General features: G+C 45.2%; 2 protein-coding genes across 3 annotated transcripts; one reads left to right on the top strand and one right to left on the bottom strand.

Moving 5' to 3' along the window:
* Window positions 1-698: 698 nt before the first annotated feature.
* atrx (ATRX chromatin remodeler) lies at window positions 699-44236 on the bottom strand. 2 transcript variants are annotated; one of them, XM_036547736.1, is made up of 35 exons: window positions 44042-44236; window positions 41646-41746; window positions 39395-39450; window positions 37860-37909; window positions 37589-37716; window positions 37131-37250; window positions 36159-36268; window positions 34913-34980; window positions 30568-32780; window positions 29566-29632; window positions 28418-28575; window positions 28006-28173; window positions 27406-27520; window positions 26934-27027; window positions 26101-26304; window positions 25352-25493; window positions 24787-24896; window positions 24333-24479; window positions 23654-23831; window positions 23417-23554; window positions 22966-23141; window positions 21896-22013; window positions 20426-20556; window positions 19536-19630; window positions 18992-19131; window positions 18557-18710; window positions 17966-18066; window positions 16726-16834; window positions 15646-15823; window positions 13932-14126; window positions 7384-7533; window positions 4259-4375; window positions 3564-3659; window positions 2211-2339; window positions 699-2097 (listed from the first exon to the last, which is right to left on the bottom strand). In XM_036547736.1, the coding sequence occupies exons 1-35, from the start codon at window positions 44059-44061 to the stop codon at window positions 1846-1848; spliced, it is 6528 nt and encodes a 2175-aa protein (XP_036403629.1). In that variant the 5' UTR covers window positions 44062-44236; the 3' UTR covers window positions 699-1845. The 2 variants fall into 2 exon arrangements, with proteins under 2 accessions (XP_036403629.1, XP_036403630.1); XM_036547737.1 differs by lacking the exon at window positions 41646-41746.
* Window positions 44237-46806: 2570 nt separating this feature from the next.
* Window positions 46807-54907, top strand: LOC118791198 (magnesium transporter protein 1-like). The gene is made up of 10 exons (XM_036548482.1): window positions 46807-46916; window positions 48481-48650; window positions 49041-49158; window positions 49381-49521; window positions 51436-51576; window positions 51799-51888; window positions 52333-52396; window positions 52550-52624; window positions 53293-53383; window positions 53892-54907. The coding sequence occupies exons 1-10, from the start codon at window positions 46836-46838 to the stop codon at window positions 53905-53907; spliced, it is 987 nt and encodes a 328-aa protein (XP_036404375.1). The 5' UTR covers window positions 46807-46835; the 3' UTR covers window positions 53908-54907.
* The last annotated feature ends 6041 nt before the right edge of the window (window positions 54908-60948 follow it).

Below are 60948 nucleotides of genomic sequence, written 5' to 3'. Positions count from 1 at the left end.
CTCTGGGTTTCATGGATGAAAAAGTATATTTTCAGGTCCTATAGTGTAATGACACCGTGTCCTGTAGACATGGAAAGGCAGCTTTTCAAGTGGAGATGGCACCCACACGGCAGGCCCAGGATGGACACCTGAAGTGCAGCTGTGTCATTTACACGCATGTTGTAAGAAGGAATGCCACTCCTGAGAAGAAAAGCGGAGAATGCAAAAAACGGTCGTATTTTAACGAATTCCACTGCAATGAGGTCATGACTTCACCTACAGCTGAACTGATCCCAGGATTCTGCCCTCTGTTCCTGGGCAGAAGGAACGAGCAGAAGGGAGAAACTCAACATGCAGGCCCATTATGTATTTACTGACATTACCCCAGAGAGTGGACTCCCCTCACTGTTACGGGTTACTGCTCAACTCGGTACAATAAACTGTTCAGGATGGACCTTGCGGTTTAAAAGTGTGGTACTGCTTGCCCATTTCTTCGATGTCTGGCTGCCAGGAGGAGTCCGCAGGCTTTCTTTTAATTTAAAAAGAAAAAAAATGCAGCATCCAGATGCATCTGAAGCAAAGTCACCCAAGTCATTAATGTCAGCCGAGCATGGGGACAGTACACACACAGGAGAACAAATGCATCAATAAATGAGATGCACTATGGCTTGCACTCTTCCTGACTGAAATGCAATTAGAAATGCAAAAATCACCTCCAATGCAAGAAAACCGGCCTTTTGGTCACTTTATTAAATGTAATATTAAATACTTATCTAGTAAATAGCAGATCAGATTAATGGCAAAACAAGGAAGTGTATTTGCTAACATGAGAACATTCTTGGGAGGGAGAAAAGTTCCTCTACATTTCTGAAATACACCTTGTGCAATCGAGGGAGCATACAGTCTCCGATAAGGGAGGAATTTCTTCCTCATCATCACATCTACGCCTGTTTAGCATTGAAAGCGAAAATGTGGGGGGGGAGAAACGGACAAAAAAACAGAACAACACAAGTGAAACAAACAAAAATAAAAACAAACAAAACAAAAAACATGAACGGTACCCACAGTACAGTACTATGGCTAGGCAACACTTTACAACAAGAACTGGAGGTTACAAAAGTCCAGATAATCCAGCAAGCAGTTTGAACGACACAGGCATTCCATACCATGGTTAGCAACAACTAGCGTAATCGTCTCAAAGCGTAATACAAAAAAAAGGTATTCAACATTTTTTTTTTTTTTAAATCATTTTACAACATGTTTAGGAACTTCATATAAGGCCGTATTTTTTTTTTTGTTATTCAGTTCTAGTGCTGGTACCAGTACTTCCTAGACAACTAGGTTTTACAGCACCAGCTACCAGCCAATCACCAGTTAGAACATTGTGAATGACACTATTGGGGGTAGAGTGTTCCTGTTTCAAAGAAGCAGGATCTTTGAATAATAGAAATCTATCACAAGCATAACTATGGTCCCGCTTAAGTGTACTTAGGCTTTTATATTAGATTTTTTATATGAGGTATAAAAAAACCAACAAAAACAGAATTTAAATAATTCAGCCCTCCTTTCAGGGGAAAAGGTTACTGAAAAGAATGACGCAATGCTTAAAAGCATTTGTGGGGAAAACAGTTCCTTTTTTTCTTAAAATACCTGGAAAAAAGGGAATAAAACTTGAATAACATTAAGGCTATATATACAACATTTTTTTTTTTCAAATAAAATTGCAAGACCCCTACACGCTGTCCTCAGACGTTTTGCATACTTCTCTTCGGGAAGCCGCATGGAGGCGGATAGAATGGGTTTTATCGCTCTGTCAGTCCAGGACCTGGGGCCAGGTGCAGGGGGAGCGTGTGTGCGTCAGACGTATTAGTTGCCCTTGGAGGACCCTGGGCTTTTGCCCATCTGGGTGGTGGGCGAGGGCACCGTCGGCAGCGCCTGGGACAGCTGCCCGCCAAACTGCTGGTACAGCCCCAGGTAGTCCATCTGGCTCAGGGGTTGAGCTCCCATCATGCCGTTCTGCAAAGCCAGCTGGTTCAGGAGTTTGGCCCGGTTGGCCAATGCAATCTGCTGCTCCTGCACCTTCCTGTTGGTGATCACCTTTTGGACGTACATCATTAGCTGCAGGAGGAGAGAGAGAGAGACAGAGCCCAGGTGAAGGTTTAATGTGAAGCGTTCAGGACCCGGTGTTCAGCAGTGACACCTGCGTCAGGCGGGCGACCCGGGAGTCTTACCGTCTGCTGCTTGCTCAGCACGTCCCGGTACATGGCCTCCCGGCGCTTCAGCTCCAGCTCCACACTGGCCTGCCGGCCCAAGGCCATGGACTGCACCTGCGCCTCCGCCAGGTTCGGGTTCTCCTTCCACTGCAGAAGAGCAGAGCGCCGTCATACACCTCCCAGCTCACCGGCCCTGCTCCTGTCCCTGAAACCTGTATCTGAAATCGCTAACTAACTAGCCCTGCTCCTGTCCCTGAAATCGCTAACTAACCAGTCCTGCTCCTGTCCCCGAAATCGCTAACTAACTAATCCTGCTCCTGTCCCTGAAATCGCTAACTAACCAGTCCTGCTCCTGTCTCTGAAATCGCTAACTAACCAGTCCTGCTCCTGTCTCTGAAATCGCTAACTAACTAGTCCTGCTCCTGTCTCTGAAATCGCTAACTTACCAGTCCTACACCTGTATCTGAAATCGCTAACTGACTAGTCCTGCTCCTGTCCCTGAAATCGCTAAATTACCAGTCCTGCACCTGTCTCTGAAATCGCTAAATTACCAGTCCTACACCTGTATCTGAAATCGCTAACTAACTAGTCCTGCTCCTGTCCCTGAAATTGCGAACTAACTAGTCCTGCTCCTGTCCCTGAAATCGCTAAATTACCAGTCCTACACCTGTATCTGAAATCGCTAAATTACCAGTCCTGCTCCTGTCCCTGAAATCGTTAACTAACCAGTCCTGCTCCTGTCCCTGAAATCGCTACCTAACCAGTCCTGCTCCTGTCCCTGAAATCGCTAACTAACTAGTCCTGCTCCTGTCTCTGCAATCGCTAACTAACCAGTCCTGCTCCTGTCTCTGAAATCACTAACTTACCAGTCCTGCACCTGTCTCTGAAATCGCTAACTTACCAGTCCTGCTCCTGTCTCTGAAATGAACTAACCAGTCCTGCTCCTGTCTCACATCTGCTCCCCATCACTCACCTCCCCCAACACCTTATGCTCAACTGTGCAAAGCCTGTCACTCACTCACATCACATTATATTACATTCATTTAGCAGACAGTCTTATCCAGAGCAACTTCCAGCACAACAGAGCATAAGTACATCCATTCAAGCTGAATGAGCGACAGTGTCAGACCAGGCTAACAACACCGCCAGACCAGTGACTGTGAGCACTGCTCAAGCCCTGCCCTAACCTATTCCCTATCAGTCACCCCTCTTCTTCATACCTGCAGCACACCAGACCCACACCTACCATTCAAGTGTCACTGTCATTATCATTACTGCTATTTTTCCTCTTTCCTCCCCAGGACTGTAGAGCTCTCTGTGGCCCCTGCTCTCAACATGAGGGTCAGTGCCCGCCGCCCCCGCCCCACTCACCACACGTGCAATGGTGTCCTCCAGGGACTCCCTAGGCAGAGTCTGCAGTGCATTGGAGGCCTCCATCACCTTGTGCCGTCCTTGGTTTAGCAGGTCCTGTCATCAACAATTGGAAACATTTTGGATCAAAATGCAACACGAATCTGTTCCAGGCAGAAAATATGCGCTGTGAGGCAATCCTTGGTGGATGGGAAGATACCAGGATGTTGGACTGTGACATTCTGAAAAAACTGTATAAATATCCAACTCATGCAATCATTAGTGGAAGTTGCACAAAGGGGTACCTACATGTTCATCAGGAAAGAGGTAGACAATGAATCTATCATCTACTGGATAAGAAAGTTGCAAAAATGCACAATGGACAGATATGCATATTAGATGAAAAAGAATTGTAATGTACAAACATAAGACACTTCTACGTTACATTATTACATTACTTTTACATACAACTATTACACTACACACTACATTAACTTCTAACTGAACAAATTACAAGGGGCCTTGGTGACCCTGACATGTTATATTTAACCTTTGTTCATATCAGACTTCATCTTTGTGCAAGACAATTCTTGGTGTGCAGAAACAGTGACCGGTACTTGTGGGGTGTGTGGCACAGCCTAGCAGTGGAAGTCTGGAATGTGTGTAATGTAATGTAACGTGACGTGATGTAAGGTAACGTTGCGTTTGGAACTGACCTCCAGCTGCTGGTTGCTCATGGAGGCCAGCGCGGCCACGTTGAACGGGAAGTAGGAGTTGGAGGCGCCCATTGCCAGGTGGGCGTAAGAAGGCTGGGTCACCCTCAGAGACAGGCCCTGCAGGACAGGTAATGCCAAATCACAGACCCATTACAACTGGATTATCAACCACCTCTGCAGCCTGCTTCACCCCAGTGGGAATTCTGAACACCTCTAGTTCCCAGTTTGAAATGGAAGCATTTTATGGACCGATGTCTTGTGCCCTGACAAGGATTCTTTGCATTGACTGCACTATACACTATCCCTTCACTTTGAGTATGTGCTTTTTCCACTCAGTGCTTCGACATTACCTATTCACCTTATTATCGGGATTTTGCTTCTGAACACACAAGGTCTCACCCCTGCATTAGCCTTGTTCGTAACGTTCCTCCCAAGGTTTCATCTGTTTGCCTCCCGTAAACAAAGTTCTCTCTGTAAAGGTCAGCGAGACGGTTCTGTTTGCCTGCAGCCGGATTCTGCACCAGATGCATTCTGGCTGTCCCCTGTAATCAGGCCTTCCTGTGTGTGTGTGTGTGTGTGTCTGTGTGTGTGTGCGTTTGGCTCATAAACAAGAGCCTGCAGTGTCCTGTGTCCTGCAGAGCCCCCCCCCACCCCCCACCCCCCCCCCCCACACCAACCCCCGGTCCAGGCAGGTGTGGAGAAACGCAAGAGCCCAGCTGCTCCTCGGTGCGTGACATTGGGAAGCGATGCGCCTTCGGTGGGAGGACCAGGCTTCTCGGCCCCTGCTGAGGTCCGATATCAGCTCGCATACCTGCATTCGTTTGACCTAACGACCTGAACCTCCACATCACACGACAATAAGGTTTCTGAACCTGCACAGTATCCAGAACTCCTGGGGAATGTGAGCCTTTTTCAGCTGCAGGTGACTGGGTTTTTTCCACTTCCTGCATTCACAGTTAGAATGGGGCATTCTTGGGTCACCGAGTGGCAGTCTGGCTGGTCTGGCTTTTCTGGTTCACAGCGGTTCACGCGCTCGCAGCACAGAGGGACTCAGGGCGATACGGTTCAAACAACGCGTTCAACTGGTCTGAGCTTGCAACTCTTTCTGCCCTCTACTTTGGGCATTCAAATGAATTTAAAAATTACATGACAGAATGCACTTTATGTTTTCATAACATTAAGCTCTTATTCTGAAGCCATTCCTATTCTACGTGTAGAAATTGTACAGGCTCCAAGGGAAAAAGTGGGTGTGTGAATAACAGGGCAGTGACATTTAAAACTAATACTCCTTAAAGAAACACTGTTTTGTGTAATTATTATATAATGAAATAAGTAAAGATTCTCAAGCCCCTTTTCAGAAGCAGGGTTTATAGCTGGGTCGCGAATGGGGCCAGGACAGAATGTGGCAACGGTAGAAAGAAGCCATTGTAAAACCAAAATATTGTTGCCCCACAATAGAGCAATTCTGCTCTTTTTCAAGCAGAAGAAAGAAACGGGGGGAGAGGGAGCTTAGGATCATAAGGGGGCCGAGCAGAAGAAGAGGTTGGAAAAATAATAATCATTAAAGTGAATTACAACGGCGAGCAAACTCTAGGATTACTCTCCTGCTGTGGAGCCAGGCTCCCACGCTGCAACCAGTAATTCCTCTCCAAATAAACTCCATTAATTAGCCGATGACATGTTCTGTTGCCCCCGCTCCCCCCCGCACCCCCGTCCCCCGTAATCTGGGCACAATGGCAGGAATCCTGAGTGGGGGGTTCACAGGGTTTCGCACCCCCGCGCGGGGCTGACCGCCGCGCCCCGCCAGCCGCCGCCCCGGCCACTCTCGCCCCAACCGCAAACTGACAGAAATAAAATCACACGTTTAATCGTCGGCGCTCCTGCGGGAGATGATTTCATAAGCTGAAAAGCAGCCGGTCTCGTTCCCGGCTGCACAGCCGTGAAAGGGCTCCAATGAGCAGCTCCTGACAGGAGTTGGCAGGGCCAGCTTTTTTTTGGTTCTGATTTAACAAGTCTGAAAAACTGATGGGGCCCTTTCATTCACAGATCCAAGATGAGTTTATTTCCAGTTTACCGATGAAACCGACATCAGTTTTACCAAACGCTAATCCAGACAGACGATCTGTATTAGGGCTGGATAGTTAGCCGTTCCATCTGTAAGCATCATTTCCTCTCTTAAGGCCAGTGCAGACAGGGCTGGCTATAAGCAAACAAATGGCAGGCCAAAAAAACTGGTCTGTCGTGGTCAGGTTGCGAAAAGCTGGTTAGCTAACCAGATGTACGCTGGCTGTGAATGGCCGTAGGCCGTAGCCATCTCCCCTGATTCTACACATGCAACCTATGCCTCTAAGCCTACGTAAAACTGGAGACCAGGAAGGTGCGGCTGGTGGACCGTTCGAGTTTTCGTGTGAAGCAAACATGATAACAAAGCCCGACCGGGGAAAGCACAGGACTTTCTTAATAGCTGGGCAATTCCAGGCTGCGAGGGCCATAGTCCCCTGGCCTTTAGAGTTCCCCCATTAATACACAATCTTTCCGACCACTCTTTACCCCCGGTTTATCTGCAGAGTGGTGACAGACAGTGGGAGGTGAAGGTGTACCCCCCGAGAGAGAGGGCCACGCGCAGATACACCAGGCCTAATTATACTCTTTTTCCACTGTAGTGCTGGAACCAGGCTAGCAAGAGGTGGAGCCAAAGCTGACTAACCCAGTACAACACACTTCCATTTCAATCAAAAACTCTGCAACCAGCACTGCAGCGTGTGTCTTTCACACTGAACACTGGCATCTGCCTGGACTGAAACAACTGCCTGATGACTAACTCCAGTCTAAATCTCCAAAAGACTACATTATTTCTGTCAGTCTGCTGTTGCTTGTTTGTTATGATTAGCAACATGCTAGTGACATGCTCCTTGTCCATGTTCCTTTATCTAGTCAGTGTCTATTTCCCCAGCTCTTAGTGCTGTTGGGAGGAGCTCAGTAGTGCTGCTTCGGCCCAGAGAGAAGCAGACCAGTCTGGATGCAGCTCTGCAGTTGAAGAGGACTTCAACAGCCTCAGCACCATCACTGCAAAAAAGCGGACCACAGCGCCCTGCTGAGCAGGGGAGGGCAGCGCGGGAACTGACCTTCTTCTCGGCCTCGTACTCGGCCCAGGCGGCCTTGCGGTCCTCCTCGCTCAGGGCCTCCTCCTCCTTGTGGTCCAGCAGGGAGTCGTGCTCGTGGTAGCCCACGATGTTCTCCTTAAAGCTCTGCAGCAGCTCCGCCAGGAAGGGGTCCTGCAGGGGGAGAGAGGGAGAGACACGTTTCCACGCTGATTATGAAATGCAGCGACTCGGGGACAGCGGCGATCCCCGCTCTGACGAATGCGTTCTTCCTCACGGCCCACCAGTGGAACCGCCGGATCGGGTCAGATTTAAATGTACTGAGACAAGGTCTCATCAACCCAGACACCCCCCCCCCACCTTTCTCCACCCTCAGCACCCATAAGACAGACTGAAACCCTAACCCCCAGCCCTCGTTTATTTAATCTAATCAAAAACAAAAAGTGAAAAAATAAATTCCCTTAATCCGATCAGAAATGACTAATAGCAACTCAGCAGCTGGCCCGCTCCGGGGAGGCCGGACACTGCGCAGCTGACGGGCCCGGCGGCCTCAGACGGGACACTGTCGCGCGACTCCGGTTTCCAAGACAACACTGTTATTGAAAACAATACCTGGGTAAAACACACTTCTCGGCCAGGCCGGCCGCACAAAACGTGGTTCGAATTACCCTCCGCGGCACATGTTTGCTTTTCTTTGTCTCTCCTTTACTTTACATTAAATGGAGCTGCGCGGTCTGGAAACGGTGCCGCTCGCGCCGCGTTATTCTCCACAAACGCTTTTTTCGGAGGGGTTCTGCTTCGCACGCGTTTGATCTCCCCCCCTCCCTTCTCCCCCGCCCCCCCCCCCAAGCCTCTGATTGAGGAGTGACAATGATTTCACCGCTACAAACAAAATTAATCATAATCGTCAAAGTTAAAAACGAACAGGGAAAAAAACCCTCCTCACGTTAGAAAATTGAGGATTGATTACGAAACTTGCTTTGCACCGGGCTTGAATAAACAGAAAATAAACACAGGGCCCAATTGCAGGAAACCAGATCCTTCTCGACGTGGGAGAATTGCGAATTAAACAGATCAAGCTCTATTTTTAGGAAAACAAAACACGAAAAAGATAACGTGGCCGAGACAGGTAACAATAACAGAGCCATGCTTTCCGAATTACGACAGAGCGGTCGTAATGAAGCACAGGACAACAGATCCCACAGTGCCGGGGCCTTCTGAGTAACTGGGTTTGATGGCTGGAAAATAAAAACATGTGGCAATTACGAGTACAATCATGAGAAGCACAGCCCACCCCCTTCACCAGGCCCGAAATTATAGACGCGCACCCAGTCAAGCCCCGCTCACTAATTAAAACATAAAAGGCCTGTCCAGCCAGCTGAGGCATCCATGCTCCGCGCGGCCAAGGAAAAGACTGTCAAAGAAAACAATATTCAGATGGGAACATCTGCCACTCGGCGCAGTGAGGAGAAAAGTGCACATAAAAACCCGAAAGCACGGCAGAGTGTTTATGCCATGCATCGCTTTTAAAAAGCATTCTTTACTTTCGGGAAATGCCGCACTTGTTCTTTAATCAAAAAGCACGGTGCTTTGATCACCGGCCTTTTTGCGTACACCTCCTCGTAAATATGTTTCTAACGTTTCGAGTGCTCTCTCGCTTAAAAGCACGGCTCGAACCTGAACCTGAGGCTTATCTGAATGGTGACCGATGGGGGAGCCTTAAAATGGGTCACAGAACGCCAAGGGGGTGGGGTGGAGGGGGTCGAATGACATCGGAGAGGGACCCGGAGAGAAGGGGAGGCAGAGGGATCCTAATTAATCTCCCCGCGGCAGCTCCCAGGGTGGTCCGGTCTGTCTGCGGGCCTCTCTCAGCTTGTGCATCTTGTGCGTCCGCTGATGACGGTAACAGGAGCCCGCACGCACTGCGCCGCGCTGGCCCGGCCGCGAGCCGGCTCGCCGCACGACAATACGCCCACCGGGAAACACTATCGCCTCCCTCAGAAGAGATGAAACGCCGCGGCGGGGTGGGTGGGGGTTACTGACCTGCCGGGGAAAATTAAATAAAAATCACACTGGTATTACAGGCAGTGTGTGTGTGTGTGTGTGTGCATGTAGGTTAGCATCTCATCTGAGTCCTCCCCAAAAGCCTTGCAAGAGAACCGAATGTTCTTGCATGTCAGAGCCAAAATGGCGGACAGCGGTTTCTTTTACCCTGCATCCCAGGCTGTTCTACTGCCGTAAAGGAGGGCTGCGCTCCCAGAAAAGACGGCACTTACAAAGGGGACATGTTCGCCCTATACTGTTCCTTTGGGAGTGTCCAGGCAAAGGTATGTGCCCCCCACTCCAGCCGGCCAGTGCTGTCAGCATATTCAAGAAGTCAAAGCACACTCTTCCAAAATGCGCATATTATGACAAGGAGGCACGGTTGCGGTAGCCAACAAATCCTGGCGGGTGACAAGTCTGTATAACAGAGCTGCGCTTCACTCCCCTCCCGCCTCCGCTCCGAGACCCTCGTGATCCTTCACTCTTGTTCCATGCGTCACTTTTGTGTGGCGGTTGTGCTTTATTAAACTCTCCAGATGATCTATTAATGGAATAAGCACTTTGCAGCGGACCTTAAAACAATGCAGCGCAGAGACACCGAGCAAGGGCATGCTTACACAGGTCAGCTCCGCTTCATAAAACGAGCACCCAGTTAATGAGGTATCAGACGGAATACGTGGGCCTTTCGTTAGCTAACGGGCCTTTCACAACCTGAGGCGTTTTACCGGCGCCCCCCCATCCTCCCAAAGAAAGTGTGTTTTAATCAGTTTGTTATTATTTCTTATGGGGATATACAGTATCCCTCCCTGACAAAATAATAGAGCTGAACTCTCTCCAAACACTAAACATGAAGGAATATATCACTGCAGGACTGCGCAGAGTGGTCTGGCGCCAGTTCCTAAAAGCCAATGTAAAACAATGCTGAATTACAGTGGCTCAGAGTCACCACGAGATGAAAGGGGGTTGTGGCATATGATTTGGCAAAGAGGGCACATGTGTAATTGATGCTGTGCTGTCTGGCAGCGTACGCCTTGAAAATGACTTAATTCGACATCGGTCCCAGCAAGCCATCGCGCTCGTCTTCTGCGCCGTTTCAACGCAAGCACTGGATTGCTGAAAAGACACTCGGTGCTTTTTCCCCCTTTGTGTGTTGGCCTTAGCTGTACGGGCTGAATATTCACGCACAGAAACCCCCCTGGCCTCCGCCGGGCTGTCAGAACATGGCAGCTGTGTTTTAGTGCACACGCTCACAGCCACACACTTTAATTTATAGCTTGCATTAACAGCTAAATAAACCTCTCCTGGTAGCTCTCCCATTAGAAGAGAGAAAAAGAAAAAAAAAAAAAAAAAAAACAGAAAAAAGTGAGGGAGAGTCCTCTGCCCCCCCCCCCAGAGGACTGTTCAGGATAGCCACAGCTGGGGGGGGGGTGTTTTTTTCCCCTCAGTGCCTCCACCAAAACGTAGGCTTTTCCCATGAGGTAGACCTTGCCAAAGACTGTGTGTAACGCGCAGGTGCATTAACCATAGCAACCGGCGGGGTCAGGGCAGGAACCTTGCCTGAGGAATGTGGGGGGGTCCAGATATTTGCAATACCTAAACTCAGCCAGTCAAAACCGCATACAGCTGCACACAAATTATACACAGAACCTTCCTGCTCTATTGTAAACACTTTCCCAAGCCGAGCGCTTAGCGTTCCGCATCACGCCTGACAGCACATTTCCCGGACCGGAGCCATCCTCATCTGTGCAGGACCCGACATGACAGCCGGCTCTCAGCCGCCGTTAGGAGCCTACGGACGCACAGCGTGATGAGGGAAGACGGGCCGCCCAGCCCATCTTAGCTCATCAGTCATCCTGTGAGTCCATCACCGTGCCCAGTTTGGTCTGGAAGGGACGTTCTGGCGAGTTAAGCTGTGTATGATCCTAGCCGCTATCCCCCAGCTGGCTAGAGGAGTAAAAGTGAAATGTGATTGGATGTTCGTTTTCACACCATGGCACCATCTACTTAACAAACCACTCCTATGGGCTCAAAGGGCAACTACAGAATTTTACTGAAGAATAGTGGTAAGCAGCAGGACTCATAACTGAAAGGTTGGCGGTTCAATTCCCCGCTGGGGCACTGCTGTTACAACTGCTGTTACCACCTTACCATCGGGCAAGGTGCTTAACCCAGAATTGCCTCAGTAAATATTCACTGTATAAATGGGTAGCATGTAAAAAACTGAAACATATACAAGTCTCTCTGGAAAAGGCTAAATGCCAAAAATGTAAATGTTAATGTTAATATTTAGGTGGAGGCCTGTGCAAACTGCTGTCGCTGGGGCCGGTTTCTGCCCACAGTGAACCGCAGGCAGCAGTATGCCCAGAAGAACAGCCGGTGAGCACTCTCCTAGCAAATGGATGGTGAGCAGACCGACCGCTGGTCCTGCGGCAGGCCCTGCCCCGCCCAGCCTCCAGTCCTTCAGCCCATAAAGCACCACCTGCGTGCCCCTGGCTGGGCCGCAAGCTGGATGTCTACACTCCACTGCTCCTCTTTGTCATTAGGGAAGTATGCCGGTTTCCTTTGTGTCCAATTAGATTCTCTGAAGACCATAAAGGCATTTTAGAAGGCTTTAAATAATGACGGCTCATCAGGTCAAAATAATTTTTCCTTTGAAACTTCGGAGACAAAGTGGTGAATCATTTTAACAGATGGCCTCAGCGATGTCTTCACGGCGGGTTTGTTTGGGTAAATGCCGGGGGGGGGGGGGGGGGGGGGCAGAGGGCGCTTTAGGAGAACTGGCTCTGTGGTAGGGGTCAGACGTGGCAGTGTGTGGGCCGGAGGGGGGGGGTTGCTCTTCCCAGAATCCACCAGAACTGGATTTCAGAAGAACAGTGATGGAGGGGAAGAAGCTATTCAAAAAGCTGACTGAGCCACAAACATCAACCATTAGAAGAGAGGAGACAGAGCACAACTGTGACTGCCTAATCCCATTACAGAGATAAATCTGCATGCACTGATTAGTGGAAAACACTGTTTCCCCACCCAGAGGCACTCAGAGCTGCTGAGTTAACCTTTAACCCGTCCCTGCGCTCATGTCCATCGTCAAAAACTACAGGCAGCTCTTCATTCCCTGCCTCAATCTATCTGTGGCTTTTATAAATGAACACACTGAATTCAAATAAAAATGGAAGGAAAAAAAAATAGTGTGAGCTGGAATAGTGTGAGCAGAAATGGTTTGAATACTGTAACAGCGAACCACTATTGTTCAAATGCCAGTTAAGTCCTATATTTTGCAAGTTCCCCAAGTATGAGTTTAGAAGAAGAATCCTAAAGTGAAAGTCACAGTCAATGTCTCACAAATGTAATGTAAATACTTGGTTTTGTTCTTTACTCTACTTGTAGCAGCCCCCCTTGTCAGGCTGGGAGAAGTTGTGTAATACAGGTAGGGATCATACTGGTTCAGAACAAACTCATTTTTAAAAGGATAATAAAAACAAGTGCTAGTCTCATGTTTTTGTACAGTACGTTCTATGCGCTCACCAAAATATGACTATAATGTATTACTCCACAATAATAACAGACATTAACAATATTCACATATAACCTTTTAAGTTAAGATGGAATTGCATTCCATACCAAAAAGTATGTGTTCCAGCCAGGTTCGTGGGGTCACACAGACAGCACTAAAAAGCTCTGGATGCTGACTAAATTCCCCTCTACAGTGCACAGTTCCAGGGTATTCCAGCCTTCGCATTCCAAAATTCCATTCACAACAGCTTGCTTGGCACCCTGGGGTAAACACACATGGCCAAAAACAGGCCATCCTTAAAAAGTTCAGGCCTGGACTCCATGACCTTCAGCGCAAGGTAAAAAAGAAATAACAGAGTAATTATCTGCCGGGGTTTTTTGTGGGGAGGGCAGGACAGCAACAAAGGGGACTTAAATGGCAACCTGAGGAGATAGAGCCGGGGATGCGAGTGGTGAAAAAAAGAAGGCCGCAGCGGTTGGGGGGGGGGGGGCACCGCCGGGGCCGTGATAGAAACGCTGTTTGGTAAATAGGAGTAAACAGAGGAATCCAGCCCCAGCTGCATGCTGTTGGACGGCACTGTCTGAGGCCTTTTGTCTGCTTGTAAAACCCCAGGGGGCTCGCCCCAGTGACAGAACACCTGCGCCCCCGCTAAAATAAGAGCAGGAATGCTGCTTGCCACACCCGCCGCAGGATAGGCCAGGGCTGGTGCGGAAAATTTCGTACCAGAAAGGCATCGCCATCATATCTTTCGCGCACGTCACCGTCACGGCGTGTCATTGTGTCCTGACGCGCGGGTAAATTTCCAAACAAAACAAAAATAAATCGTAAATCGTAATTAAAACGTTGCCCAGTGCTCAAGGGACAATATTGTCATCGGTGTAAAAACATGACACAATGCTTTTATGGGAGTGTTTTGTTACTGTAGGGTACTGCTGCTCCCCCCCCCACCACTCCGCATTACAGAGCATTGTAGCGCAATCACTTCGAACAGTTGGATGCTTTTGGGAGTACTATTCACCTTGGGCAGCATGGGCGTGGCCCTCTTGCTCTTCTTCTCTGAGTTGGGGTCGTCCAGCAGGTCGGGCTCGAAGGTGTACAGCTCCGTCAGCTCGTTCATGGTGAAGTGGCGCTCAATCTGCTGCTGATCCACCACTCGGAAGGACAGCGATTGCTTAGTCACCTGCCGGTCGTAGATCTTCTCCTCCATGGTGCCCTACAGAGGGACCAGTCACCGCCATGTCACACAACCCACCCAGGTTCTCGCTAAAACCCTGCCGTATGTGTATCCTAATATGAACCAACAATGACATTTGAAGGATAAAGCGACAATTTTAAGGCAGTATTTTCATTGCTGGAAACACTGAAGTTTTTGTAAAGGTTTGCAACATTGTTGAGGAAGGACCAAAATATTTCATTCTAAAATTCATATACTTGTTCTGATTAATTCTATCACATAGTAGCTAGGTGGCTACTTTGGTGCTGGACACAGCATCACCCCTGACAAATATCAGGACATTTCAACTGAATTAGCTGGCCAGCTAGCTACATTTTACACTCATGCAACTATGAAACAGGACCGTTTGCCTTAAATCTTAGAAGCAATGCATGTTTTAATATTTTAAAACCTAAATCATCCTAAGAACAATGATGATTACTTCCCACTCTTCACTATGTGAACTAACAGCATATTCTTAGCTAGGTAGCTAAATCATTCAAGTGTGTGGCTCCCTCATAGAACAGTACTGGTGGTAAGCACTGAAATAAGCACTGGAAACCAAAAAAAATGCCATTTTTTTCCCTCCCAAATAGATTAGCTCTTATCGTGCTTAAGACGCTGAGGAGGGTGCGTTTACACACTGTATAACCCGATTATGACTTCAGAACATTAACAGGAATTAGATATTACCAGACTGTTCAGATTTTAATGCAGACAGCTGCCAGGCCTGTTACATATTTAGACAGTGTAACTATGTGAAGACATAAATTAAATATGAAGTTGATGTGAAAAACTTCAGCGGCAGGAGTCCTGAAGGGCTTCAGGGCAGAGCGGCTTGCTGCTTTGCTAGTTGCACGCAGCTGAGCAGGTGTTTGTCAGAATTACAGAGGAGTTCCCACTGATACTGGCCACATGCCAACAGACTGATATTTCTTTCTTCACTCTATAAATAAGAACATTCCTTAACACTGAAAAATATCACTATTAACCAGTGAGCAGCGAGACCGTTCGGGAGCTTTGTAAATTAGTTTGATTATGCCATTAGTTGCTGCTGCTGGGTAAATTTTGTTTATTCCTGGTTTTCGTTTCCATTCCCTGACCTGGTTGTACTCTGTGGTCTGCACTGGTGCATATTTGCGAATGCTCTTGGCAGCGCTGGGTTTTGGTAGTGGGCTTCAAGTACAAGCCAGTGAGCAAGTCAGTTTGTTGGTAATATCGGCAGTCCAATAGGCAAGGCTTCACAGCACCTGGCATTAAGCTAGCGAGTTGGAAATAAAGGCGGCAGCACTTTTCTCTGCAGAGAAGACAAAAGTGAGTGATTTTTTCTGTTTTTTCTACAATTTGGGACATCTTCCACCCGTGGGCATTCAAGGACAGTGGGAGATTTGCCCACTTTCTATTACCTTCTAGGATGTAACCAGTTTCTCAGTTCTTTTCCTTTCTGCTACCTTCCCTAACTTGAGGTGAATATTCTCCAGCTATGCCATGTACAAGGTGAGTATATCGTACTATTTACCTGAGCCAGAAACCTGTACACAAATACTGTCTTGAGCTGGCCAAAGCGGTACACCCTGAAGATACTCTGAATATCATAGGAGGGGTTCCAGGAGGCGTCGAAAATGATGACCCTGTTTGCAGCGACCAGGTTGATGCCAAGAGACCCAGCTCTTGTGGAGATGAGAAACAAGCGACCCCTGAAGAGGGAGAAGGGGAGTGGAGGAAGACAGGAGGGAACTGAAATACTCAAACACTTCAATGCTTCAACACTCAAGCTGCTGAATAACTAGACAAACACAGCAGTAGTCATCGCTGTCCACACACTGCAGGTACATTGCAGACATTTCATTCAAATTGCTTTAGATTGGAAAACGGTTCCAAGAACATCATTTCAGCAGAGAGCATAATAAAAATAGAACATTAATAATGCATTACATTTACACCAAAGTGCGCTACAGCAAGGAACGGACGTGACTGGACTCTACCACCTGAGTGATGCACGGTCGTCATTTTACACTAGAACATTTCCCACATATTAGCTGAGCTGGCCTGAAAGGCACTTATTTAGCACATTAAACCAGGTGATGGCCGGACTAAAAGAGCCAGATTTTGGATTGATATGGAATACCATTAGTGAGAACTTTCACGTCTCATACGAAACCTTGGTTTAATGTATCATCTGAAACATGTGCTTTACCTACAGCACAGTATCCCCATAACTGCACTGGGGCACTGGTTTCTTAATCAATCCAGAGAGGCAGACTGACCTTACAGGTTCATAAGTACCACTTCCAGAGGCAGCCTGCACAGGAAAGGATGTCTCCTCAGCCCAGAAGCACTTACATTTAACCACAATAGGGTGGTATGGCTGCTGGCGCTAATCTGCTCCATATGGCTGCATGCAAAGATTGCCTGCATTCAAAGATGAATATCAAGCCTCACTGCAGCTTATCACCACAAATTAAAGTCTGGGGTCATCTCTTGTACATTTTTACAGAGCTTCTTTGGAATGCAGCACATTTGCAATACCGGGGCTTGTAAAAGTTAAATAACAAAGCAGCAAACAGGGACTTTGAGGACTACAGTGGGCGAGGTTTACCGGACATTGCTGGTGTCATTAAATTCCTCAGCCCACTTCTTCCTAGTCAAAGCGTTAGTAGACCCATCCAGGCGGTAGTAATCAATGTTTCGGAACCACTTCCCCTCTCCTGAAAGAAAGGAATAAAAGTCCTCGTCAGTCTTCCTCATAGAGAATACAGAGTCATGATGATAGCAACACATTCCTTTCACTCCTTAAGCTTATCAGCAGACTACACTTGGTTCAGCGGGCTGTGTCAGGACTTCAGATAACGGTTAAAAAGTGTTAAGACATATACCAGCAATTCGGCCTGTAATATTGCTGCTCCTCCTCCTTGTGTTTATGACTGGCATTTCAGCATGTTTCCAATTACTGGATTGTGATTCTTTTCATTACAAATTGCAAAGCCTTAAGCAAACATTTTTGAGGAGAATTTAGAAAAAAGAAAAAAAAAGTCAAGGTCTAATCATTTTCAAAATTAAAGCAAAAGCAGCTGTTTGAGTTTAATTAGGACCACGACCACACGTTATAAGCGGTGTGTCTGTGTGTGTGCGCGTGTGTGCACACAAGCGTGTGGGGCCGTGTGAGCGTCACTGTTGTGTGGTGGGTGAGAGTGCACAGATGAGTGCATGTATGCATATTAACATAAGATGGTAGGTCAGGCCGCAGCTCGTCTGGAGACCCCCTTCTTCTACAGGCGAGGGTCTGTGCGATAGACAGGGCTCCACCAGAGGGAGAGCTGGACTGGATACTGGGTTAGCAGGAGGCCAGCCCAAGATTGGCCCGCGATAGTCAAGAGCTGGAAGGCTGAGCTGAAACTGCCCGGCTGCACTCGGGTAATCAGCAGTCTCGCTCAGATACGAACATTACATCTGTGACACACGCAGCCTTTAATTAAAACCACGCATTTTTCGTGAACACAAAAGGGCACAGTCGGACACGGCCCGCTTCGTCCCAGGCGGGCTCGTTAACCACGGGGGCAGCACTGAGGCATACACTGGGATCGCACTTCACAGAACAAGGGAAATGGCCGTGCTGGCCACTGCAACGTTACTTCAACATCACAGGCGGCGCATGATCGATCTCCGGAGAAGCGTGACTCAGAACAAAAGCAGGTCCGTCTCTCTTCGGCAGTAAAGGGAATAGAGCTAGCGTGGGGAATAAGGTCAGACGGCGGGCCAAAAGGCGCTCGTGATTCTTGCCCTCGCACCGGGGTCACGGTGCGAGCCCGTGGCGGAGCGGCGTGGAGGGAGGGGCCCACCTTTGTAAGGAGAAGGCTTGCCCTCTTCCTTGCAGCGGCCAGCCAGCTCCAGGAAATCTTCAATAAGGTCCAGTGAGATCAGAGACTGACTGAAGACCAGCCTGAAATTCAGTGGGACGGAAATATTGGTCAATTAGGTCATGTGTACCTAACACAAGCCATTAAGGGCAGCCATATGTGAAAGGTTTAACCCACTTACAACGAAGCAAAAAAAGAAAAAAAAAAGTTTATACACAAAGTTCTGTGCCATCCGATGGCAATCAAGACAGGTATGCAGAGGTCACATGACCATGTTATCACCATAAAAGATACCTCTCTATTACGATAAATTTGAATAACTACATCATTAATCCATATACTAAGCTACATGCGAATCAAAAGACATTTCAATATAAAAGGAAAATCAGACAAATGTTAAGAGGCTCTTTCACAGAAAACTCTTAGTTTATGTTTAAAAAAAAACACTCTGGTTCCCTTAAGCCCTAAAATGCAGCACTACTACAAATTTAAATAACCTGGCAGTACATTCTGACTACTCTTAGGAAAAAAGACACCAAAAAAACATTGCTTTCAGTGAAACTGACAACCTACACTTTGTCCTCCACCTCCTCCGCCATGCGGAGAATCTCAAACAGCAGCACCATCTTTCCAGAGTGTTCCAGAACTTCGGCGTCTGCTTCCGTGACAAAGTCTTTGTGCCAGTCGGGAGAGGGGCTGCCAGGACCTGAACTGGAGGTCGCTTTCACTGCAAACCAGAAAAGACAACAATCCTGCTGAACTCTTCCTTCTTAATTACAGGGAATGTACGCTTAATTACTGTAACGTGTCTTCATTCAACTTTGTACAACAGAGCCTCAATACAGTATCTTCTTTACAGTAACAGATAAGCCAGTTTGGCATTTTGCATGTGTTGAAGGTGGAAAGACGGCTTTTTGGCCCAGTTTGCCAAAGTGCCAGTCTGAACAGCAATGGTTCAATGGTTCAGAGCTTCATCAGGTGTCATTGTAGAGGAGGTAGACTCCCAACCTTCCTCAACTGGCTCCGCCCTGTTACGGCCCTCTGGGTTCCCCCCTCGGGAGCTGGTGTTCCACTCCTTTATCACTTCCAGGTCGTCGCTGTCGGACTCGTCTGTGGTGGCCTTCTTTCCCTTCCCTCGCTTCTTCTTTCTGCTTGGAGCAAAGCAAGGGGGGGGGGGGCTTTACCCTCAATTCCAGATAAATTATTCTATGAAAAAAAAAATTACTGGAAGATTAAATGGCGAATGAGTCAGAGGAGGAAAGGCATGTTGTTTCAGCTCTCTGTTGTCCCCAGTCTTCACCTGTTAGTCAGAATACAACAATTCTGACCACACAAGGTTGGTCGGCCCAGACCTCTCCATTTTCTCTAGGGCAAACATAATTGACTACAGTCCACTCTCAAGTATCTGCATTGCCTCACTGTCTGAAGACCACACAGCCATCTGTAAGCAGTAACACACACATACACGCTTACACGCACACACTATCCTGTCAGTGTTACGACTGTCCAGTCATCCACCTCTCAGATCTGGTGTCAGTTGTGCATCACATACCTTTTCGCCTTCTCATCATCAGAGCTCAAGCTCATGGAGGACTCCTCCGTTTCTGATGCAATGAATTCCTCCATGCTGTCCTCATCGAAATAGCCCTGAGACATTTCACAACAGCGCGTCCGTTATAACTACGAGACCTTTGCAGCGCAACACGCGACAAACGAGTGTGTGTCAGAGGAGGGTACAGTGCACATCGCAAAAGCAGAAAAAAAAAAAAAAATCACACACAAAAATCTCATGATAAGAACAAACATGACAAGCATGTCGCTTTCACAGGTCACGCACTTTCAATCCCCCCTTTAATGGCAACCCCAAACTACAGTACCAGTCAAAAGTTTGGATACTTTTCTGAAACCATTGTAGAATAATATTTTAGAATCATAGCAACGCCATCAAAACTATGAAATAACACAATCGGAATCACGCAGTGACCAAAAAAGTGTTATAAACAAATCAAAACTCTGAGATTCTTCAAAATAGGCAAATTTTTTTCTTTAAATTAAAGATTTTTTTTTTTTAAAGAAATTTATGCGTAGGTATCAACTTCACTATTTATATTTGTCTAGGAAACAAATGTCAGCCATTTAAGGATAAGTCGTTAGATCAAAATGCCTTTGAATGCATGTTTCCCATTATCCTAATCAGGTGTGTCCAAACTTTTGACTGGTACTGTATGCGTGAGATAACCAATCAGAGTGCAAGGAAGGTTGCTGGCGCTGAATGTGGGCACCGGCGACCCGCGGGCGTCTGCACCGTCCCGCCACGGAGTGCGTGCCTCTCATCACTTTGCTGCTGTTGGGAAAAGTGATGAGTCCAGGGGAAATTCCTCCCTCCTCCGGTCTGTTTTTTTGTGTGGGTTTTTGCGGAGTCGCATGTCTATGTTCTCTTACCTTGTTTTCTTTGCTGATGTAGTCCAGCTGAAGACACCACGGATGGGTCCAGATTCTGCTGAGTATCTGGAAATCCTGGAAGAGCTTGGTCCCGGCCCGGCCCCTCCCCCCCTCCAAGGCGGATCCTACACCTGCGTGGAGGAGGGAGTGGGGTTAGCGCCCGCTACGCCGCCTGATGGAAACACCATCCAGTTGCCACAATGACTTAGCGGCGCTATACCCGCCTAATACCACAAAAAGCTCACCAAGCAGACAGGCTACTGAAACGAGCAGAGACAAAGGCAACGATGTTCCAGAACCTGCACCTACGTTGTTGCTTCTTTTATGCAAATAAATAAATGCTGCCTGACACCAGTTGTCTGATGTAGCCTCCACAATCCAATCACAGCAAAAGGACGACGTTGTGACATAGAGGAGTCTTAATAAAGTGTGAAGGAGAGGCCTCGCTGTAACACCAATGGACTATCTACTGCAGAAGCCTGTGTCTTCTAGCATAGACGGCTTTGTGAATTCCTGGATTAATGTACAGGTTCTTAACTGATAAGTTTTTGAGGCGTGTTTAGTTATTTGGATTTTGCATTAATTTAAAAATGACCAAATAAGTTTGAGTACAAAATGGAGTAGTTGCACTGTGACAACATGACAAGAAGACCAAACTGTGTTTGTGCACATGCCAAACCCGCCTCTCTCCAGATTTGTGACAGGAGCTTGAGCAGGTGAAGAGTGTATCACGCCCTGCTCTCATTGGTTGTCTCCTCTGTGGCTTGTGGTCTCCAGTACAGGGACTGCCACATGTGCCTAACACAGCATTGCAGTGGCAGCGGGCTCTACACTGAGATGCCCTCACAACTGGCTGTGCTCTTCCCTATACAAGGGCAAGGAAACCTGCCCAGATACCCTGTGGCCTGCTTCCAGCTGCCAATCACCTACCCAGCTGCAGAGGTGCCTTTGAACAAGAGCCTGACTGAGCCACAACATGACTAACCACATAATTCAGCAGCTTGCTGGAGACTGAAAACTCATCTCTCTCCTGCCACTGGCGGGTATCTGTGGCCGGCGAGCCAACTGACTGCCCTAGGGGGGCACAAGCAGTACCTAGATACAAGGCTTGGAATGTCTACAGCAAATACTGTCATCCCTCCAAACGGAAATGTATCCCAGACACTGGAGGCAAGCTCGGCCACATCAGGGATTTTCTGACATGATTGAAAAGTACAACAACGTAAAGCACCGCCACCTCCACAATCAACGCCATTAGGCAGGGCTGGATCGGTTTACGAAAACAGCTTTCAGAGAAAACTGCAGAGCAAAGGGGAAAAAAGAAAATAACAGAAAAAAACAGCGTAAAATGTTGAGATAATATCAGTAAACCTAAAAAGGGAGATCAAACATCATCAAATAGCACAAAAAAAAAAAAAATCAGTATTTCAGCCAAGGACGGCAGGCCTGGATCCTCAGTGTTGAAGTTACCTGTGAAGTGCTCCAGGTAGTACCGGTACAGTTTGCACTGGATGGGCGTCACCCTCACCGCCAGCACATACTCGTGCTTCGGGGGCAGGAATTTCGTTAAAGCCGTGTAATCCCGCCTCTGTGAGGAAGCACACGCCCTTTCCATCAATGGCAGCCACAGAAATTAGTACACAAAATGATGTAAATTAACCAAAGAATGTGCAGGCAGTCAATGAGCCTGTATGCTTGGAAATCGCAGATCAATGTTATTAAATCAGAAAAGACAAAGTAAAAATTATTTTTGAAATATCAGGATCTCAATCAGAAAATCTCAAACAGCATTTTGGTTATTTCATTACCAAAGGACCACTTCAAAGCTTAATATCAATGTACAAGTACTGTAAAAAGTAGTGTGAATAACTTATATACAACTACATCCCTCTGTGAAATATTCATGTCTTACCCATTGAAGTTCCTCTCATGGAACCTCTATTATCAATGCAACTTATACTTTATCAATGCAATTTTACTGTGATCTAGTGATTGATGTGATACACTTGGCTTCTTGCTAGCTAACTTGCAGGGCTTGAATAGTGTTATGCTCACACCCACTGGTCTGGGAGTGCTGTTAATCTGGTCTGACACTGTTGCTCATTCAACCTGAATGGATACACTTCTGTTCTTTTGTGCTGGAAGTCGCTCTGGATATGAGCATCTGCTAAATGAATGTAATGTATTATAATGTATGTTTTACTTTGAGGGGAGGAACTAACAATCAGTGAAATTCACCTTCCTGTGCCACACACATATCTCTTCTCCTGGCTTTAGGTTTTTCTGATAGCATGAGTTCCCCTAGTCACATAGAGCATTCGTAATATATTTTTAAAAAAGAAGTGTTTTAAAATACTGTCAACGTAGCTGGACTGTTGAGATTTAAAGTGTGACAGCCACTGAATGTGCTCTAAATGTTACAACCAGTGCCAAGTGAAAAATTAAATAGCTCCAAGACTAAACTTTTTCCCTGTGTGGTCCTGTATCGGGCTGCTGTGCTTTCTGCGGTACAGTAAGTGAGCAGGGCAGGAGAGCTTTACCTGGACGCAGCCGGCCAGCATCTCGTACAGGATGTGGGCTCGCTTCTTCATGATACGCACGTCGACAAGGGTGGAGTCGGCGCACTGGCCGTTCTGGATCGGGTTGATGAAGCGGTTCCGGAACTCCTTCACCGAGCCCAGGAGGTTCTCCTTGATGAAGTTCACCATGCAGTGGTCTGCGGGAAGCGCAAGCAATTCACCCCCGTCACGACGGCACCGTGCAGACTCAGATACCGAAACAAGGCAGCCACGTTTCATGTTTTTCAGCCTTAATCTGATTAACTGGACGTAAAAAAGCACATTATTTTCCAAGCAGAAGGGTTTGTGTAAAGTGCCTTTGGCAGCTGATTTCCTCATTCATCTGCTACCTCCTGTTTAGAGTCCGCAGCCCTACCCACTGCCGCACACCACTGCAGACAGAAGCCATACTGAGTCTCTCGCTGACACTCACACTCGATGAGGTTGTTCTGCAGCGGGGTTCCCGTCAGCACCACTCTCCGCCGCGTCTTGATGGAGTTCATAGCCTTGGAGATGGCGGAGGCCTCGTTCTTCAGGATGTGTCCCTCGTCGCAGATCACAAAGTCGGGCCCTGGAGAGGCGGAGGGGAAGGGGAAGAGGGGGGTGAGGAGGTGGTGCGTCGGCCGGGGGTGGAGGAGGAGGGGACGGCGGGGCGTTCGGCGGGCCGTACCTGGGTCCACCAGCGTCTTGAGGAAGCTCTCCTTCAGCTTCTTGCTCTTGATGTTGCGGCCCTGCGTGAGGTTGCGGTACATCTCGTATCCCATGATCATGATGCCGCCGTCTTCCTGCCAGCGCTGCAGGGCGTAGGCGCGCTCCTGCGGCCGCTTCACCGTGGCCAGCTCCGTCACCTGCAACGCAGCCGTCAGCCAGTTCAGCGTTTGCGTACACGCATGTACACGCGAGTGCACGCGTGTGTCGATGAAACAGACCTGAAAGGCCTCCTAGACCTTTAGATGACTTTCTAAATCCAGCAAAACCAAAGCAGTTGACCTTTCCAGCAAAAGGCTGTTTTGATGACAGAAGAATGGAATAAATGTAATTAAAAAAATAACTACTGCAGCATTTTATTCTTTAATTTGAGCAAAAGACAATTAAGTTTAGTGCCACAACGTGAAAGCCTGCAGGAGCTGCAGAGCTCGTCATCTCTGTTGGTCTTGGTCTTGATTACATTAGCAAAGTGGGGGTGAGAAAGATACTTTCTTTTGTTTGTAAAATGACCCACACACTGTTACACAATCCTTTTAGACACAGCGGGGAGCTGTGTGTTCTCATTCAGTTCAGTGGTCATAGTTTAGTAATAACAAATAAAAGTAATGGTAAAGCGGCATGATACAATACCAAATCTGTACCTCTAAGCACTCCTCGTCCCTCATGCCTTCCTGCCACTTCTCGAACTCATTGAGCCAGTTGAGGACGGTGTTGAGCGGGCACACCACCAGGGCGGTGCTGAAGTTCAGCTTCTCACACAGCAGCATGGTGTGGAGGAACGTCACCACCTGCAGGGGGCAGGAGCAGAGCCACACGGGGGGTTTATGACCTGGTCGTACGCTCCAGCTTGACCATTACATCACGCTTCCAGTCAGCATCATCCATAGCCCTTTCCCTCACAATGTGAGCACCAGTATTATGCTCACAAGCTCAATCGATCAAGACCATGACCAATGACACTCACTGTCCCATTGAAACAGCCAGTCTCAGTCTAGCGGTCAGCTAGGTCAGTTGTTCTTCTCAACTAATCGAGAGGGGCAGAGCTGCTGACAGGGCCAGGGTGGCCCCCCTGGAACCCCTCGGGGGCCTTCTCACCTGCAGCGTTTTGCCCAGACCCATGCAGTGGGCCAGGATGCAGCCTGATCCTGGCGACTTCTTGGTCTTCTTCACTGACTCACAGCAACAGTCCCACATGAACTGCACCCCTGTGGTGACACAGGGACGAGGGAGGGGACTTCACCAAAACAAGCCTTTTTTCAAAACGAAAAAATCAATACTCCTACCATCTGCCTAACATGCACAGCATGTAAACCTCGGCACTCTGGACCTGAAGTCGTTTTAGTGCTTCATGCAAGAAAATGTACAAGTTAATATACTTTCTATAGGAAAATTTGCAGTCAAGGCAGAATGTTTCATTAGAACAAGGTTTCCTCAAAATAGTTCCAGCAATTTACAATTTGCTTGACGTTTTAAAGGCACAGAAAAAGGAAATAGGAAGAAGCCCAAAGAAACATGTAATTATAGTAATTATCCAGTGCAGGAATGTAAAACAAAAAGGCTTTGAAGACGTGCAAGTGCCCTTGAGGAATCTGAGGTGGTGTTGAGGTGCTTTGAAGCCTGTATCACGGCAGGATTTGACCCGCCAGTAACCCAGACTCACCGTCCACCTGGTGGGGCTTCAGTTTGGTCACCAGATTCCTGTGCACCTGGACCAGCGGCTCCTTGGTCTCTTCGTCTTCATCCAGCACAAGCTTGGTGGTGATGGGACAGGTGACCTGGGATGCCTCCTCCACAACTATGACCTGCAGGACAGGCGAAGAGAGACTGACTAGGACCCCCGTACCCGCACGGTGCAACTATTCAACCTTGTTACATCTCACAAGGAAGGCAATGGAGCTGCCCACAGTTTCAGCCTTTAACTACCATCAGTTACAAGCAACTAACTTAGATTAAATTAAAAAATTGTCTCTATGGAAATTACAGTACCAGTCAAACGTTTCTATGAGTAGGTGTTTCCAAATGTTTTCTTTATTTTTAAAGTTTTCCACATTTTAGGAAAACAGTAAAGACATCAAAACTATGAAGTAACACAACTGGAATTATGCAGTGACTAAAAAGTGTGAAACAAATTAAAAGTTTTTAAAATTTTTAAAAAACTTTTTGAAATAAATTCATACATAGACAAATATAGTTACGTTGATGCCTAAGAAACAAATTTCAAGCACTTAAGCATAAATCTTTCAATCAAAATGTCTTTGAATGCATGTTTCCCATTATCTTGACTAGTTGTGTCCAAACCTTTGATTGGTACTGTAAGGAAGAATGAACTCCTCGAAGTTGAAATGAATGGCAGTTAGTGAATATGGTGTGCTTGGTTGGGAAAAGCGTGACCCCTCTCGCGGGTCTCACCTCTCTCAGTTTCTCCCTCAGCTGTTCCCTTTCTGCGATACGTTTTCTCCTCTCCTCCTCCTCCTTCAGGGCGTTCTGGGTCTCCGATCGCAGCTTGTCATCCTTGATGATCTTGCGGATCTTCTTGCGACCCTTGGGCGTGGACTTGGATTCGTCGTCGTCTTCGTCTTCTCGCCCTCCCTCTCCCTCCTCCTCCGAGCCGCTCTGCAGGGAGGCAGCGCATACTCAGCACTCGGCCGCAGCCACGCCCACCCCTCAACAGGCTCTGACACTTACGGTTTAAGGTTAATGACTTTTTGTTCAGATCCATTTCCACTACGGTCTGTCAGAACAAACACAACATCTGAAAAACACCTATCCCTACCCCTGGATCTTCTTCAGTAACTAGAAAACATTTTACTGCAGCTTGTCAACACTGTAGCTTATGAAGCAGTGCATCATGGGTAGGCAACAGCAAACTTATCATCTGACAAGGGATCCAAATTGTTTACTTTGTAAATTGAGCTGATCATCATAAATACCTTAAAACATGCCTTTGAAGTAAAGTATAGCAGAATCTGATTTCACATATACATTTATATTTTGATGAGATTTATTCAAAAACAGTTCCATTCAGGAAAATAGATCGGATCACAAAACACTGTTGACTGTGCAGATGTATTGTTACAAAGTTTAACAAACAGCCCAAGCTCTTTTCAGAGGCAGCAGCTAGCTACAGTTAGCTAGGCTAACAGTTTAAATCTTTTTGTACTTTAATTTCATCATTTTATTTACTAGGAGAAGCCATAAACTGCGACGGTCACAGCAGTGTGGCGGCACTTGGCAGCTCTGACCTTCTCGTTGCTGGAGGAAGAGTCCTGCACCTTGATGCGCCGTCTCTTCTTCTTCTGGTGGTAGCTCCTCTGCTTCTCCTCTTTCTTTGAAGATCTAAAGAAGAGATCAGGACTGTTCAGATGGGCTTACAGCCTCATTACATCGCATTACACTTCAAAACACGGGATTTTACATCACCTCCATTATAATGAAGAAGATAAGGGTCTATCTACTGTTTTCAGTGAATTCGCAGGATCAAATATTCAGCTCCACTCCACAAACACTGTAGAGGGAGTGTAGCTAAAGTGCTCATATCCTGAAATGAGGCCTGCTCGCTCTTCAATGTCTCTGCAAACTACTGCCACCTGGTGGCCACAGACAGCACGCAAGGAGAGTTGAGACATGAGAGTAGCTTTTGTATCTTTTCCACAGCATTCAAGCATTTCTGTATTCATTTATTCATCTGAGGAAGAGGAAGTGGTGTGTCATCACCTTGTTCTGCGCCGACCGCCCTCTTCCCCGGATTCGCTGAGCTCCTCGGACACGGCGGACTCTTCGCTCCCACCCGATTCTTCAAAGTCTGAGTCAGCGGAGTCGTCGCTGCTCACTGTGTGAGGGACGACGACTTATCAGATCATGCCTACCACTGCAGTACTGACCAGTTTTGCTGGCAATCACATGCTCACTGCACACCCAGAAGGGCAAGATGACACAGATTTTCATACTTAAATCCATTTACTTTCAATGGAAATTTATTTTCAAAACTTTTGACATTTGATATGCACATTACATCACATTATTGTCTTTTAGAAGATGGCCTTACCCAGACCAGGTTACATACTGTACATACAGGTTGCAAGTTCTATCAATATCAATATTTACCGAGGCAAGTACCTTTCCAAAGGTACAACAGCAGTGTCCCTGCAGGGAATCAAACCAAAAACCTTTTGCTTTACCAGCCCTGCTCCTCACCACTGCTGCCCACACTTTGGTGACATCGATGTAGTGCTGGTCAGGCAAGTACAAAAGGTTTATGGGAAGGACTGGGTTTCAAGGTGCTGGGGAGACCAGGAATGCCAAATTTAAACAGACCTTTCCTCCGCGCTTTCCTCTTGACTGCCGCTTTCCCCTTGGCCGCGGGCTTCTCGTCTTCCGACTCGCCCTCGCTAAGGGACAGTTTGCGCCGTAGAAGGCGGTGCCGGTGCGGGGTCTTCTTGACGTCTGTGTCCGAGTCTGAGCCCGAATTTGACGTCTCATTGTCTGCAAAGGAAGAACACAGAGTGGGGGGGGGGGGGGGGAAGACAAAAATGAACCGAATGGACTCCATATAAGCGGGCACACCGGGACCACCCACACCCCATCCGGGTCCTTTTAAACATGGCACACTGAAAGAATATGGAGTATGGCTTCTCACAGATAACTCAACTGTCATTTTAAGCCAAGGTTAAATAAATAAATAAATTAATTAATAAAAGCTCACGCAACCTGCCACTCGGTAACTCACCGTCTCCATCTCCTTCCTCTTCTCCATCCTCTTCCTCATCTCCTGCTTTTTTGGAGGACTTCTTCTCTTCCTTCTCTGATTCTTCATTGTCTGAAGAGCTGTCATCCCCTGAAGAGTAGTTGGCTTTGATTTGGGCCAGAAGCATTTTCTTGGCAATTCTGTTGAACACAGGACAGAAGAAAAGATCTCGAAGTATTAGGTGTGAACCAGATTCAGCCTTTGGTCAGTAAGAAGGGGGGGGAGTAAAATGTAACGTTTCAGCAGAGCAGCTAGCCACAAGAGGTTGTTTGCTAAGTCTTTTTCAAGCTATTTATCCGTTATTCATATCTGAAGGTTCTTTCTTTTTCTTTTCCATATTCCATTCCATCAATGGTTCAGTATTTTTTCTAAACTGTGCACCCCCATTTACATCTAACAAAATTCTACATACACCTTGAAACGCATTATAGTAACGATGACGCAGGTACTTCATTTACTTCAGTGTTAGAGCCCATTCAAATATTTTGAATTTACATCTATTTTTAGGAAAATGCTCAGTTCTTAAACTAAACATGTTATAAACATGTCAGCCAGTGGCCGTGACTCTTGCCCATCAAAGAGTCACTGATGGAAGTGAAGTATATTACTGTCAACAGGGCATTTTACCACTAGATGGTCTAAATGGTCAGCAAACCTGTAACAGTCCCAGAACAGTGCCTGTTCAGTTCTTGTTTAAATTATAAGTTCCTTGTAATTACAATGTTTCAACTGCAGTAAAAGGATATGATGAAGCATTAGGCAAGAGACAAAGTGACAGATTACACTGAAACTAGAAAACTGCATGCCAAATTTACTGTGAGCAGATGCTTTAATAAATGCCCCTGGGCTTTTTGTTTCCTAAAGAAATCAGTAAATATTGTGTTGTCTTTGCAAGGCCCATATCCAGTTGCTAAGGTGGATCTGGCAAAAAAACAATAACATCACTGCATGGAAATGGAAGTGAGGCAGGGACATTCCCCAGTGCAAGTCAGGACACGTCAAAGACACATCTAGGCCTCAGTCTTCTTTGGCCATAAATGTACATCGATTTCGTTGCACTATATGAATGGAGTGAGAACCACAACCTGAAGAGAGATTCGTACAGCTCGCTAACCGCCTTAGAACCCTACCTGTTCTCTGGATCATCGTCATCATCAGCAATTAGCGTGGGTACAGACTTCATCTCCGCTTCATCCCCTGTGGAATAGACCAGTAACATATTACTGAAATAAGTCATCTTGTTTACCACAAGCTTTTCAGACGGCCTACTCTTCCTGTTATTCTTTTGGGAGTCTGAATGTTGTGATGATTCTAGATAAGACTGTTCACGTTACTTGGTTATTTTGTTTTTATACATGGTGTTTAAAAAAACAGTATCATGTCTTCAAGACTATGAATCTTATTCAAAGATTAACCCTAACCTTAACTAATCCTCTTTTGGATTTACTGACTTTCATTAGGTGCAACATTATTCTGTCCTATGAAGCTATCACCTATGCTATCACAGAATCAGATTGTTAGCTAACGTCAGTAATATTGGTAAATATTATTGGTAAATATTACCAAATATCAAAGCATAAGAATATGATTGGATTGTTTTAGACACTGGAATGTTGGTGCCCTACAACCTTGTCCTATCAATTGAACCCTGAGTAGAAATACTGAAGACAGACAAGAAGATAGGATTTGTGATTTTTTGCATCTGCTCCTGACTACACTAGCGGGGTGTCTCCTAAATGGTATTATCATGGAAAAAAACTGGAATACACACAGAAAGCTTAAAAAAGCTGGCAGTGTAAACCATGTGTCCAAATAATTATAATTAATTTAAAAGCCATGGAACAATCAGTTATCAAAAATTCTGTAACACACACACACTGACACTGGATAGTACAATTGACAGTATCAAATAAATTAATATAATTTAAAATTACCATGATGAGAACATTAGGCACATCCTTAACTCACTAGCCCATAGTCTACAGTCCATCTATTGCTGTGTTGAGTTTGGTCTTGAAGGGCCCCCAACTTCATATCTATGTGCACAGTATGAGGTGGACTGGACAGTGAGTGGTACGCTTTAAGGCACCCCTCCCGCTGAGGTGCTGAAATGGGAGGCTGTTGGCGCTCACCTGATGACTGCTGGAAAGCTTCCACCCCCGCTGTGGATATTTCCTCCATGATTGGCTTTATCTTCTGCTGATCGTCGCTGTCCTCTCCAGAGTCAGCATCCCGGCCCCCATCAACTTCCTCCTCCTCCTCTTCTTCGCTGGAGGAGGGGGACGATTGTCTTGTCGTTTGTCTGTTTTTCTGCACCCTTCTTTTTGGCACAACACCCTTCTTCTTTTCCTTGGCCGCTTTCCGCAGCCCTTCTCCTTCCTCTTTATCCTCCTCTTCCTCCCTTTCTTCCTGCTTCCTGGCTCTGCGCGGCCCCCTCTTGGCGGCGCTGAGCTTGCTCAGGCTCTTGATCTCCTTCTCCAGGTCCGAGTCGTAGTTGGACGAGTCTGAGCCCTTCTCCCTCTTTTTCTTGGTGGCTTTCTTGGCCGTGGTCGAAACGCTGCCGGCGTCTAAGTCCGAGGGACTGACTCTGGCCTTGCACTTGGCGGCAGCCGTCTTGTCCCGCGACTGGGAGGGGTTTTTCTGCAGCGGGAACAGGCACCGTTTCCCCACTCGTTTGCTAGAGGCGTCATCGCCATCGCCGTCCGCCTCATCCGAGCTGGGCATCATGGCGGCCGTCTGGAGCAGGATGGAGGGGACTTCGTCAGAGTCCGAGTCGTCTGCCTTGCTGGAGGAGGCGGTGACTCTGGCCGACTCTTTCTCCCCGTCGGCCCTCTGGCCCTGGCCCCCCCGGGGGGATTTGGCCTTGGTGGGCGTGTCCTGGTCCGTGTCGCTCTCGCTGTTGTCCTGAGGGGGGGCCATGCTCTTGCTGTCCGTTTGCTTTCGCAGGGGTGTGGTTTTCACACGAGGGGAGCGCCTGTTTTCTAGCCCTTCGTCCGGCGGCAGAGCCCCGCCTGCGGCTCCGAGGCCCTCCTCCTTCTCCTCCTCCTCCTCCTCCTCCTCCTCTTCCTCCCCCACCTCCTCCTTCACCCTGTCCTCCTCCATCTCATCCTGCTCCCTTTCATCTTTACACTTGAAGCCCAACTCCGTCATTATGGGTCTGTGCCGGGGAGGTGCCTTCAGGGGCATGGGAGACAGCTTCACCACCAGCTTTTTGGTCACCTTTATGGAGCTCTTTCCTGAGTCCGGGGACTTTCTGAGGGAGAGCGCAGACTTGGGGGACTTCCTGGGCCTGCCCACGCTGCGCCCCCTCCTCTCAGCCACTCCCGAGGAGCCCACCGCGCCCTCCACCATCTCGAACAGCTCATCCGGGACGGAGAGGGGGACAGAGACGATCTCCTTGTCCATGGAGGACTCATCCGCCGAAGCCGACCCCTCCTCACAGTCCACGTCTTTTTCGGGGCCCGCCCTCTTTCCTTTGGGACTCTGCACTTCAGCCCTGTGAGCTTCCTCGGGAGAGGCGGCGGGGCTTTCCTTCATTTCGACGTCGTCTAAGACGGCGCCCGCCACCCCGTCCTCCTCGCAGTCCACGGTGCTTTCCACCGAATTGTTCGCGCTCGACTTGCTGTCTTCTTTTTTAACGTGGTTACCCATGTCCTCGACCGCCTCCGCTTCGCCGTCCGCCTCCACGATCTGCGGCAGGACTCCGCTGCCACTGACATCGCACCCGCTCTCCTCCCCGTTCTGCACCTCCAGGCCCTTGAACTCCTTCTCCAGGGACTCCTCCAGGGCGGCGTGGGCCTTCTTCAGGTCCGCCAGCACCGACCGGAAGGCCTTCAGGTGCCGCAGCCTGACCATGCTGCTCCCCTGCTCCTTGGCGCCCTGCTGGATGAACTTGATGAACGTGTTGTTTAGGCTCGTCGTGGTTTCCACGAGCTTCTTCGTCTTTTTCGCCAGCTCCTTGGGCACCTTCAGGGCCTTGTAGGTGAAGGTGAGAGTCCCGGAGCCGTTGGCGTTGGCGTCGGCGCCGTGCTCCTTCCCGTTGAGGGCGGCCCTGCCCTTGGGCTGGTGCCGGCAGGCGCCCTCGTCGCGGCCCGGCTTCTCGTGCTCGCCCCGGGGCCGCTTGCGCTGCTGGTGCCACAGCTGCTCCAGGTTCTGCAGCACGCTGTCGCAGGCCGCCACCAGGTCGAGCAGCGGCTCGGGGCTGCACACGTAGCAGTACCACTTGCTCTCCTCGTCCATGATCCCCGAGAGCTCCTTCCGGCCCAGGTTACGCAGGATACACTTTTTGCAGAAGGCGTTGCTGCAGAAGTCGCAGCAGATCAGATTTCCCCCCTCAGCACACCACCTGGACAGAGGAGGAACAAAGCTGGTTATTTTTTCCCCCCCCATCATATTTTTTCCATTCCTCCTGTAAAATCTTTAACAAAAATGTGGCCCGCAACTGGAATGAATCAGCTCAATGCTGCAGTGTGCACTTAAAGACAGCGTAACTGAGGGGCTGTCTTAGGTAAAGACATCGATGTTGCATGCCTTCAAAAATGGCCAATTTTCATAGGCTTTTAAAAGCAGTTATATTCGACTGTGGTCCATCTCATCTTCAACACCATGTGATCACCCACCTCGGTATAATTTTTGGGTTTTTTTGCCTGCGAATTTGTACCCTACCGGGGTAGGAAGACATTAAGTAACCTAGGAAGCCAATCCATGGGCCTGCCCAAAAATCACACCAAAAGACACCAACTACAGGATATGAATGTCCTGTTAACCCAGCTGACCTGGAAACTAGGAGGTAACCTCATGACAAAAAAAATGCCCAGTCAAAGACACTATCTTTCAAACTTCAAGATGCAGTTGGTCATTTCCCCACCCTGATGATGGTCAATCTGTCCTTTATATCCTTTATATAGTACCTTTTATATTCTGTTCCAAAACTGTCTGAGGAAACCTTGCTTTTCCTTTAAGTTACATTTTGTCATTTAGCAGTGGCTGTTATTCAGAGCCAAGCCTTAAACAAACCATGTCTGCTTGACTGATCTGGGACCTGTTATGCTCTGTTGTAATGATGCACTAATCTGTTAGCCAGAGCCTCTCAGCAATTTACACCCCATATCTTTACAGCAAAGCCTTATCTGTGTCTTTGGAGTTTCCTCTAGGGCTGTGTTCTTGCAGAATTTTCCCAGCAGCCACTGATACTACAATCATTGATTAAATGCTATTTAAGTGGGTGCGCATTCTGAAAACAGAAGAGTCATGTCATCAGAGCTGGGGAGATTTAAAAATCTGATATGTGCTCCCGCCTTGATACTGAAATCTGAAAATCCCCAGAAGGAGCAGAAAATGTGCATATCGTTACATTAAAGAGGTGGTGTCTAACAGCAGTGACTAAGGGTACCCTGGCAGGTGCACGTGCTGAATAATAAAAGGACAAAAAGTTCCTTAAAGCAAAGGATTTATTGATTTTGTACAGCAAGTAACATCCCCATAACAAAACAAGGTAAACATTAATTGCGACAAACAACTTAAAAGTGCTGTATATAAACATATTAAGTTTAAGGGACACAGTGAGCTCTTTCAGTGACAAAACTATTACATCTATACACACGTATAGGCTCCTCGTGAAAGGTACAATATCAAACCCTACATGGCTCATTTTGGTGCTTCGCTCAGCCCTGACTAATTGCATGATGTGTGCTGCCTTCAGCCTGGTTAGCACAGGCAAATAAAACAGGTTGCTTTCACCACTAGCTCACCTTTGTCTCGTACCTAGTACACACGTTTTACACAGATACTTACATTCACTTCATTGTTGCAACTATTATCATAATTATACAGGCAATACCTTCAAATCTATGCGTAACAAATATTATTATATATTACATTTGGTCATTTACTGCAGTGTTTCTCAGTCCTACTCCTGGAGCCCCCCTGTCCTGCATATCTTCTATCTATCCTTGCTCCAAACACACCTGATTGAAATTAATGTGATGCTCTTGATTAAATCAAGTGTGCTAAGCTAATCAAAGGTGCCACTGATAATTTCAGTCAGGTAGGTACAGCAGGGAAAAATGGAAAATGTGTGGAGCAGGGGGCCCCCAGGAGCAGGATTGAGAATCAGTGATTTAGCAGATGCTCTTACCCACAATTTTTACATGGTATCCATTTATAGAGCTGGATTTTTATTGAGGCAATGCTGGGTTAAGTACCTTGCCCAAGGGTACAGCAGCAGTGCCTTGGTGTGGAATTGAACCAGCAACCTTTCACTTACGAGCCTTGGTCCTTCCCACTATACTACACCGCCAACCCATATATATGATACATGTGAACATATTTCACATATCTTCACGATATCCAACACCGGCAAAGCCCTACCGAGAGGCTCCACTGCATGAGACTCTAGCACCATCATCTTCACGATGAATGCCTAAGACCTCCTTCTGCTTTCATTTTCTCCAGTGATCACAATGAAAGACATCCTACCTGCATTGTTCATCCATACCGTCTGCATCCTTGCTGATGTCATCGCTTGAGTAAAACTTGAAACATGACTGAAACAAAAAAATAAGCATCACTGCAGCCATGCACGTTGGTATCTACAGCTGCGTTCTCACTTTTTTCTAGTGCAAGAAGGCAAAGAGGAATGCGTAACAGTCGAGATGAGATTCCGCCTAGCCTCTCTGTTTCACACCTTTCTTGATCAAAAAGGAGTTACGAGATTCTCTCTTCAATCTTGGAACGTTGTGCTTTTGCACAACTGCAGAGAGCTGGAAAGCAATAATGCTAAAACTGTGTTAAAGTCTTTTCATCAGTCTTCAGAACTGCTCTCTGGCTATGACCTTACTGCCAAGAGTAGACAGCTGCTCTGGAACCCTTCTAAAAATGCCCTTTTGAGAGCAGCAAGCTAGCTGGATGGCTGGATAACATCAATTTCCAAAATCAATGGAAAACCAAAAGTGAAATTTAGTAGCAGTTTACAGTACAATGTGCAGACTCACTCACTCCTTTCTTCTTTAGCATTCACAGCTTCCCTACCTACCTAGTTCCTTGTTAATTAACTGTAGAGTGTCGATTAAATTAGACTGTTTATTTATGAAGCTAAAATGGATTTTGCCATGGTTAGTCTTATAACTGAGTATTCACATTAGATAGCTTGGTACACATCCCTTACAACTGAAGTGAAGTATGAAAACTGAAGACTAAACCTTAAAATAAGTTAATCAAGAAAATGAAATAAATGGGTACTGGGTAGCAAGAAAGGTATATCCTATAGTAAAAGAACAGCTCAGCCAAGGGTTTACAAGCAGGCAGTGGTGGCATTTTCATGCTTGCAAGTGCACTTCTCCACAGAAAGCAATCGATTGCTAAGCCAGACAGCAAAGGAAGTAATCATTTGCAGGTCCTGCCATGCCTTCTGAGAGGACAGTAGGAGGCAGAAAAGACAACATATCCCCCCCCCCCCTCCCAAAAAATTCCCACATAGCCCAGCAAGAGTTAATTACTTTTGCAACTGCAGCCTGTCTCCTGTGAGCATGAATGAGCTATGTGTATATCAGTTTACTTAAACCCCCAAAATTCCAGTGAAAATCTGTCAGCAATGAAATGTTTGGCATTTTCTCATAAAATGTGAAACGAGCAGAAATCAGAAAGGGGCTTTCCATTGGCTTTTTATCAGCAGCGTCCTTCTGAACAGCAGACCCGCTAACACGACCGACAGGCGGATTCTCACCTTGCAGATCAGCACCTTTAGCACGGGGTGCTGGTAGAAGGAGTCCCTCTGGAAGTGGTTGACCTGCTGTCCGCAGGCAGTGCAGCTGACGATTCCATGCAAGTGATCACCTGGAGCAGACAACACAAAAGCCTCAATAAATCCTGCTTTTTAAACCAAATTTGTCACTTGTCAAAACACTGATTATGTGGAGCTGAAATGTCAAATTTCAGTTAAGCATTATGTAACTAGTAGTATCACCTGAACTACAGCAATCCCTCACCTGCCCTGAGGGTTATGAATGCCCCCCCTGCCAATGCTAAGGGTTGATTGGAAATATGGAGTTTGGGGAACCATGGCTGTCACGGGAACCGTTATCAAAGCCTTACTACACTGTCTGTTTGTTCACTAAGAAAATAATTGTGTACCCAGTCAAATTACACAGTTCTCAAAATGCAATAAATGTTCAATTAACATAATAAACATACATAGACACATAAATCTTGACTACAGTGGTTGACAAAATAGCATATGAAACTGACACCACTGAGAGAAAATCCATAGATGGCTAAACCATAGTGAGGAAGAGACTGCTCTACCACCAGCTAGAATAAAAAAAACTTATACAAGTACCGTAACAGGAGTAAATGGTTTATTTTCTTTCAGCTTCCATGTTTCATAAATTCTCATGCTTTTTTACCCCACATGGACAAATGTACACACCACACACCCCACCAAAACCTTGTAATCACTACTCTGCAATGACAGTTGCCATGTAGCGGTGGCAAGAGGCGGATGACCTCTTACACCATTAGAATGGATACACAGATACACCTGTAGAAAGAAAAGACAAACGGCCATTCACCAGCCCCAAACTGAGACCATAACGGTCTACCCTGGATGTAGCCATTGAGGGGGGCAATGGTCTTAAGAGGGAGGAAAAAAGCACGCCAACTGGATTAAGCCTCGGAGGATGAAGCAGGGGCCACTCACCGCCTCGTTTTCGCAGAGAATCCGTTTTTAATTTTGCAGTTCCTCTGCTGCGAAATTCGGGACCTCGGAAGTCATCTTTGGCTTCGTTTCCCACGGGCTCCGGCCTCACCACCACAGTGCCTGCGGGACGGGAAATGGACACAGACACTAGGCTGAGATCCTTCTACATTTATTTAGAGAGCCCTGTTTTCCCGAGATGCATAAAAATCTCAAAGAGCAAAAAGCTCTATCAACAAAGACCCCAAAAACGCTGAAGAACTAAGTAGGCCTATCGTGCTGAAATACGTACAGATCAGACATTTTTTTTACACCTCGCTCTCTGAATGCAACAGGGGAACGTTTTGTCCCACTGTCAGATCTGCCTGGTAAAAATTTAGAACAGCAACATTTTTGAAACCAATGAAGTGCTAAGTATCACTCCAAAGCATCACTTCTGGGTCTAATCCCTGAAGCGTTACCTTTCGGTAAACTGTTCACATCAAGATTGCCATCTGCAGGATTGCCCGACGTGGCGCCCTCATTCCCACTCTCCTCCGAGATGTCCGATTCGTCCAATCCAGTGTGCTTGGTCACAACGGCGGGTTTCCTGGCAAGTTATTGAAACACCGGTCAATGTTCTGCACTGCTGCAGTCTGCCATCAGGCCTGCCTTCCTGCATGTGCAGTAGGCATCACCACGTGATTGGCATGACGCCATGTTTTGCCAGCATGGAGGGTACACCGAGCCCACCTCTTTGAGCGGGAAGAAGAGGGCCTGACTGTCTCTGTTGAGCTTCCTGGCTGCAAAAACACACAGAATGACAGTACTGAGAGGAACGAAACGATTAAGCATCTTCTTATTTACATTCACAGATACACACCAAGTCGAGAACTAGTCTGGCAACTATGACTCCCTGAACTACGACAAGTGGTCAGACGCTGCCCTTTAAGACATCTGCACAACAATCTGCATAACAAAGAGCACGCAATTTTAATAGGTCACACGCGAAAGAGCAGAGTAGGTGAGTGAGCAATAATCAATAATTTCCACTGAAAGGAGGGGGTAAGAGAGGAGCAGTTATGGGAGGGGCTTAGACAATGAATGCTGCTGGGAGCGAATGAATCAGAGAGGCCTGTGGAAAGTTGAAGGCAAAAATCACCAAAACAAGTGAGTCATGAAGGAAAATGCCCTATGCCTTCTGCAGGGACAGTTATGAACCGAATGCCCCTACATAAAGGATTCAAGAGTTTCATTTAAAGGCTACATTTAACAACAATTCATTTTCTATAGATTAATATTTATAATCATTACTGTTACTGTCAATATTAGCAACACTATTATAATTCCATACAGCAGGTGTTCTTTTTCACAGTGCAAAGTTAACTGTGTTTCCCAACCTTTACATAAAATGGTTTTAATTTTTTTTTTTTAATCAAAGCAGAAAATGAGCTCATTGGATTTTTTTAGACTGTTCAGAGACCCACAATGTTACACAGCACAGGTACAGATGAGGGTCACACTCCAGCAACCTGCTAGAGCCCATAGGCATCGTTAACACGGCACATTCCTGAAGCAATTGTGCGTTCAGTCCATTTATACTACAAAAGACCTCCAGCAATGGAAAACACACAAAACTTGTGCCATTATCTCAATCTCCAGACAAGTGGTCGTCAACCGTACAGTGATTTACTGGTCAGCACATTTGCAAAATATGTATAAAGTAAGGAATCTAGCAGAAACAGAACAAAAAAAAAACGTCTGGCTGGAGACTTGGCTTACACTTTTTAAGGGCTTCTGTAACCAGTTTAGTCAAATGTAAATGCATTCTCTTAACATTAGAACACATACCCTTTTGTGACAATCACAGACAAATACAGTTTTCTAAATTTGGACTGAGCAAAACTCAGCCCAGTAAAACTTTCATTCATTCAATTCAACCTGCCCTGCTGCGGGAAGAAGGGAATTTCAGGTATCACTTTTTTGTGTTTTGGTTCACACAGTTTCCTTTTGTCCCAATCACCACGGAAACCAACACAAAATTTAATCTTTGAAAAAAGCCAGAAAGTACATCAATGGGTGATCATTATAAAGATTTTCAGAATGTTGTTAACGTCAGTAATCTACAATACTTGTGCCACACATATCACCAGTAAAAATATTAAACCACTGCGAGCTGAGACTATACTTTCACTGAATATGAGCGCTACTGAGATGGAGATGCAAGAGAGCCCCCTACTGTCATAAAAATATACACAGGAAAAAGAACGAAAAGTGTCACCAAGTACCTCTTCCATGATTTGGTCTGTATTGTTTGATTCACTGTAAGCTTTGTTCAGTTCACCTGTAAATGGAAAACAAAGACAAAATAATACATCTGTTCAGTCAGTTATCAAAGATTACATAGTTTAAACACAGTCAGAAAGAAATCTGAGACCACGCAAATCACATTTAGACTTACATATTACCAAAGGGATTGAATTATGTGACAAAAATAATTCTTAACTTCAAGAAACCAGAAATGGTAACATGCCCTGGAGCTCCTCCAGCTGCAAGGTCATATGATCCAGCTCCTTTGTAAGCACATCACTGCAGAGAACCACCATCTCATTGGCCCCTCAGAACAGGGCAGAACTGCTGGGTGTACCATGTGATCAGTCACATGATCTGTTCCCAGTTTCACTGACTTATGGGGGGGATGGGTTTTCTAATGTCAACACTGGAACAAGGCAGAACTGTAAGGTTCTGTTTCTGGGTGCTTGTCTTCAGCTATTTCTGTTCAACTGCATGAGAACCATGCTATGTGGAGCTGTGCTAATTCAGCCCTATAATAAAGCAGGGCCATGCTAATTATGTCAGAGTGAGCACTATCATGTTTCTTCAAAAAGATGGCAAACACACTGTCAGAAATCAGAAAGGCAAACAGTTGTTTTCGGGAACAATACCTGCTTCTCAGATTAATCTATCAAGTATTTCCAGGTCGCTGGCTGAATACACAGTATGTCTGAAACTTAACCCAGCTCTTCATTGGACAGTTCGCTCTTCTGCTTGCTATAGACACCAACATTACAGTCCAGTCTGCACCAGCAGTGTTTAAACCGCACCAGTTCGACACTACCAGTGAGTGAGTGCCATATCTGGCAAAACTTTGAAACAACAGCCCCTTTCGCCAGTGTTCAGCAAGAATGGCAAAGGCACGCATCTCATTATATGGGAGCCACACTGACATTGGAAGCTGAACAGACAGGCATATACAGTGGGGCAGCAGTGTAGCATAATGGTTAAGGAGCAGAACTCGTGACCGAAAGGTTGCCGGTTTGATTCCCTACTGGGGCACTGCTGCTGTGATTGTAAAAACTGCTGTAAAAACTTACAGTCGCTCTGGACAAGAGAGTCTGCTAAATACCAATAATGTAATGCAGACAACAGCCACGATGCGCTTCCCAGCAAATGCTTTACCATTCTAGTAAGCTGTGAGCTCATATTTAGATGAGAGATCTAAGAAAAGATTATACATAAAACACTGCCAGCGAGGCGATGTTGTGACAGTCTTTGCAAGCACCCTGCTTTGCAGCTTGCATGGTCTGCTGTCTGGCAACCTGAGGGCAGACATTTTCCCCCAAAATACCTAGCTACCTTTCTGCTATTTATATCAGAAGATTGTCTGTCACCTTTTTTCAAGAAAATTCATACTTTTTTAATCTCCCCTGATTGGTTGGGGTTTTCAGTGGCTTTGAGTGGCAGGGAACAGTTCTTTGGGTGGGGGGAAAAAACCCTCAATGGAAACAGGAATGGGAACCCTGCCAGCTTTCAGCTCATGGTGCTTAGATCTAGTTCTGCCTGGCTCCACTTCTGACAGTGGACAAGTGGCTACCGTGGTACTACAGAGGGCTTCATCCTCGAAAGTGCAGATGTGTGTTAAGGGTATGGGGATTTTCACAAAGCCCACAATGGGGTGAACTGCACAATGCTATCCATGGATTCATGAACTAATCATAGTATTTTTCTAGCAATCTGGGATCTTGCTCAAGCAACAGTATTGTTTTTTTGCAACGCCCAATGCTTTCCTTCATTTTCCTCCCAATCCAGTCTGCCCAATTGCATCATAGAGACTGCCCTCATTGCTACAATAATCCAGGAGAGCACAGACAAACACGTGCTCTCCTCGGAAACCTGTCATGCTAAGACTGCCAGACATGTCAGAGGAAGACACTTTCAGCTTTATACAAGCAAGCACATGATTGACAAGTTGGAGCCACTCGTGTCCGATAAAATGGAAAAACCCTGGCCGACTTACCCACCCCTATCGCTTGAAGAATGAAGCCAATTTGGTCTGCCACTGTGTCCTGGTTGTCGTCACCTAATGACACAGCCGGAACTGAACCCGAGCTGTAGAGCTCAGCCTGCTTTCAAAGTGAAAACCTCCACTACTGAGCTGCTTGGGAATTCTCAAGCAACACTGACCACACAGTAGCTAAAACAACTATGGGGTTTATGACACCTCTCTCCCCCTTCACTAATGGACATACTGTCACTTACCATGAGAGAGTTTGGGGACCTGGAGCTCACAACTTTCCTCTTCAGATGAATGGCCCAAGTATTCATGAAGTTTTGTCACTAATGTATTCAACTTGCTGGTGCTGGCAGAGGATGTGCATGGTTGGGTGGAGGTGAGAAAAAAAATAACACCTTCAGATGTCACTGGATTAAATATTTAATAATCAATTAATTAAAAACTTACAACACCCAATCTCATAACATGCTTATTATTATTAGCTGTTATTATTGGCCAAGGTTATGAAACTTTGTGGTGAATCACATTGTTATTATTGTTATTATCATTATTATTAGCAGCAGTAGTAGTAGTATTAGATGCAGAAACTATTATGCAGGCATATTTACCCAGACGTCAGACAGGGAATTAGTACATACAATGAAAGCAGAGTACAAAATTAACACAAATGTAAAAGAGCAGCCATTTTGTTAATAACTAACAATTACTCCCCCTGATACTCAGAAGCAACAAAGAATGAGTACAAGTGGAGTCCAGAAAACACATAAGCAATTAAGTTACAAGTTATCAAGTGTAGCAAATCTAACGTCTTACAATTCAAAGTAAGAAACTACAGCTAAATACTTAGTGTCCAAAATACAAATGGGTTAATAAAACTTCACCAGAAAAATATTTATTCAAAGGTACCTCTGGGACAGAATGAGCATCAAAGGTTTTAGACAGCGTAGGCGATCTATGTATTCAATGACAACACACTGCTTTTCTTTTCTCCCACAGAAATCCTGATTCACATGTTTAGTCCAGTTAATTTGGGCGATTTGGGTAATCTGACTGAACACAAGTACCCCCATACATAGTATCAACTACAGAACTTATTTTACATCTACAAAAAGCCAGATCACAATTTTGAGAAAACTGGAGCTTCTAAAAAATGTCCATTAGAACATGAAATTCCCCCACATGTATAATTATAAAGAGGTACTTCCCAAAAGGGAAGCCCTTTGTTTTTTAACTATTCTTGAAAACTCCCTATCAGAAGAAAACGCCTAAAGTAATTACATGTACCCGTCTTCTATAGTGCACGGTGGCGTTCAATAGCTTCTGCAAAGATCTGAGCATTAATTATTTTCGCACACAGGTAGCGAGCTACACGTGATCCCAACATCTTTATATTAACCAAATATAGGAGATCTTTGTCATTAGCTACAGGTCCGAATGTTAAAAGAAAAAGGCTGAGTAAGAACTTCACGTCACGCAAAAGGCACCGCAATCTGTCAATAACAATTGAAGTTGTCTGCCTGCAAACACGGATATAGCTATAGCTAGTCATCTACAAAACATTCGTGCAGGATTCGGACATTTAAGAAAACGCGCCGTACTCTTCTGATCCAAGAAAAATCCGGGACAATAGAAACCCCTGCCTCCCTGACTTTTGTCATGCGTCTTTAGCGTCGTAGCTATAAATCTCACGAATCCTAATAAATGCAGAGATGCTTGAATGCTAGGCAGCAGGTACAATACTTTCTTTTACATGACGTCAGAAACATATGCATTTTGATCGCATTATCCTTATCCAATACAGAGTACTTTACTATCGTTTCAGGCTGTTGTCTAGATAGACAAAAGGCTTGCGAGCAGAATCGCAGAATATCGCAGCTCACTACAGCCCGTCTTGACGTGTTTGTTTATATTTGCGTCATCACATATAGCTACCTAGCGGACCTAGATAGCTAATCACACGGTCTGTCTTGACTTCATTAGCTAGTCAGCTAATGACTACCCATGAAGATTGCTGCTTAGCTCAGGCATGAATTTGAAATTGGTCTGTGTTGGCCAGCTAGTTAGCGAAATGCCTTCACGGTAGAACTCAACAACTGGCTAGCTACCTTGCTACCATGATTTGATTAGATCAATTTGCTAGGTGAACAGTTACATCTTATGATATTCGCAAGATATCAACGTACCTAGCAAAAAGCCGTAACCTTAAAGTCTCAGTACTACATACCCACAGTTCCAGACATTTTACAGTACCACACCAAATCTGATGGATCGGTCGCATTAAAATCTTGCAACCATGCACCGGCATGCATGCAAGCATGCATATCTGCCCCCTCCCCCTAAATAAAACATAAGTCAGCAAGCTAGCCTGCTACATGAAACTTCACAATTTCCCTCCAACTTTTCCTTTAGAAAACACTGTACACATCGGTTGTGATTTGGATCATTAGGCTACAATACAGCAAACCATAGCCACTGTTACAAATCGATGGCTACCCTGCAAGTTACGGTAGCAGCAAAATGCCGGCTCTGTTGCTAGCACCGGTAGCTAGCTGGCGATGCAACTAGCTTGCTACCAAGCTAATGCATACGGCAGAACATGACGGGGAAAGCCTAAAAAACCTTTCTCGAGTTCCACACGTACCTGCAGATCTCTGCCGTCATCTCTAGATGGTCTGAGACACGTGGCGTGTGCGACACCTTCCTCCAGGGAGAAAGTTCATGGGATTCTCACCAATCTATGTTTCGGAGAAAAATACGGAATATTGAATTAACCCGATCACAAAAGACAAAGCAAACCCGCCATCTTGCCGGATGGCTGCAGACGCACTAAAATGGCGCATCCTGCTCAAATCTTAAAGACCACCCCATTGGTTAATACGACGGGAAATTCTCGCTTTCTGAATGGCCAAGGCGTGTTGCCTTCATACATTGGTTAAAAAATACATAATAAAAAGTGCGCTATCGGAATTGACTGGTGCACGAATTACTGTACAAAGAAAGTTCCACCTGGTTGGCCGGGTCTTATTTTTGTTTCATTCATTTAACATTTTTTGCGAGCACAATTCGTTTTTGTCATTGCCAGCGAGCCTTTGTGTGAGTGGCCCAAGAAAGACACACAGAGGATAGGATGGGATGCAGAACAACTGTGCCTGTGTGTGTATATGTGTGTGTGTGCGTGCTGCTGTTGGGGGGCGGGGGTAGAGTCTGGCGCAGTCACTTACGGTAGCTGGCTAGTTCACAGCATCTGTCTGGGGTCGGTGACTTCTGCGGCAAATTTGTATTCCAGTGTTCTTGCATCGTCAACACACAACCACAAGTACACAGTTTTCAAGTACAGTAACAAGTCAAATACATCAGCGAGAAGAACAAATATAAATATTTATACAGTTGAAACGCTGCTGTAAAATGCTGCATGTTTCTTATTTCTTGGAGAAGTAGTCTATTGATACCTAGCTTTCTGCAATTCCCTTCCTTTCCTTCATACGCGACAGTTGAAAGGCTCTAACCTGTATGCTGCGTGCGGTTGAAAACTGCTGCCGGCCACATCAACTCGATCAAGGTCATTCCCACGAAGCAATTATATCCAGGGTCCTAGCCACAAAGACTTATGAGCTGAATAAAGACTGCTTGCGTAGATAGATACACATATTTGAGTAAAACATGGCAACGCAACTATATCCTCGTATGTGTCTGTCTGTCTGCCTGCCTTTTATAAATAAATGATCAAATCGAATGGAAAAATATAAGAAATATTTAATAGGCATGTAAATCAGTTAGGTCCGAGACTTCTAGCACAACGTTTTGATTAGCACAAAGAACAGCAAGGTAAATGAATACAGATGACCAGGTTTAGCTTACAACTGGTATATTTACCAGCTGTAAATAAGGTCATATTTAGACTATTCCAAGGGCCAGCAGATAGAGGCCATTACGTAGATAATCCCTCTTATCTTAAATATCCCAAGTTGTGAGTTTGTGTACTTGTCTGCACTGCACTACACTGACAGTAGACAAGTTCCAATCCATTACTAATGCTGGTAGGATTTCCTATATTATATTTATTTTAAGATAGAGAAATCTGTGTTTGATTTGAAAGAGAGCGGAATGGAACACTTCGTAGTTATAGTATGATATAATCAATTGGCTCTCGAGAGAATGAAAACCCACAAAAATCCTTGAAGTTCTACTTATTACTACGGAACACAGCCGCTAGTCTCCTAGGGATAACCAAAGTTTAAAAATTTAACAGAAAGTCTATATTGTTCATCATCATCACCTGATGACATTACCAGGACCAAACCCATAGAGCTCAGCTTGTGCTTAAGGTACACCTTAACCATCAATCTACTCAAGAGCAGTGAGTTATCCATAGCTGAAGGCAAGGGAAGCAAATAAAACAGGGCCCCAGTGCTTTTCACACTACATTCTTGTCATTTAGCAGACACTCTTACCCAGAGCAAGTTACAATCTTTATATGTTATCCATTTATACACCTTGCCTAAGGGTACAGCAGCAGTGCCCAGCTGGGAATCAAACCAGCAACCTTTCAGTTACTAGACCTGCTCCTTACCACTATGCTACACTGCTGGTCCTGCTGCCCCAGGCCAAAACCAACCAGGTTTTAATGCCTGCAATGTAGTTTAAGGTTTAAGGTAATTGCAGCAGATCCTGATGATTTTTTTGCTCTTGCCAGAGGGATTGAGATCCTGCACAATAAATCAAACCAATCAATCCTACAATGATTTGTGCAATGCCTTTAAATTAGATGGGCACATTAATCGGAGAGACCTGATTACTAACAGCATCTGTCCTTACAGCATCCATTAGGGGACAGTCTTGCGATCTCAGTGTTCAGTGTACCACCACAACAGCAAGGTGAGGATCCATGTCCCAGATTTGCAGCTGTAATACGGTGATTGTCATTGCCACAAATGAAGAAAACATATTTTGATAAAACCTTAAAATGGCAAGTCATTATCTTTCTTAGGAATGTGGTAAACATGATGGAAAATGGAAAATGATTCTGACAGAGACGGAATCAATGAAATTGTTTGCAATATGTGAATATATTCTAACCATGCAGCTTTCCTGCGGCGTGGCTCATAATTACAGCTAGCAATGTAGAACACGTTTTAAAAGCGTGACAGATATTTTTTTACGCTTTTTACAAAAGCTTAATAACTACTTTACTAAAACATATAAACAAATAATCGTATTTAATTGTAGCGGAACAGCTCTTTGCAGCGATTCCAGCTTAGTCTTACTTTTAACCAATTACAATGCCAGAACTGTCCGACACATGGTCTAATTTAATAGTCTTCCATTGGTCCAAGGATCGAAATCGGCCAATAGGAAAACGCCTCGAAGAGACGTTCTGTTGTGGCTTTTTACACGTCATCAGTACGACGTACTACGCGGTCTTGGGAAGTGCAGAAATGTTTTTGAAACTTTGGTATGGTTTTATATTTGTCATAGTACTTTACGGAATACCTTCAGATGGACAGAAGAAGAAAGAGGTATATCAGTGTCGCTGCTTACTCCACAGGGGCTTCTAAAGTATATTAAGAATTGGAGTTATTTTTGATGTGCATTGAGTATGATAGCTAGTGCTTCCTCGCTAGCCAATGTGCTAACCAGGAAGTGACAGTACTGCCAGTTTGCACGTTTCAATGAAATTTTATGTATGAAATGCACTAGCAAGTAAGTTGGAGGTATATGTACTGTGCTAGCAAGATTAATAAGAATTATTAATGACGGTTTTGTTCTAAATATGCAAGGAACAGTTAGCAGGCCTGATGATTTCCTGATTTGTTTTCTAAAGCGATCTAGCAGAGGTTACTTCGTTAACAAACTAGCACCAGCTAACTGGCTATTCGGTTATGGGTCGAGTCCCAAAGAAGCGTTGTGCGCAAAGAAACCGGTCCTTATCCAAGGTTACACATACAATTGTTTATATCAATAATTTCAAATCGTTGGTGACGTGCATACAAACGGAGAATGGTTATATGGAAGGATTAAAAAATGTCACATTCCAAGCCTGGGCATTTCTACCTTACTACCTCTGTCCAAAACACAGCTTGTCAATAGCAGTACAGATTCCAATCTGACATTTGCTGTGCTCTCATACAGGATGTGGTAGAACCTCATACCAGGGACCGTTTCCTCCATCAGTGTCCATAATAACGTATTTGATGCCCTCGGACACTGCCCACCCATCTGCGGGTCAGATTTGTAAACCTGCAGCTTGAAACTGCAAAAGAAGAATATCTCAAATAAGCCTGTTTCAAGAAAAGAATTTAAGATAGAATTCTAAGTATTTATATCAGTATTACTGTACAATACATTTACAATATTATGTCAGCAGTTACCTTAACTGAGTTGAACACAAATCTGGAAGAACAAGACACATCCGTCTATCCAGTTTAAAGGTCAGTCTTGGAATCGGGATATGGCTGTGTTTAAGTAAGACGATCTCTTAAAACAGGAAAAGACAAAAGATCTACAATATAAGCAAAAACTTACATACTAAAGAAACCTGCATCTTTAATACAATTATAAGGAGTTCTATAAGTTGAGTTACGTATCTTAGGTAACTTAAATATGCTGTTAATGATGTGGAATGGATCAGTTGTAATATTTATGCTTGTCAATACAGAACGATATTAAAACAATGTACGAAAATTTCATCACACGTGGTATATCGGTGAATATTTGCCTGCAGCGCAAATGTACCAATAGGAACAGTGGATCGGACCTACTAAAGTACTTTTTATAGGGTTGCGGAGGACTAACTAGTAAAGCAAACAAAATTCCACTCTCATGATATTTAAAAAATGTATGTAAATTACATTTCAGTCGAGTTATGTCTAAGGCACGTGGTGATTTAATTTCGAGGTATGTTCTCAGTGCCGCGAATTATTTCGTCAGTTTCTAATTTAGTCCAATTCGATATTAAGATATTTTATCTCATGCCAGAACGTAATGGTAGTAAACGTAATACGTAATAATGGTAGTAAAAATGTTGTAAGTAAAACAGACAACTGTGCTCAACCTTATACTGTCTATACTCGTGATATCCAGGTGCTCCTGGCAGACAAAGTAACCCAGATGATGGACTGGGCCAGCAGGCGAGCGGTGATCCGAATGAATGGCGAAAAGTTCCGGCGCTTTGTGAGGGCACAGCCGCGGAACTACTCTGTGGTGGTGATGTTCACTGCACTGCAGCCGCAGAGACAGTGTGGAGTGTGCAGGTAAGAAAGTGAGAAGCTCTGCAAGATATGTACTTTACTAGGGCCATGCTCATTAAAGCAGGGAACCACATAGGCTAAAGCCTCCTAGAAACTGCCTTTTAAGTATTAATGCTACCATGGTGTGTGTGTGTGTGTGTGTGTGTATGTGTGTGTGTGTGTGTGTGTGTGTGTGTGTGTGTGTGTGTGTGTGTGTGTGTATGAATGTGTGTGGTTTTGTAGCAGTATGTTAAACACATCAGGGTTTAGCCTGGAGGGCTCAGGACAGTCCAGATCAGAGATTTGCCTGCCATTACATAGGCGAACAGTAGGTTTGTGGTCTGTGATTTGGGTGTCCCAGAGATGATCAAGCTGCGTCCCTTCCTAACCATGTTTTTGATTCATTGTGTGCAGACAGGCCGATGAAGAGTACCAAATCCTGGCTAATTCCTGGCGATACTCCAGTGCTTTCACCAACAAGATCTTCTTTGCAGCTGTGGACTTTGACGAAGGCTCAGATGTCTTTCAAATGGTAACCATCCTTCATCTTTATGTGGCCCCACCTACTGTGGATATCACCATTTTAATTCATTTTGTGGAGTTTATGCTTCATTGTTTTGTGTCCATAGAATTTGTTGCGCTAATCGCAGACCCCATCCTGTATGTGCAGTCGCAGGGCAAACGTTTTCACCTTGTTAAAACTCATTGACCTGGCCGGATTTGTTTCAGCCATGTTTTTTGCTTGTTCTCACAGCTGAACATGAACTCGGCCCCCTCGTTCATCCACTTCCCGCCGAAGGGAAAGTCCAAGCAGGCTGACACGTATGAGCTGCAGGTTCGAGGCTTCGCAGCGGAGCAGCTCGCCCGGTGGATTGCAGACAGGACGGACGTCCATGTAAGATGGTGATTCTGTCTATATGGCAGCATCTAGTGGTCTTGCCCGGTGGTGATCCCTTGAGTTGCAATATATTATTAGGGACATTTGCCTTCGCTTTGTGGATGATACATTCTCTGAGGTGATGTCAGCAATACTCATGCGTTGTGACAGGATTAAGGCCTCATGAAACCTAAAATTTGTGGAACTAGTATTTGCTAGTTGATTGATCAGTTAGTGACTGATTTTAACCAAGAATAGCATTTTCTTTTCATTGGCTTATGGGTTCATGGTTGAGCATATAGTAGCCTCCTTTTCCCATCATTATCCATATGCAAATCACTGCTGAGCCATTTACATGTGCAAGTGAAGAACAGGTCTATTTTGGGATTTTTTAATTTGTTCTGCGCATTTGTTGTACATCTTAACAGTACTGATTTTGCCACGCAAAAGTTGTTCTCAGGCCCAGTGGTGAAATTGTCACCTTCATCTTAAAACATTAGGAGAAAAACGCAGTTCTTCCAGAAGAGAAATTAAAATGTCATTTACACTATTACCCTGTTTTATTTAGTGGTAATGTTGGATGATATCAGAATTATCATGTTGTCATTCTGTCCTGTGAAAGTAGAAGGAGTTACAAACTTTGCCATAGGATGACGACATTTCGCTATTAATGACCCACCTCTTCAGACTGCATCTTGGTTCCACCTCAGTCCCCACCCCCTAACACCTGCTACTTGTATCGCGTGCTGTGTATTTTCATGGAGTATCGCGATGTGTTTTGGCTTCTGTGATCTAGTGACTGATGTATGGCAGTGTACTTTTCTTCCCTTGTCTAGTCAGATTAACTCGTGGTAGGGCTTGAGTAGTTTTATGTTCACATTCACTGGTCTGGGAGTGTTGTTACCTTAATCTGACACTGTTACTCATTCAACTTGAATGGATACACTTCTGTTGTTGTGCTGGAAACCACTCTGTCTACTAAATTTATAATGTAAATTGTCACTGCATTGTTATTTATTTGTATTGTCATTATTTACATTGAGATTAGACTAACCTGACAATATAGATAAAATCTTTAAAACGCACTTTTTAAATACCGTGTGCTGATTTGGCCCACTCATTTGCAGTGTTGAGTAGGCTGCTGTCACTGCCATTCCTGACCCTATTCATACAAACTGAGCAGTTAGCTTTCCTACGCTCTGTTAGACTTCCTACACTCCTTACTTTTTACAGCAAAATGGCAAGCAATTATGCTGTAATTGCATCCTAATTTTATCCCCCTGCTGCTAGTCACATTCGGTGATCAACAGTAGCAATTCCATTTATTTCAATCACACTGATGCAGCGTCTGAAAGCATGTGCTGCCTTCAGGAATACAACAGAAGTGAATAGAACATTCTATTTTCTGCTATCTGAACTTCATCTCACAACTAATACCCAAGCTGATGGTGGACTACTGTTCACTGTGATAAATGCACACGCTTGAGGTTCATTACAACACGTTTTATAGTGCGATTATGAAAATCGTACTGTTGGTATCCAACCCAACCTTTTCGAAGATATTATCAGCTTTTGCCTCATATGATTTCATTAATGTTTGTGTAATAACTGCATTGGTGATAAGCTTAGCTGAGGCTGTTATCAAGGACAGCAGGCTTACCTTATGTGATATCCATTTATACAGCTAGATAGCTCCTCAACTTATCTATAATTATTGTTATTATTTATTTCTTTATATGGGTTTAATACCTAAATGAATACCTCACCAAAAGTAATACCTCACCACTACCATGTTTGCAGTGATTGTGGATAGCTGTCAGGAGAAGCTCCCTGTTGGGTGGTGGTGAGAGTGAATGGCCCAAGTGTACGTGCGCTGTGGCACTAAGGAGGCAGATTACAGAGGTCTGAGCCCCATGTGTTCCTGTTCTTTAGATCCGGGTGATCCGGCCCCCGAACTACGCTGGGCCGCTGATGTTGGGCTTCCTTCTGGCCGTGGTGGGGGGCTTGGTGTACCTGCGACGGGACAACCTGGACTTCCTGTATAACAAGAATGCCTGGGCATTTGCCGCACTGGTACTGTATATCCAGTGACATTGTTTTCTTCATCATCCATGTTGTATGAGTTTATTGCTTGCCTACTATCAACTGTCTGATATTTGATAAGTGAGAGGTATTATTTTAAAGCATTTATTCTGTTTTACATCTTTTGGGAGGTGAGTTTTTTGTTTAGGCTTGGACACGTGATCCGCTGTATGCGGAATCTCCGCACTCATATGTCTGCTCTTCTGTCTGCAGTGCATAGTCCTAATCATGACCTCAGGACAGATGTGGAACCACATTCGCGGCCCTCCCTATGCCCACAAGAACCCCAACACAGGACAAGTGGTGAGACGGCGCCCCCTGTAGAGTCAGAGTAAAGCTGTGGATTGGGCTCAGCCTTGCTCAGTAGTTGTGTGTCAGGCCTGCTTCATTCATCCAGACTTGTACACGCCTGGAGTGCACTTAACTGTCAAGCACGCGTGGGCCGCTAGGAGGAACACTGCTTCACACCCACCCGGCCCTTTTGTAATGAGAAAAGCCAACTGTGAGCTGATTGATCGGGTGAAACGCCTGCTGCTGGTGATTGCACTACATAGGACTGGGCGATATAGCCCAGCCCTAGCCCTACATTCATGCAGACATTATCTCAGTTTGAAGCGTGGCTGTCACCTCACCGCACGCGCTGTCAGGCCTGACACACGGCTTTTAAGTGGGGCTGCATTAAATATTGTGTGTACATGTGAATGCAGGGTTGCTCACTCTTCCCCATTCTCTCTCCGTCTTTGTCAGAGTTACATCCACAGCAGCAGCCAGGCCCAGTTTGTGGCGGAAACCCACATCGTTCTCCTGTTCAGTATCCTTTTAGAGTGATGCAGTGCATGTAAAGGGGGGGAGGGTCTAAGTGCAGACAGAAGGCGGGGGGGGAGGATTGGGGGTCAGCTGGTCTCTCAGGCAACCACACGGGCCACCCTTTACTGTTGAGATGGCCCTTAATGCACCCGCTAAGACGCGGCCGTCACCCTCGGCATGGTGCTCCTGCACGAAGCGGCCACATCCGATATGGACGTCGGGAAGAGGAAGAGTAAGTGTGTGTCAAGTGTCCCGAAGCAGAGATCAGTGGCTCTGCAGACTCTCTTTGGACCTGCCACTGTTGTATATTAGCATTGATAGATTGCAGATTTTTCAAATGAGCTGAATGAAGAATGCGTTTAGAGAGTTCTCTGCTGAGCACTGAACATTACATTACATTATTGACATTTAGCATTTAGTTTCTCCGTTTGTTCAGCTAGAAACCCCCTGAATAACATGTATCAGTCTTATTCGTACTTGACAGTGTTTATTTTTTCATCTCTGTGGAAAATGTAAAAATCTCTGTGTTACCTTGAAATCTGAATATATTTTTTACAGCTCTGTTGGATTTACATGGAAATAGAATTTAGTGAATGTGTAAATGTGCACGTGATCATGGCAGGATGATAAAAGTCACTTTTATACAGGTAGACTTCACTCATCCATGCACAGTGGCATGGTATGATAAAATAAACTAAAGACATTTGTATGTCTTAAATGCTGAATTGTGTGCTGAGGTGACTGAGAGTACAGATGACTCATTGCACTGGTCCTAGAGGCCTGCTTAAGAGGATTGTTTTTCTCATATATTTTTTTTTCCTCTTCTCCATTTCTTTGTCTCCACTTGGCCACATCTCCCTCCCACTCTTCCTCTCCCTTCCTCTCTCTCTCTGCTGGTAGTCATGTGTGTAGCTGGGATTGGCCTTGTCGTCCTCTTCTTTAGCTGGCTGCTGTCCATCTTTAGAGCCAAATACCATGGGTATCCATACAGGTAGGAGCACTGTGTGCAAACACCTCTGAGACTCTCCACTCTATGTCCTTGCTTAGTCAGGGCTCTTTTCTTTTGGGGATGGGGGAAAAGCCATGGTGGGATTTTTGGGGCAGGTTTAGACCAGGGTTGTGATGATGCCCACAGTCTCTTACTCTTACGCTCCAACACACTCGTTTTACTGACATATCCATGTTCTCACATCTCACATCCAGACTTTTTACCCACATGTTACTGCCTGTGGTATTTACAGGCTTGTATATATGTAGTAATATTCAGTCACACACAGATGAAAATATCTTAGCAATGTCCTGCACAGTAGAGCAATACCATGAGATAAAAATTTGTGAGTTGTTGGATATGTGATGAAGCCCTTCTCCTACATATTTGACATTGAGCCTCACCCAACAGGAAGGAGGCAAGACATGAATCACGGTGGTTCGTGTCCCCTTTGCACAGAGAAGTGTGATTACTCATGATGACATGTCTTTCTTGCCGTTTTTCCATGCAGTTTCCTGATGAGTTGAAAACGGGGCTGGGAGGAGATGCAGTCCTACCCATCTCACTATGGAAATGGACATATCTCTCAGACGGGAACCAAACTGCAACAAACCCCAACACTTGAGACTTCATAGTGCCTTAACGTGAAATACAAAATGATGTGTTTATAAGTTAACATTGTCCTTTTTTTTTTTTGTTTGTTTCAAACCTGTTATGAATTCAGCGTCACCGTTAGATTGCTCTGCCCTGTTGCTGGTATCTGATACTTACCTGTATACATCTGCTGGTGTAAAGCCTCTGAGGGCTACTCACACACGCACAGCTTCAGACTTGGACTACCTCATCACACCCACTTCAGGTTTTTGCATGTCATCAAACAGGGACGTGTCCACAGCACCTCTGTCCCTCACAAGGGCTTTTAGAACAGGTCAAAGGTGGTGGGCAGGTTTCATGACTATATCTGATATAAAGCAGTACAGTAGATGAGTAGCATTCATTCATAGCTTAATTTTGAATGCAAGGCATGAACATTGTTTTAAGGAATTGCTCACAAGCTCCCAACGAGCTTCCTCCACCTATCGCAGCCGTTTATTTCATATTTGTGTGTGTCTCTTAGTGTGCAGGGGAGACAGTCAGTCAGTCTGTTCCAAGCAGTCGACGAGAAGCCGTTACACAGTGACTGGTGGTTTATATGAGAAAGCAATGCATTTTGTTTCTGAGAAACTGACTCTCACATCTGGCATAGAGATGTCTTTAAACTGACTACTGTAACTATATAACCTGAAATTCAAAATGCAGTTCTAACTTATTTTTTGCCAAAATTATGACCACTTGATGGCATTTTTAGTATGTTGTCACACTAAGACTGGATTTCAAAAGTTCAAATCATTGTCATTTTGCATAGGCTGATATGGGAGTTGGAAATATTTGAAAGGCCGGAAAAGTGTTTCTAGACACACTTTATGGCAAATATCTTGGCTGTGCTAAATTTACAAGATGATGTTGGTAATATAGAGAGACATGGTTTTCCATTACAATTGTTTTAGAATAGCATGTTTTTTGGTGTTTTTGTTTTAATGCAACAACAGTTTCCTCATCTTGTAAGTGTTGTTCTGTGAATGCGGGAAAAAAAAAAGGTTAGCGTCTTGTGGAAATGCAGTTTCGTCCTCAAATTATTCAGGTAATGCTTTTTTCTTTGCAATTAAAGTGCCTTAACAAAACATGCCTCAAAGTTCTCTTTATTCATCTGTCACCCTTTACGTTTACTTGTGATCATGACATCAGTGGGAGTTTCCTGCAACTTAGAATGAAATCCAGTATGGATAAGGTGAACTGGGAGATGTAACAATTAGTTTTTAAGGAAATACTTTTCAAGTACCAGTGTATAGGTCATATAGGCAGAATTATAAATTGGCAAGGATTAACATTACTGTTGAAGAGAGTCTCTTATATGTTCTTCAGGATAAAGTGTGTGTGTGGATATGTAACCCAAATCCCTTTACAAAGAATTATTTCATGTTACTTCCATTTGGTTGTTTCTGTATTTGTATGAGAGCCATGAAAAGTACCAAGAGCAACACCATAATTCCACACCCTCAGCGACTATTAGCAAAGCAATGTGATTAACTTTGTTTTAACTAAATTATGACACTAGATGGCAGCACATCCCTGATTAGAAATGACAACTTTCCCTTTCAAGAATGCTGAAATAATTAAATCAAGCAATGTTGTGACCATCAAAATAACGGTATACTTATTCTGGATTATTGTGTGCATATGTGTCAAGACATCTTGAAATTACTTCAATCCATGTGATATGTGACATGACAGCTATTTATTTATAAAATATATGTTTTGGTCTCATTTAAATGCTTTAAGTGCCTTATTTCATAGTTACTCCAAAAATCAAGTATTTGTTGAAGTCCATTTTCCAGTGTATTTTCAATACCGTACTGTTAAAGTACTGGACAGGTTACAAACAAAACCAGAAAACACAAAGCCAAAAAATTTTTTGTAAGCCCAGGAAAAGGCAATAAGGAAAAATCCGTGAACACAGCAGAACAAAATATAAACAGTGGAATAGGATACAGATATCAGAATAGAATACAGGTAAACAGAGTCTGAACAGCGGAATAGAATACAGACAGTGAAATAGAAAGTTATTAAAGATTGTAAATAAATGTATCCATCAATTCACTGAGAGTCTTGCAGTAGGTGACTGGGAGAATAGCTGTCCGTGGCCTATAGTGGGCTACAGGTTAGCCGGTCCCATCCAACAGATGTGGCGGGGGAGGGGGATTTCCTAGCTAATGATAAAGGGTAGATAATGTAATAAATTCACATGTATATTATTTACAGTTAGCAGATGATCTTATCCAGAGTGTCTAGGAAAGATTAAGTGTATTAATACAACTTAACTTTTAACTTTTTTTTCAAATTTTCGAAGCAATATATATGAAAATCCAAACCAAAAGACAGCCTTTAATTTATCTTGGTAAAGAACTAATAAAAACAATGTGTCTGTATGTGTGTGAGTGTGTATGTGCAGGTGTCTTGCAGTTTGCAGCTGGTGTTACACAGGCCAAACCCTCTCTGCACTCCCTGCAGATAGAGGAAATCAAGAAAGAATGGCAATTTTGAAAGGGGTGCAAAGGATATAGTTTCAAAGGAAATTAAGTGATGTCAGACCCGGTATATATAAGCTTTACACAGGTCAAAGGTGTAGCCTGAGCACAAGTAACAGGAAAGTACAGTAGCAGAGAGGTTCAGAAGGTTTCAGGTTCGAGTCCTCAATGGGGGCATTGTTGTTTTAGCAACGCAAATAATCTGAAATGTTTCTGTACATTTTGAGCTGTGTAAATGGTAAATCATTAAATATGTTGCCAATGGGAGCTGCCCTAAATAAAAGCACCTGCCAAGCAAATAAACAATGTGATGTTTTTTTATTCTTTTTCCACCTGTATGGAAAGATGCAGTCTGACAACTAGCTGTAAACCTTTGTCTGAATCGCCTTTGTGTTCTGTGAGGACATGTATGCAGGACTGCAAAGGGTTAATGTGAAGCCCATGAGCAAGGGAGGGTTTTTCTTTTGTTTGGGGTGGGGGAGTTCTTTTGCTGGCTTCCGCGTGGTAAGGAAGGGGCACCTTCAGTACAGGGTGTTTGCATGTCTGGACAGGTGCTGCCTGTTTATTTGCCACTGCAAATTTGCAGGCTGGGCTCGGATGTCACTCCAGAATGGACCAATCACACCAGAAGCTGCCTTGAATACCATATAAGGCAATGCAGGCTGAATGCTCCCAGCGGCAGCGAGTGCGGTCCTCGGCGCGGGTGTTTCCCAGAATGACTGCATTGTTCCTCGTGGGGACGCCTGCAGACGGCGGGGGGTGTGCCACCCTCTGGGTGCCACCGCTAGGTCTAAATTTATATTCCATTTTTACCAATGGAAAAAACATTGGCAGGAGGGTGTGGGGCTTTCAGCAATCGGGATGCGTGGGCTAGAGCGAGCATTTACTGTCTGCTGCCGTCATGCACATATCCTCAGGTATAGCGCACCGCACCAGCCCACACAAATGTGAGGAGAGGATCAAACAGAGAAGAAAGAATGGACGGCTGCTTTCACGTGACCCTGTGTTCTGAGTTGTGCTGGGGGGAATGTTTCCACAGAGGTTTTCCAGTACATTTTGGGACAAATATCAGCCAACCTGTGATGTTCTCATCACCGTTCATCAGGGCAGAGTCCGGCGACAGTGACCAGATTCAGGAATGTAAATGAGATACGGATATTTGCTCCTCAGATCCAGACATTAGTAATAAACATTGTCAGAAATTACCATCTAACAGCAGCATGTGACTGACGGAGTAAAACAGGAGTTGATTTATGATTGCGTATGTTATTAAATAGGGAATGGAATTTTAATAAAGGAAAGGAATGTACGATGATGGGACAAGGACCACACATAAATCTAACAAGCTGCGCTGTTGGTCCTGGATGTTTGGTTTGACTCGGTCCGCAGCCAAGCTCAGGGCTGTGAAAGCTCGTAATTCAGGAAGGGGGAAGGACAGGCTCTGGCAGCGCTCAGATTTTCACTGTGTTCTCTGCCACGCTTTCCTGCATGACATAATGCCCTTCCTTTGTGAGATATGGCTGAAATGCCCAAATTAACCTTGTGTTCATGGCTATGAAAAGCAGTCACACATGGAGCAGAACAGAAAAAACTAAATGCTAGCAGTCCCGAGCAGGGCACCACATTATTCTAAATGAAAGCCATCACTCACTATGCTGTCACCAAAGCAGTAGTAACAAAGCTGGATGTGTCTTTTCCATAAGCAATCTTAGAAAAGTTTTCTCCGTGTCTTCTGTGTTTCTAAGGAAAGGATCAAGGAAATGCCAGTGTATGTAGGAAGAGCTGAAATGTGATGCTCGCTCCCTTAAAGTGTTATGTTATCTATAAGTTCCTTTGAGCACTTACAATACTAGTACATCTTACTACTAATCAAGTGATCTGCAATCCACATGCTGGTTATGCCCCCAGTGTGACGTGGCCAGGTTCGTGCTGCTGAATGTGGAGAGGGCAGGGTGTAGGCCACAGACGGAGCAGAAACAGCTGATCTTTGTTTGCAGAAAGTACCAACGCTGATAGCTGCAAATACCTCCCTTTGTGTGGGATGGTGCTGGTGAGCTGCCACCGCTGAGTGGGCAATGCCGTGATGTGACCAGCGGCCATGATACATCTCAGCATTCACACCCACACACATATGCTTGCATGCACGCACACATGCAAGCACACACACACACACACGTATGCAAGCATGAACACACAAACATCTGTACACATGTATGCAAGCATGCACGTACACACACGCAATGTACCTGTGTGAATGCAAGCATGCATTCACACAGGTACATCAATACACACGTATACACACATGTATGTATGCATATGTATGTATGCATGGGTGCACAAACACACATGCGCGCAGTTGCAGTTGTCTCGACATTCTGGGTGGAAGATGCCAGCCCTTTAAACTGCAGCACACACTACACTTTCTCTCACTGCTGGTGTTTGATCTCACGCGAGGCGAGACGCACTAAGGAAAAGCAAACACACTCCATTTACTCTGGAATAAAAAAACACACATGCCTTCTCTATTGTTCCTGGCTGCATCTCCTGTAAGACGCGTGGTTATTTGTGCAATACCCTTGTCAGGAAACCCGTCTACAAAGATTTTAGACAAGAAAAACAGTCTGGTATTTGTCCAGATTTAGAGATTGTCTGTGCTCATTCTGGCCCATTTTTGATATTGTTCCTATCTAAAAACCAGTAGGATGTGGAAGCACTAATTCCATTAGAACTGACACCTAGACAGTTGATCTAATGATCACTGCTGGTGTCCAATAGTCAACATTAGAACAATTCTTATGACAAGGAACATCATTGCACACCCTGCCCTCACATTATCAGCATTAATGCTTCTCAGAGGTGTCTTAGCATCTGACCACAGCACTGAGTTCACACTTCTCAATGAAGTGTTAGCATTGCAGAATATCTTTGCTGTAAGAATTAACATTAAGGAAACAGGGCCTAATACTGTGTGAAGAGGCTGTGGAGTCTGGCCAAGATGATGTGTTTCTGTGTTTCTTTAAATCAGCAGCCTGGAATTAGCCTGACATTGATCTTTCTCACTAGCGGCTCTCACGATTTTCCTAATGCAAGTGGAGGAAAGTGCTGTGTGAACAGATGCAGCTGTTGGCCCTTGATCCTGAATTCATTGTTACCAGTAAATTGTCATTAAATGTTACCTGAAAAAGCCATCAGTGATCATTAACAATGTTACTTTCACCTCACTACCGTAGAGCTATACAGTACAGGAACTACTACTGAAAATATGATGCAGTGTTCCACCAGTGCCTTACAGTTGGAGTCAAGCTAAAATTAGGGTCGTTCACATTTCCTTCAATTGGAAAAGAGGGTGACTGGGCAGAGAGATGGCAGATGGCAGTCTCAGCTGCTTCCTATGACAGGGTCTCAACAGCTGTGATTCATTGTGCCACAGTTCATATGAACAACAGCCTTGAAGTTTCCTTCCTTCTTCTGAAGATTCCCCACTTATCACAAATAATCTCAAGACAAGTTTTAATAGACCCAAAGAAGCCTGCAAAGACAAATATAAGTGCAGTCAATACTTGACACGCAGAGAAAGAAAGATTTTTTCAACTTTCATGTACACAATCCTTTCAGCATTAATAGTGTAGGTAAGAAATAATACAAGATGAATTACTCCGTTATGCAGGAGTTAGAAGTTTTTGTTGTTGCTGATATTATATGCATGTATTACGAAATTGATGTTGTAGTTTTCTGGCCTCTGAGAAGAGCTAAATACCCCAAAAAGCTAAAATATGCAGTTTTCCAAGTGTAAGCATACAGGATATGAGCTGGGTGGGATGGGGGGGGGAAGTGGGGGGGGGGGGGGGGGGTTGTGTTGCTGAGACACATGCCATACAGATGTTCAGCAGCAGAAACACCAAAGTCACGATCACCACGCGTTTGTCTGCTGCTGCCATCCTCCGCAGCACACACTCACCCACTCTGACCATCTGTGCTTCCCCATTCATATACTGCATTCCTTCAACATTCACTGAGCTACATGTCATACAATAGTATATAACATGAGCAGTCCTGTGCTCACCTGCTGTTGTACTGTCTCTCAGGGCTGCGCTGACTGGCCCACAAATCATACATTAAGATTGAGTCATTGATTCATTTCCATATGGTATCATCATTTAATTTTGGATCAGAATTTTATTATCAAATTTTTTATTATCGAATTTTTTATCGTCAAACACATTATCTACCCAAACACATTCTTGAACTTTCACAACTCACAGTCTGAAGTGCCACAGAAAGTGCTGGGTTATGGCATGCATTCCTTCTGTACTGTACGGAAGAACAGGTTGAGTAGAGACTTGTAAAGTACGATAATAAAAAGACCTGTCATAAAAAAGACAGTTGTTTATCATTATGAGGGGAATGACGAAATCCTGGGAAAATGTGGTCTCTGGAGAAGTT

Source organism: Megalops cyprinoides, chromosome 16 (genome assembly GCF_013368585.1).
Source record: "Megalops cyprinoides isolate fMegCyp1 chromosome 16, fMegCyp1.pri, whole genome shotgun sequence".
NCBI classification, from domain to species: Eukaryota; Metazoa; Chordata; class Actinopteri; order Elopiformes; family Megalopidae; genus Megalops; species Megalops cyprinoides.
This window is presented reverse-complemented; position numbering and strand designations above follow the sequence as displayed.

Coding starts and splice junctions, on each gene's coding strand:
- atrx (XM_036547736.1), bottom strand. CDS start 44,061: ATGACGGCAGAGATCTGCAG. Junction 23,555..23,653: donor CAAGACGCTGGTGGACCCAG/GTACGGCCCGCC, acceptor CCGCCTCTCCAG/GGCCCGACTTTGTGATCTGC. Junction 19,631..20,425: donor ACATCAGCAAAGAAAACAAG/GTAAGAGAACAT, acceptor GAAATGTCTCAG/GGCTATTTCGATGAGGACAG.
- LOC118791198 (XM_036548482.1), top strand. CDS start 46,836: ATGTTTTTGAAACTTTGGTATGGTTTTATATTTGTCATAGTACTTTAC. Junction 46,917..48,480: donor ATGGACAGAAGAAGAAAGAG/GTATATCAGTGT, acceptor CGTGATATCCAG/GTGCTCCTGGCAGACAAAGT. Junction 48,651..49,040: donor AGACAGTGTGGAGTGTGCAG/GTAAGAAAGTGA, acceptor CATTGTGTGCAG/ACAGGCCGATGAAGAGTACC.